This window comes from Mytilus californianus, unplaced genomic scaffold (assembly GCF_021869535.1).
Source record: "Mytilus californianus isolate M0D057914Y unplaced genomic scaffold, xbMytCali1.0.p SCAF_11, whole genome shotgun sequence".
Taxonomy (NCBI): domain Eukaryota; kingdom Metazoa; phylum Mollusca; class Bivalvia; order Mytilida; family Mytilidae; genus Mytilus; species Mytilus californianus.
The window spans coordinates 56,485,665-56,557,753 of NW_026262593.1; the positions used below are offsets into that span (position 1 = coordinate 56,485,665).

General features: G+C 32.6%; 1 protein-coding gene across 5 annotated transcripts; it reads right to left on the reverse strand.

Moving 5' to 3' along the window:
- Positions 1 to 13,966: 13,966 nt before the first annotated feature.
- LOC127720381 (uncharacterized) lies at positions 13,967 to 43,770 on the reverse strand. 5 transcript variants are annotated; one of them, XR_007990712.1, is made up of 12 exons: positions 43,150 to 43,770; positions 37,825 to 37,929; positions 37,157 to 37,261; positions 36,356 to 36,460; positions 35,779 to 35,898; positions 30,741 to 30,911; positions 30,106 to 30,276; positions 26,385 to 26,549; positions 23,810 to 24,082; positions 22,716 to 22,813; positions 20,934 to 21,024; positions 17,914 to 18,535 (listed from the first exon to the last, which is right to left on the reverse strand). XR_007990712.1 is itself a non-coding variant. In XM_052226964.1 (11 exons), the coding sequence occupies exons 1-11, from the start codon at positions 43,685 to 43,687 to the stop codon at positions 14,362 to 14,364; spliced, it is 1,893 nt and encodes a 630-aa protein (XP_052082924.1). In that variant the 5' UTR covers positions 43,688 to 43,770; the 3' UTR covers positions 13,967 to 14,361. The 5 variants fall into 5 exon arrangements, 4 of the variants coding, with proteins under 4 accessions (XP_052082924.1, XP_052082925.1, XP_052082923.1 ...); XM_052226964.1 differs by lacking the exons at positions 17,914 to 18,535; positions 23,810 to 24,082 and adding an exon at positions 13,967 to 14,585; XM_052226965.1 differs by lacking the exon at positions 23,810 to 24,082 and having other exon boundaries at positions 30,741 to 30,908.
- Between the last annotated feature and the right edge of the window lie 28,319 nt (positions 43,771 to 72,089).

Here is a 72,089-nt window from a genome sequence, read left to right on the forward strand (position 1 = left end):
ATCAATTTATCAGTACAGGGGGTATTGTACATTGCTTATGCCGAGATTTTCAATTAATGGTACTTGGGTGTATGATGTAATGATCGATATTGACCTGTTTTGTCGGACAGCTGTTAATTTGAGCTTGAAACCATGCACAAATTATTTCTAAACATTTTAGTACGGCCACCACAGGAACTTTGTCAGTTTTAAAACGAAAAACGGTAGATGAAGGGGGTAATGAGGCTGAAAATTTATCCCAAAAAATGCCAAATACGACCAGGAAAAGCGGAAAAAAACATTTATAGTGTCATGGACAGAAAGATTCCCCATGGGCAAGGTCGACTGTTACTGATGATAAACAAGAGATGATGTTTTGTGAATATTGCCGTTATTTTCCCGATCTCGCTGATAAAAAGTCTGCTTTGTATGTGGGAACAACAAATATACGAATTGAACCACTGGTTTAACATGACAATATCAATGAACATGTTTTCTGTGCCCGAAAATATTTAACAACCCATAGTACAAGGGATATCCAAAAAGATGTCTAGAGATCCTTGTTATAATTAATAAAACAAAAATTTATTTGATTTATTTTATCAAATACCGTGTATAATGCCGCATTCAAAACAAGGGACACCCACTCTAAATTTGAAAGGTATACTCGGGCTAGCAGGTCAGTTTTGATGGGCTAGCAGCTCTTTCAACAGGGCAAGTAAAATCCTGCTACCAATAAGTCCTGGGCTAGTGAGCTGTAACAATTTTTTTTAACCCCTGCAAAGGGAGGGGACAACACAAAAATAAGGCACATGATCATAGGTAGACGAACTTATGTTAACGTTTTCATGTTCCACAAATATTTCTTTTCTCTTTGGGGAAAAGGGGGGATACACATCTTTCCTTGGGGTTTGATTTGTTTGTTATTTTACTTTTTTTCTTAAAAAGATAAATAGTTAAAGGTAAACGAACTCATATTTATGTTTTAATGTTCTACAACTATTTTTTCTTCTTGGGGAGGGTTGGGTGGGTTCACAGCATTACTAATGTTAATGGTAATAGGTAGACGATGCTATGCATGACTTAACTTTGACACACGATGATGCGTTATTTGGGTTAAAGACATGGAGATTTTATTTTGAGAAAAAAAAAAAACTTTACAAGATTTGTCTGAAAATCACGACAACAGCACATAACACGTTCAGCCATGTTTTTATCTGTAATATTGATCCTCCATCAATCTGAGGTCCATTACAAAAGTCTGTATCGCAGATAGTAACACACACCATTCTCTTACTAGATCCCTTTTCATAGATACACGTGGTGTGATTGAGACTAGGTTCAAGGTCATCAAACCTAGGATCCTTAATCGAGTAGCTCCTATCGGTATTGTGACAGTCTCGTAAATATGCATGCGTTTGACCTGTAATATTATAATAATGAAGAATATATATCATAAATATAACGTATTATTTGGTCGAAGATGAAGAAACAATAACGAGTACTGGAGAGTTGGAAAATACCAGAGGGGTAATTAAATTTTAATCAGAAACAAACTGAAACTGTCATGGCAACCGGAACAATAAAAGTCTACAAAACACAACAGAAAACTAAAGACAGAGAAATATGAACCCCACCATTAATTGGAAATATTCCGAGATCGAGCTTGTCCTAGCCATCCAGATAAATAAGAAACCATGGTGCAAATGCCAAAAACTATTTGATATTTCAATTAAATGCTTAATCGGGAAGAAAAAAATGAACTCCCCTAAAAAATACAAGACATGCGTTGGTTAAGATGTTCATACCTGTTCAGTGACTGAATACATGCACAGACACGATACACTCATTAATTCTGTAAAAATAAAATATTTTGTACGATGTTTTGATGATTTTAAATTCTAACTGATCTCCAACAAGTCCTATAGATTTCAATTATATTGTATGATGACACTTCATGAAATACGTTACGAGTGTTTTGTTGTGTGTTTTTGTTTTCTTGAGGGGCAATATCCAAACAACTTAAAGTAGTGACTACATTATTACCCCTTTTTCCAAAATGGGTGCGGTTTATTATTTCATTGTTAACGGCAGTAGGTGACCTGTTTTTATTATGCGTTTACGACATACGGTCTAGGTAAAGGGGGAGGTTTGTGCGAACTTAACCTGGTTTTGTGCATATACCGAGTCGAGTGATCTGCATTGTATATTGTTGTTACGACCGTATGTCGAAAACTTGAAAAACGCATAATAAAAAAAACAGTTCACCTAATACCATTAACAATGAAGATAAACCGCACCCAATTTGAAATAAAACGGTCATAATGTACTCCCTTCTTCAGGAAATTGGCCGATGAAGTTACAGCTGTTATTTGGATATTGCCCAAGAAAACAAAAACACTCATAACGTGTTTCATGAAGTCTCATCATACAATATAATTTAAATCGATAGGACTTGTTAAAGATCAGTTAGAATTTCAATCATCAAAACATTGAATGAAATATCTTATTTTTGTGCTGTGGTAATTTTTTTTTTATTCTTGTCTTTCATTTTTGCTTATTGGCTTTGTATATTTGCACATTTTTTTCTTTGTTGACATATGTTTTTTTTTTTTTTTAGTGATTACGATTAAAACACGATGTTGACTGCTGTACCCCTATTGTTGACATTTTTACCTTTTATGCCTGTTTTTTTTCGCACATTGTTGTCAATATAATGGAATTGTATGCGACTGTCATACAAGTGAGAGGTTTAACTAGCTACAAAACCAGGTTTATTCCACCATTTTCACATAAGGAAATGACTGTATCAAGTCAGGAACATGAAGGTTGTTTTCCATTCGCTTGATGTGTGTGAGCTTTTGATTTTGCCTTTTGATAAGGGAATTTCCGATTTGAATTTTCTTGGGAGTTAGGTATTTTTGTTATTTTACTTTTTATATGTGTTTTGTAGGTCTTTTTGAAAGGGCAGAGTTGGTGAAGTCTATTGTATTGTCCAGCATTTTTGGTGACTCCTGATTTATTATGTGTAATCGTGTGTACCCATTTTGAACACATGGCGGTTTTCGAACTCCGCCTATCTCTTTACTAACTTAAGGATGTTCGCTACTCTGTTTCAAAATAACAAGCTTTTTAAAAGACTGTTATTAATTGATAGTATATAAATAAAGGAACTAAAAAAGCAGACAAAAATGAAGGGTCCATGCGCTTGCTTTCGAGATATAAGCCAGTGAAAATTTGGCGTGAAATGATTCTCTCTAGATTTTCGTACATTTAACATTGGCACCTTTTTTCTTTCAAAAACTATGAAAAAATAACAAGGATTTTATAAGATTTTCTAATACGGCTTTTTAAACTATATGTAATAATATTATGAAAAGAAAAGGAGGGGTTAGCGGGCATTTTTTTTTAATAGCACTAAAGACATGGATAAAACCAGAGGATTCCGAACATCTAGCAAAAAGTCAAAAACAATAGTAGCAAACATCCTTAAGACAGTCTACCATGATATATCTCACCCTGTTCTTCAATTCTTTCTATAACACAAATTTCACTGGTGTTTAAACAATCCTTTAAATATTTATATGGTACTTTGTTCTTATCTGGTTCTGGTTCTTTTAGAGAATCATTCCATCTGTAATACTCGGCTTCCATGCCGGCAGTGTCTGTTACACACGGTCCTTCTTTCGAACTATCACCGCATTGGTAACACCATAACGCATCTGCATATACAAAGAATTATTTCAAAATTTACTAAAAGGATGTTCGACACTCTGTTTCAAAATAATAAGCAGCTTAAAACTTGGTAGTATTTGAATAAAAGAACTAAAAAAGCAGAAAAAAATGAAGGGTCCGTGTGCATGTTTTCGTGATATAAGTCATTGAAATTTGGCGGGAAATTATTCTGATACTTTCAAAAGCTATGAAAAATAACAAGAATTTTATAAGATTTTCAATTATGGCTTTCTAAACTACATGATATAACAATGTTTTAGTATGTTTCATATGACATGTGTTTGTTAACTGTGATTTAAGTTATTTTACATTGATCATGATTTTTTTACCAGTAATGATTGTTTGTGTACATTGATCATTGTTTGTTTACAACTGAGTAACATAAATGACGAAATTGATTTGATTGATTGATTGGTGTTTGCTTAACGCCCAGTGGCATATAGTTCATGCATGTTCAGGACGAGCATACATACATAGGTACGTCTTGTTATAATTTTGACTTGCAACTAGATACCTACGGACCCCTCAAAGAGAAGTAGTAAGGGTTCTTAAAGTGCAGAGAGCGTGGCACTGTCTTTACAGAAGGCACAGGATTTGCCGAAATTGATTTGCTTAGTATAGAAATTAATTTGTAGTTCGGGAGATTATAATGATCGTTGTTGGTTTTAATGTTTGGTACCTTATATTACATACATATTCAAGATATACAATTTCAATTTGCTTTATGATAAGAAGGAAGAACCAATAAGTGGTCGATGAATGTAAGTTATATCCCAGCTCCTTTGTTCTACCAGGGGTGATCTGAGCCGGATCACCCCTACCAGATCACCCTAGCATGAGTTTCTTTGTTCTGCATACTTTCTTTTGTTCTGTAACATTTTGGCGGGAATGACAAATACATAATAAAACTTAGAATTACAAATACGGTAAAGACTATCAAAATTTATGTAGAAAAAATCCAGTGTCTACGCTAGGATTCGAACTCAAGACCTTTAGAATGTAGACCCACGATTCATACCCCTGTACCAGGACGACAGGATACAAACTCTATGTTAATTTAGCATATTTAAACATTGTGTCCGGGGCTCGTAAAGGGTATTATCTATATAAATATATAAATTATATCAATTATATCAAAATGATTGTATGGCGTTCTAAACTAGATTTTATAAAGCGTAAGTGAATATTTATCTAATCTAGAACAGCTGGGATGTAAAATAGTTATCCCATTCGGACTTGGTGTGTCAGTGTAAAATCACCCACTGGCCTCCGGCGTCCTCCTGGGATAACTATTACTTAAAAATCATGTTCCTATTATAGGTTAGATAATTATTGGTCATGTTTTATGAATATTTAAAGCCCGAGGCGTAACCGATGGTTTTAAATGTTCATAAAACATGACTGAGTATTGTCTGCCCAATTTAGAACATATTCACACATTCGAGTGACATAACAAAATTAGCCTCTCATTGTAATAATCAAACTTTGATATTAGCTCCCTTTAAGTGTTAATATCTTTAGTAAAAGGAATGTAAATCATTTAATGGTCATTTCAACAGATGGAATGAAAGAGCAATGAGATAGTTTTGTGATAACAAAAAAGAAAAGATAAATTATTCGAAAATGGAGATTTCTCTTGCTTCAGGTACAATTTAATCTTACATATCTAAAATTCCTTCATTTTAAAAAGCACAAAATATTATATAAATCATCTTTTCTTAACTTGTATAATTTTTGATAAGGACAAAACTTCATTAATAAATTTTAATTTACAATTGTTTCAACATCAGATGATTGTTTTTTTTTACGTGTGAATGTATTGTTTTTTTTTTCAAAAACTCTTTGATTTTGTTTATCAACAGTCATTGTTTCTTAAAACATTGAGTTTGAGGTCTGCTATAAAAAAACTAGATTAAATATTACATGTATTTTTCCTACACCTTTGCCCTGTTTTAATTCTCTTTTTTTTCGTGGGATCTATATATGTACCATTCCATTACATTTTCTATGTTGCAATCTCAGCTTAAAATGCTTTTGTAGTTCTATTCTCCTGATTTCATCTATAATACCGGGTAATTTACAGTGGAGATCACTTCTAACCTCTCATCAAATCTGTCAGAATTTGTCAGGAGAACTGTTCTAGGACAGTATGTAGAAGTGTCATCCTGACACCTTTTAGACAGTTCAAGCTAGAACAGTTCTAACCTAGAACTGATTTGGTCAGTTCTACCTAGAACTGATTTAGACAGTTCTGCCTAGAACTGATCCTGACAGTTCTGCCTAGAATTGATCCTGACAGTTCTACACTAGAACAGTTTTAGACAGTTCTATCTAGAACTGACCAACTATTTAGTCAGTTCTACGACTAGAACAGTTCTACGGCTAGAATAGTTCTACGACTAGAACAGTTCTACGATTAGAACTGATTTGGTCAGTTCTACGGCTAGAATTTATTTAGTCAGTTCTATCCATAGAACAGTTTTAAGAACTCTTTGTCTTAAATATAAATAAGTCAAAAGAATATAATATATATTAAAAAATTCTCATCACGGCACTGTTTTAACATTTCTCTAACTGCAGTGACGTCATTTAGAACTGTTCTACGGTAGAAATGATTTAGTCAGTTCTGCTGACAGTTCTACGACTAGAACTGATTTGGATAGTTCTACCTAGAACAGTTTTAGACAGTTCTACCCTAGAACTGATCCTGACAGTTCTACCTTGAACTGATTTGGTCAGTTCTACCTAGAACTGATTTGGTCAGTTCTACCTAGAACTGATTTGGTCAGTTCTACCTAGAACTGATTCTGACAGTTCTACTGAGAACAGTTCTAGGGTAGAACTGTTCTAGGACAGTTAAGAACAGTTCTATGACAGATTATTCTGACAGTTCTAATGAGAGGTTAGAAGTGATCTCCACTGTATATACAAACAACAGTACTTTCGTTTGCTCTCTCCCTATGGACATTGCCTTGATGGGTTGTACACTATGTTTGCGCAATTTTTAAGAGTTCACTTTTATAATTAATCTACAATAAAAAGTCATTCATATGTAGTATATTATAGTGCATGGAAAGCCATGTACTATAAGAAATAGGAGGGAAAACCCTGGTTTTCCATTGGACGAAAATGGGTGAGTATGTTCTAACTTAATGAAATATTTTTATAATAGGTTGTCGGCGAATGTAAGTCACAAATCAGGTAATTACTTAATCAAATACTTTGTCAATATGTTTTCGGCGAATGTTAGTCACAAATCAGGCAATCTCTTAATGAAGTACTTTGTCAAAAGGTTGTCGGCCAATGTTAGTCACAAATCAGGTAATCTCTTAATGAAATACTTTGTCAATAAGTTGTCGGCGAATGTTAGTCACAAATCAGGTAATTTCTTAATGAAATACTTTGTCAATAGGTTGTCGACGAATGTTAGTCACAAATCATGTAATCTTTTAATGAAATACTTTGTCAATAGGTTGTCGACGAATGTTAGTCACAAATCATGTAATCTTTAAATGAAATACTTCGTCAATAGGTTGTCGGCGAATGTTACATGTAGTCACAAATTATGTAATCTTTTAATGAAATACTTTGTCAATAGGTTGTCGGCGAATGTTACATGTAGTCACAAGTTATGTAATCTTTTAATGAAATACTTTGTCAATAGGTTGTCGGTAAAAAGATATTTGAAGCATTTAATCTCTGATTTATATTATGTCATTAAAAAAAACGCAATCCTCTCATTTATTGTTCCTAGTTTTCGAACCACTATTAGGAGAAGTCATTATAAGAAAGAAACGGTACCTATTCAGCCTTTCTTCACGTACCGAATTAAAAACTTACACAAAAACATTGTTTCATTGTTTTATATATAACTCTACTTTTTTTGTTTATTTCATACAGAAATCCCCCTATGTTGAAAAGAGAAGCATGAAATAACTTGTACTTATCTACAAACCTGAATATACTATGTGTCCAAAACAAAACAAACAAATAATCCAAATTCTGATTAAACACATCATACATGTACTCATACTTCCTTTCAGACAACTATATTACGTGTGCGTTATCAGACACACAATTATACGTTAAAGATAATATTGTTTGAATTACGATATCGATTTGCACCTTTTTTGAACTTGTAATTTTTTAACATTGATTTATAACCATGTGAAGTATTCCGTACCTTTTCACTTAAAATCCGAATAGGAAAAGTTTTGAAAGCACTTTTATCAGTAAATAAATGAAAGATCCGTTTCTACGAAAAACTTAAAGCTTTATATTTAGAAAGATTGCATGTCATTTGTCGGTCATGTTTTAAGCTAACATTAAAGTATACTTTTACATTCCGTAATTTTTAACCGAAAGCAATTGTTTCTGAAAATATAATGTAACCAATCATATTGTATTGTTTTCTTCCTAGTTTAATCTTATATTTAAATATTTGTAGTATGTCAAAATTGATATAAAAGTTTTAATTAGAGTGACATACTAAATTTATATTAAACAACATCGAATTTAACTATGGAGCATAATCTTTTTTCAATTTTAATAGATATTGTTTATATCAATCAATTATGATGTAATACTTACATGTAAGTAGGTATTCAAGTATAATGTATATGTTTTGTCAGTTATGGTCAGCTAAAGAATGTTCGCTTTTCTAGTTTTTGTTTTTACTTTTTGTCAGATATTTGGAATCCACTAGTTTTATTTATGTAGCGCCATAAACAAATTTGCGAAATTATGAACAACTGTCATACAAGTGGGAGGTTATGCTAGCTATGAAGCCAGGCTTAACCAACAATTTACTTCGTAAAATGCCTGTACCAAGTCAGGAATATGGCAGTTTTTCTTTCACTTGTTCCGTTGGTTGATAGCGTTTGATTTTGACAGTTTTTACTGACCTCTCTTTTTTGAATTTGCCATCTAGGTCAGTTTTTTTGCTAAATTTGTTTGCTTCCTAACCAATTTTTCGTGTAATATATTATTACATATAGTTAATTAAGGCATTACTGAATATCCTTAACCACCACATTTTAAAATGTTTGTACCTCAAACAATGACATTGGCCTTTAATTTTTTTTGTTGCTTTTTAGGTTTCGTTATATACGTACTATCAATTGATAAAAGTTTTTTAAAAACTTATTGTTTTGAAAAATAGGAGCAAATATTCTTAGATTAATTTAATATTTTTCATATTCAAAAACGGAAAATTTTCGTCCTGATTTGGTCCCACTGGTAAACAATGTAAGACATTATTTTCTTCTATTTCAAAAGGTAACTTACTTTTGCATAAAAAAGAGAGAATTGTATTATAAGCATAATCAATTGTACTTCTAAGAATAAAATTTGACACAATGACATGATTTTGACATTTCTTTACTTTATGGTAGTATTGGTTTTACTTTTAATAATGTTGATATCCAACATTCGTTTTGCGACATTCATCGATTTCAAAATTTAACATTTAATTTCCATTTTCAATATTTGATTTCAATATTTCACATTTGTTTTCCAACATTCATGTGTCATTATTCAACATTCAGTTGTCAATACTGAACATTCGTTTATAACATTTAACATGCGATGTCAACATTGAACGTTTAAAAAGAAATATTTTGTTCTTTTCCAAATTGTTGTTTCAACATTTCAAATTCAATGAAATATAACATATTGCAATCGAATGCTAAACGTTGCAAAACGAATGCTTAAAATTGAAATAATAAAATGTTATTCAATTTATATTTGTATTTAAAAAAAAAATAACATTTCAACAATCATCATTCGTTTTCATATTTACAAATTAGTTTTCAACATTCAATTTCAACATTCAACGTTCGAACATTCAGTATTCGTTTTTCAAAGTTTAACATTCGTCTTTAAAATTCAATTGCCGTGATATAGCTTTTTTGGTGCTGAATTCGTTTGTTGTCTTGCGTGACGGAGTCAAAAAGCGAGACATAGGTATGTTGTTTCCGGCGTCGGCGTCAACAATTTATTAGTTTGTGATTAGGTCTAGTTTGTGGTGAACCACAAGTTGTAGGTCAATCATATTTGGTATACAGTTGTATTAGCATTGGCACATCTCATTTCCATGAAGATTATTTGACCCTGCCCCCTCAGTCATGGTCTATTGACTTTGAAACTTTTGCCTATTTTACATGTATTAGTTTGTGATTAGGTCAGTTTATTGGGAACCATAAGTGGTAGGTCAATGATATTTGGTATACAGTTGTATTAGCATTGGCTCATCACATTTCCATGGAGATTATTTGGCCCTGCCCCCTCAGTCATGGTCTATTGTCTTTGAAACTTTTGCTTATTTTACATGTATTAGTTTGTGAGTAGGTCAGTTTATGAGGAATCAGTAGTGGTAGGTCAATAATATTTGGTATGCAGTTGTATAAGCATTAACATATCGCATTTCCATGGAGATTATATTGCTCAGCCCCCTGAGTCATATTCTATTGACTTTGAAAATTTTGCTTAGATAACATGTATTAGTTTGTGATTAGGTCAGTTCAAGCAAGGAATTGTATATTTAAAAGGAATGGAAACGCGGCTCGAGATCAATCGGGATACCCGCAGAGCACCCGCAGAGCTATAATCCATGTCTGACTCGGTCGGAAGTATGATGAATAATATAAAGAATCATGACGGTGGTCCATTTCCTGTCATATAGATCGGTCTTTTAAATTCACGGGGTCATCTTGCTTGAGAAGATATAAAGGAGAGAGAAACCCAAAATCAAGAATAAACTTCCATTCCGTGAATAGTTAAGGCCTTAGGTATCATTTTAATGCCTCATCGAACATACGTTTGTAATATTTTATTATGAAAATTCTTGAGTGAGTTTCATCCGGATTACAAAACAAAAAATACAGTGTTTTGATTTTTTTCTAAAAGCTCGGCAACTACGAAGTGCAAAACAAAATAGTTGATATCATTATGACGCTTAAACCTTATTCTAGCATTTTGCTTTTTTTTTAAGTTTCTGGTAACATTCCTGAATTTTCTACGATTTTTCGAAATTTCAGTTTTGAATTTCATTATTCTGTCAAAACACGTCTTTCAATCTGGGAGTGTAATACGATTTCTTCTAAATATTGGAAAGTAGAAAGAATAAAGTGAGAAAATGAGATATCATTTTAAAGAAGGAATATTTTCCTACAGTTTGGTATAAATTACGAATGCTAAATGATATTGGTACAATGTAAATGATTTTATTTCGAAACATGTTGAAAATTTTAAGTAGTGCGTCAATAAATACACCAACACGCCGTATTCTGGTAAGGGTTAAATAACTACTTGAAATAGATGTGACATTGACATACAATTTAAAAGCTTAGTCTTTTTTCTAACACAGTGTTGGTTTTATGAAAATGGTGATAAACACGAATTTGCTATGATTTTTCAAAATCCCATGTTTATAGTTCACATTGACGCCATTTTGTTCAGTCAAGTTCCACACCGACGAAGTCGCAAATTACAGGCAAGAAATGTATATAAGACTTCCGATTGGGATTGATTGTGCCGTTTTATACACGATTTTAATCATTTATTTTTTTGTCAAATACTATTTTTATTCTTAATCGTTGTTTGGTATTGCAGTTTGCCATTATTATATATATAAGCTTTGCAGCAAATTACCACAAGCTTAAAAGCAAAACAGGTCCTTCATTTTTTTCTAGAAGAGCAGTAGTCTAGAGGTCGCAAAATATTCCTTCGGTGTTAAAATAAATAATATGCGAATGTCGGAAAGTTTTAACTGTTTCTAATTAAAAAAAATATTGCACCACGGCACAATTTAGCATTTATTAACAGGTGAGCTCGGCGTGATTTCTTTTTTACACCTTAAATCAGGGACAGCCTATAGTTAGTATACACTGTTCCTGCTTATCAATGATACATGTAGATAATACCTGCAAATTGGATATCCCATACCGGTGTTTATTATAACACCTATTCTCTAAGTTCTTTTATCTAGACAAAATACTACATCTGTTCACGTATGTCTTCCTTTATACTTTTCTATACCAGTCATATTCCAAAATTGAACTTTTTGCATTACCTTTAAGTTAAATCTTTTTAAAAACTCGTATAATGTCAGATTTCATCTATTAATTGATTTTAATTGTTGCATACCTTCGTGAAATATCAAGAGGAGGTACAAGGAAAAAAAATGTTTTTCAGAAGTAATTTTGTTTAAGGTTGTATTTATTGTTTATTTTATTTAATGAATTGTATATCTAAATAGACAATTCCTTGTTTCATTTCATGATTAAATGACCAAGTTCGATAACTACTGCCAGATAAGTAATGAGCCAGTTAGAGCGACGGGATGTAATTAAAACACCACCAAAGTCAGAGATGCATCATACAATTTTCTTTGAAGTCGGCTGCGTTTCCATTCCTTTTAAATATATAATTCCTTGGTTCAAGGGGAACCATTAGTGGAAGGCCAATGTTAATTTGTGTTCAGTTGTATAAGCATTAGCACAGCTCATTTCAATGGAGAATATTTGACCCCATCCCCTTAGTCATGGCCTATTGACTTTGAAACTTTTGCTTAGTTTACATGTATTAGTTTGTGATAAGATCAGTTTAAGATGAACTGCTAATGTTATTATAAGTCAATGATATTTAGTATGCAAATTTATTGGCATTTGTAAGTATCGTTTCCATGGAGATTATATAGCTCCACCCCCTCCTTATGGTTCATTGACTTTGAAACTTTTTCATAGTTTATAAGTTAATGTTTGTGTTTAGGTTTGTTTAAAGGGAACAACTTATAATAAGTCAATGATATTTGGTATGCAGTTGTATTATCATTGGCATATCTCATTTACATGGAGATGGTTTAACCATGTACCTCATTTATGGTTCATTGACTTTAAATATTAGCCTAACTTGTTAATTATTGCCATTTTAATTTCAACATTTGCATAATCCAAATTACAAAAAAAAAAGATAGACATATCTCTGTGATAACAGTTTATCTTCATTTAATTATTGTTTTCGTAATTCAACATTCGATCTTTATTCGATTGCGCTTTCGAAAAATCAAATATTAAGAATCCGATTTCACTTTTCATCCTTCAACATTCGATTTAAATATTCTACATTCGTTATTCAAACCTCCAACATTTGATTTAAATTTTCTTCATTCTTTATTCAACATTAGATTTAAATATTCAACATTTGTTATTCAACCTCAAATTTAATTTCAATATTCTACATTCGTTATTCAAGCATCAACGTTCGATTTAAATATTCAACATTTGTTGTTCAACGTTCAACATTCGATTTAATTAGTCTGTGTTCGTTATTTAACCTTCAACATTTGAATGCAATAATCCACATTCGTTATTCAACCTCCAGCATCCGATTTTATTATTCTACATTCGTTATTCAACCCCCAACATTTGTTATCCAACATTCGATTTTAATATTCTACATTCGGTATTCAACATTCAACATTCGATTTCAATATAAACATTCGTTTTTCAGCGTTTTACAATCGATTTCAATTTTCAACTTTCGTTTTAAGTAGTTGCTCTTCAACTCTTTCGGTTCATATACCTTCTCGGATTTCAAGTATTGGGCTTTTAGCGTTTATAAAGGAAAATCGAGAAAAGCGCTCGTATTGTAAAACGCTTTTAAATTAATTCCTAAATGTTGTTTTCTCGTTTTTTGGACATTGGATTTAAATTCAAAATATCTTCCAAGCATTAAAGATCGGTTGTAGAAATGACTACGTTCTGTTTTACTTTCAAATGTAAAGTTCGACTCGGTCATATTTTATGCATGTCCTTCCTAAAGTTGTTGAAAGGCTAGCTATAAAATAAACAGAAAGAGGAAATTGTCTTGATATACAATTATATGCATATTATTATCTAAAAATGTAAGAACGACGAGAAAGCCTATTTTTGATGTAAAAATATGCAAACTTGAAGTACCATCGCTTCATTAAATATCAAACGCTGCACTCAAAACAATATTTAACAAATTCCGTTGTAGAATTTCCCATAGATTAAAATATCAATACAATATATTTGTATCAAAAGGCATGAACAAATTAAAAAAATAAGGAACGTAACCAATAAAGGATAACGAGAGTTCTTTATGAAATTTCTGTTTTAAATTTTGATTTATTATGTTAATGAGTTGTCGTCCTTTTAATCTCTGTTAGGACAAACGATGTTATCTTCCATGTCCGATTTGATAAGAAGTGTCTAAGAAAGACAACTCAACGTTGTTACTAGATTTTAATCAAAAACTGAAATTTCACAAAAGTATGATATTTCCTATTATCTTCGACTATAAGGAAACAAACACAAATAATAATGCATACATTTCCAATAATAATTGTTATAACATTTTGTCTCTAAAAACAAATTGTTCGTATAGTATTTCAATACTTTCATATTATATTGTATTCAACTGAAGTTAAAGATTTTCAAGTATATCTAAAATGAATTTAAAATACAAATTCTTTTAATTAGATTTTGTGTCAAAGTATTCAATAAAAAGAGTTTGATTTAACAGACATTTGTCCAATCTATACACTGCTATTTCTGAAAATATATCTTTGGTTTAACACATTAATTTACAATGAAGGAAACAACCATTACAGCGAACACATTGTCATATATGTATCTTGCAAATGAAATTAAGTTCCTTATCACAGTTATAATCATCGCATTTGTAATTATGTTCTGCCCATAATTGAACACATTTTAAAGAACTTTGAGGACGTGGCTCTGCTGGTGCCCATCGCGAGTATGTCATGGGTCGTGTCTCCATAAAGGAAGTAACCCATTCGTATATTCCATTACTGTTTCTTTTTCCACCAATCCAGACACTTCTTCCTGAAACAAGGAAAGAGCCTTTAAAATTGTTGTCTTATAGAAATTATATGTGATAAGTTACAGTTTCGTCGATAAATACCCCTAATTAACTTTTTGTGATATACTGTACAGTAAGTTTTATATCTAACATATAGTTGAACACATATCACTATTTTCTGTAAGCGTTTCAGTAGATGGTTAACAAATAATTACAAAATAATCAAATCTGTAGATTACAAAATTCTACATTGCACAAACGATAATGGTTTAAACATATAAGTAAGCTATAATCATTCATAACATTGAAAAAGTAATAAATACACCAACACGCCGTATTCTGGTAAGGGTTTAATAACTACTTGAAATACATGTGACATTGACATACAATTTAAAGGCTTAGTCTTTTTTCTATCACATAGTGTTGGTTTTATGAAAATGATGATAAAAACGAATTTGCTATGATTTTTCAAAATCCCATGTTTACAGTTCACATTGACGCCATTTTGTTCAGTCAAGTTCCACACCGACGAAGTCACAAATTACAGGCAAGAAATGTATATAAGACTTCCGATTGGGATTGATTGTGCCGTTTTATACACGATTTTAATCATTTATTTTTTTGTCAAATACTATTTTTATACTTAATCGTTGTTTGGTATTGCAGTTTGCCATTATTAAGCTTTGCAGCAAATTAACACAAGCTTAAAAGCAAAACAGGTCCTTCATTTTTTCTAGAAGAGCAGTAGTCTAGAGGTCGCAAAATATTCCTTCGGTGTTAAAATAAATAATATGCGAATGTCGGAAAGTTTTAACTGTTTCTAATTAAAAAAATTATTGCACCACGGCACAATTTAGCATTTATTAACAGGTGAACTCGACGTGATTTCTTTTTGACACCTTAAATCAGGGACAGCCTATAGTTAGTATACACTGTTCCTGCTTAAATATATATACGACAAAAATTAGTTATCAATGATACATGATAGATTATACCTGCAAATTGGATATCCCATACCGGTTTTATTATAACACCTATTCTCTAAGTTCTTTTATCTAGACAAAATACTACATCTGTTCACGTATGTCTTCCTTTATACTTTTCTATACCAGTCATATTCCAAAATTGAAAAGTTATATTTTAACTTTTTGCATTACCTTAAATCTTTTTAAAAACTCGTATAATGTCAGATTTCATCTATTAAGTGATCTTAGTTGTTGCATACCTTCGTGAAATATCAAGAGGAGGTACAAGGAAAAAAAATGTTTTTTCAGGAGTAACTTTGTTTAAGGTTGTATTTTTTGTTTATTTTATTTAAGGAATTGCATATCTAAATAGACAATTCCTTGTTTCATTTCATGATTAAATGACCAAGTTCGATAACTACTGCCAGATAAGTAATGATCCAGTTAGAGCGACGTGATGTAATTAACACATCACCCAAGTCAGAGCTGCATCATACAATTTTCTTTGAAGTCGGCCGCGTTTCCATTCCTTTTAAATACACAATTCCTTGGTTCAAGGGGAACCATAAGTGGTAGGCCAATGTTAATTGGTGTTCAGTTGTATAAGCATTAGCACATCTCATTTCAATGGAGAATATTTGGCCCAATCCCCTTAGTCATGGCGTATTGACTTTGAAACTTTTGCTTAGTTTACATGTATTAGTTTGTGATAAGATCAGTTTAAGATGAACTGCTAATGTAAGTCAATGATATTTAGTAAGCAAATTTATTGGCATTTGTAAGTATAGTTTCCATGGAGATTATATAGCTCCACCTCCTCTTTATGGTTCATTGACTTTGAAACTTTTACATAGTTTACAAATTAATGTTTGTGTTTAGGTTTGTTTAAAGGGAACAACTTATAATAAGTCAATGATATTTGGTATGCAGTTGTATTATCATTGGCACATCTCATTTACATGAAGATGGTTTAACCATGTACCTCATTTATGGTTCATTGACTTTGAATATTAGCCTAACTTGTTAATTATTGCCATTTTAATTTCAACATTTGCATAATCCAAATTACAAAAAAGCGAGACATATCTCTGTGATAACAGTTTATCTTCATTTAATTATTGTTTTCGTAATTCAACATTCGATCTTTACATTTAATTTCGATTGCGCTTTCGAAAAATCAAATATTAAGAATTCGATTTCACTTTTCATCCTTCAACATTCGATTTAAATATTCTACATTCGTTATTCAAACCTCCAACATTTGATTTAAATTTTCTTCATTCTTTATTCAACATTAGATTTAAATATTCTACATTCGTTATTCAACCTCCAATTTAATTTCAATATTCTACATTCGTTATTCAAGCATCAGCGTTCGATTTAAATATTCAACATTTGTTATTCAACGTTCAACATTCGATTTAATTAGTCTGTGTTCGTTACTTAACCTTCAACATTTGAATGCAATAATCCACATTCGTTATTCAACCTCCAACATCCGATTTTATTATTCTACATTCGTTATTCAACCCCCAACATTTGTTATTCAACATTCGATTTTAATATTCTACATTCGGTATTCAACATTCAACATTCGATTTCAATATAAACATTCGATTTCAACATAAACATTCGTTTTTCAGCGTTTTACAATCGATTTCAATTTTCAACTTTCGTTTTAAGTAGTTGCTCTTCAACTCTTTCGGTTCATATACCTTCTCAGCTTTCAAGTATTGGGCTTTTAGCGTTTATATAGGAAAATCGAGAAAAGCGCTCGTATTGTAAAACGCTTTAAATCAATTCCTAAATGTTGCTGTCTCGTTTTTTGGACGTTGGATTTAAATTCAAAATATCTTCCAAACATTAAAAATCGGTTGTAGAAATGACTACGTTCTGTTTTACTTTCAAATGTAAAGTTCGACTCGGTCATTCGGTTTATGCATGTCCTTCCTAAAGTTGTTGAAAGGCTAGCTATAAAATAAACAGAAAGAGGAAATTGTCTTGATATGCAATTATATGCATATTATTATCTAAAAATGTAAGAACGACGAGAAAGCCTATTTTTGATGTAAAAATATGCAAACTTGAAGTACCATCGCTTCATTAAATATCAAACGCTGCACTCAAAACAATATTTAACAAATTCCGTTGTAGAATTTCCCATAGATTAAAATATCAATACAATACATTTGTATCAAAAGGCATGAACAAATTAAAAAAAATAAGGAACGTATCCAATAAAAGATAATGAGAGTTCGTTAAGAAATTTCTGTTTTAAATTTTGATTTATTATGTTAATGAGTTGTCGTCCTTTTAATCTCTGTTGGGACAAACGTTGTTTTCTTCCATGTCCGATTTGATAAGAAGTGTCTAAGAAAGACAACTCAACGTTGTTACTAGATTTTAATCAAATACTGAAATTTCACAAAAGTATGATATTTCCTATTATCTTTTCGACCATAAGGAAACAAACACAAATAATAATGCATACATTTCCAATAATAATTGTTATAACATTTTGTCTCTAAAAACAAATTGTTCGTACAGTATTTCAATACTTTCTTATTATATTTTATTCAACTGAAGTAAAAGATTTTCAAGTATATCTAAAATGAATTTAAAATGCAAATTCTTTTAATTAGATTTTGTGTCAAAGTATTCAATAAAAAGAGTTTGATTTAACAGACATTTGTCCAAACTATACACTGCTATTTCTAAAAATATATCGTTGGCTTAACACATTAATTTGCAATGAAGGAAACAACCATTACAGCGAACACATTGTCATATATGTATCTTGCAAATGAAATTAAGTTCCTTATAACAATCATAATCATCCCATTGGTAATTATGTTCTGCCCATAATTGAACACATTTTAAAGGACTTTGAGGACGTGGCTCTGCTGGTGCCCATCGCGAGTATGTCATGGGTCGTGTCTCCATAAAGGAAGTAACCCATTCGTATATTCCATTACTGTTTCTTTTTCCACCAATCCAGACACTTCTTCCTGAAACAAGGAAAGAGCCTTTAAAATTGTTGTCTTATAGAAATTATATGTATAAGTTACAGTTTCGTCGATAAATACCCCAAATTAACTTTTTTTGTGATATACTGAACAGAAAGTTTTATATCTAACATATAGTTGAACACATATCACTATTTTCTGTAAGCGTTTCAGTAGGTGGTTAACAAAATAATAAACAAAATAATCAAATCTGAAGATTACAAAATTCTACATTGCACAAACGATAATGGTTTAAACATATAAGTAAGCTATAATCAACTCATAGCATTGAACAATGTAATGCTCAATCGTGTTTTAAAAGCCATACCAAAACATATGAAAACTTGTTTCTTCATATTGAATTAGTATAAAAAATAAAAAACAAAAATTCGAACAAAATCAAAAGCTTAAACACATCAAACGAATGTCAGTAAACACATACTTCTACAAATGTACATAGGCCATACGGCGATTTGTTGTTGCAAATATCCATAACTCTTGGTGTCTTGTGGATGGTTTTGTCATAAGCTATCGTACCGTGTTTTCCTTTATTTTCAAATATGTAAATTAAACACTTATGCCATAAATCAATTCAAATAGGTGTCTATAAAAAGTTCGATGCATATTTCTAAATCAGACAAAAAGTCAAGTGTAGTAAATTCATAGTAGTAATATCTTCCTTTCATTAAAACAAGTTCGACATCTACTCAAGATAGGTACAAGGGGAGCTCATTTTAAGTCAGGGAAAATATATAAAAATCTAAATAATAATTTATAATTCTGATGCAACTGAAACTTTGGTTTTTTTTCTCTCGATTCAAGCGAAGGATGAATAACTACATACCGAGTGATTACAAAAAAAAAAATAAAAAAAAAAAATCAAGAGATATGGAATATTTGTCAATGAGACAACTATACAGAAGATACTAAATGAGTAAACTATAAGTCGACGTACGACCTTCAACAAGAAGCAAAACAAAAACCGCTTGGCATGTTAAAAAGAATGCCAATATAATTAATGTAAAACAATTCAACTGAGAAAAACAACGGCTTAATTCGTGTGAAAGCCAAACCAAACTAGAAGCTCTCAAGAGCCTGTGTCGCTCACCTGATTCTACTTTGGTTTTGAAAATCATGTAAAATTAGATTAAAATCATAACAGATACCCTAATAATGATTGAGGCCAAATTTGGTTTAATATTGGCCCCATAATTTAATCAAAAATCCTGGTGGCCATCGTGAACAGTAAATCGGCAACAAAGTAGCAACACGTCATCAGCAATTCACAAGGAACATTTATGCCATGTTTGATTTCATTTCATTCAGTTTTTCCTCTCTGAAGAAGCATTGTATGTATTTCCCATTGGGTCTTATGTTAAACTAAGTCCCCTGCTGGCGGCCATCTTGGATGTTGGTTCGGCTACAAAGTAACAACTCTTGGTCAGCATCTCAAAAGAAACATTCATACCATGTTTGGTTTCAATCCATTAAGCGGTTTTCTAGAAAAAAAACCATTTGTATATATTTCCGATAGGGTCCTTTGTTTAAGTCCCCTGTCGGCAGCCATCTTGGTTGATGGATTTGCTACAAAGTAACAATATATACTAGGTCAGCACCTCATACAGAACATTCACGTCATGTTTGGTTTCATTCCATTCCATTCAGTGGTTCTCTAAAAGAAGACATTTGTATGTATTGTCCATAGGGTCCTATGTTAAACGAAGTCCCCCGCTGGTTACCATCTTGGATGATGGATCAGCAAAAGTACAAAGTAACATCACCTCATAAGGAATATGCATGCAATGTTTGGTTTCATTTCATTCAGAGGTTCTCTAGAAGAAGTTCAAAATGTAAAAAGTTAACGACGACGACGGACGCGAAGTGATGATAAAAGCTCACTTGATCTTTTAGGTCAGGTTAGCTAAAAAGAAGTATGATGCACAGTAACACAAAACAACCACTGAATTACAGGCTCCTGGCATGAAACAGGCCCTTATGTAATTTTCGGGGTTAATCATGTTTGTTGGCATCCAACAAACCTCCTAACTTAATCATTAAGACTTCCTTAGTTTCATTTGTCTTCAATTTTTAAATATCCCTTGCACCATATTTATAAAGCAAATGATCGTTGAACTTAAATCAAATGATAAAATCCGTGATTAATGTCATTAAAATATCATTTCGTTCGTCGAAAATGTTCTTCCTATCAGAAATCCAATATCGTTCATCTTTTTGACATTTAGATAATGACTTTAAAAAAGCAATGGAATATAATAACCTTGTACCAATTACATATGTGGCTACGTGTAGTGTGTAGTAATTGGAAAACTACTAAACACTATTTGGAAAAAAGCGCAGTTTACTCCATTGTGAGCAAAGAATTTTAGAATAAAATGCAAACCTGAAATAAAATGAGTATGTTCACCCAGCCATTTGGCTTCACTTTCAGAATAAATATCTGCAAGCCATCCGTTCTGTCGTCTGCATTGCAGCTACAAAACACACAGTAAGTTCATTAAAACTACAGTCTCGTTTAAGTGAAATACAAACTTGCAGAACCTAATAAACTAGTTGTAAGAAGAGACAAATTCAATAAAGGATATCTAGTTTTCGAAATACATAAACCAAATTGTACTTTTTAATAGTCTCGTATTATGAACATGGTTAAATGCCTACAATACTGACCTTCAAGATGGACAGTTTCGTATTAGTTGCATTAAATTATAGGCATGCATGTGTATAATACAGAAGTAATCCAAAATATATTGAGGACATAATGTGTTTAATTGAACAAAGGGTGTTGCCGTTATTGTCAGTGCTTGCCTTGATCACGAAAGTGGTGATTAAATCACTTTTCACTTTAAAACATTTTGATACAAGATGGTGACCACTTCAATTATAACTATCTGTTCTTTTGGATCTGAAGAGACGATCAAGATGAAGATAAGACGTTTGGTCTGTTTTTCGTGATATCCATTTGATGTGGCTCTGTACTTATGTATTCTGTCATTGTGTTTTTTGTATTATCTTTCATGTTTGCTTATGTGCTTTGTCCATGTGACTTTTTGTGTTTCATTGATACATATGACGTGGCTCTGTACTTAAACATCCCGCCATTGTGCTATTGTTCTATTATAATTTTTGTATTCTTGTCTCTCAGTTTTGCTAGTTGTATGCATGCTTTGTCTATATGCCCTTTTGTGTTTCTTTGATAATACTGACATGGCTCTTTTTTTAGAAGAAATACACAATAAGCATATGGACAAGAGGCGAGAAAGACAAAATAAACTTCTAATTTACATTCTGCAGAGGATATACATTGTACCTAAAAGAACTATAGACTATATTCTTTTCATACTTTGAACGACAAAATTATTGTATATCTCTACCTGTGTGACGTTTACATTCTGACGTCAAACGCGAGATTCTACGTCAGAATTAATGTTAATCTAACCATTCGGTCGCTGTACTTAAAATGGTTTAATCCTTTATGGGTGGATTTAACATACATAAATGAAATACAAAAATAAGAAAGCAATAAATGAGGTTGTTAAATTTGATATGTGCCTTTTGTGCTTCTTTGTTAAATATTTGTTTGTTTTTATTGTGATTAAGATTATAACACAATGTTGACTGCTGTACCCCTAATTTTGACTTTTTAACCCATTATGTCTGTTTGTTTTGTTCACGCATCGTTGTCAATATAATGGAATTTGATGCGACTGTCGTACAAGTGAGAGGTTTAGCGCTATAAAACCAGGTTCAATCCACCATTTTCTTCATAAGAAAATGCCTGTACCAAGTCAGGAATATGACATTTGTTATCCATTCGTTTGATGTGTTTGAGCTTTTGATTTTGCCATTTGATTAAGGACTTTCCGTTTTGAATTTTCCCGGAGTTCAGTATTTTTGTGATTTTACTTTATATTAAAGAATAACAAGCGTGTATGACTGTAAACTATAAGGACAGAAAGTCATACGTTGGTTATTGAAATTCTAGTATTTACAATTTTAACAGAATCAAACAAAGTATCATAATCAAATCTTAATAATCTCCGTGCGGGGTGATTAGACATTAACTTTGCTGGGTTGGACACACCAACGGTCAAATGGACGACGAAAGGTCAATTGCAATTGAGGGTGATTCTCTTAATTAAGTTTTGGACATTTGTTCCATATTTACCTTTGCATCGTACCATGACATCAATTTCTTACTGAAGCAATAACATGCACCAAAATTTTCCAATCTCTCCCAGCCTCCATAGCAGTCAAAGCTATTCTCTATGAATTAAATATATAAATCTGTCAAGTTAAAGTCACATGAAGCTCCAAATTTAAAAAGAATGTTGAACATGTTTTTGGCACAACTTTTTGGAATTTGGGGTCCTCAATGCTCTTCAACTTTGTACTTGTTTGGCTTTATAACTATTTTGATCTGAGCATCACTGATGAGTCTTATGTAGATGAAACGCGCGTCTTGCGTATTAAATTATAATCCTGGAACCTTTGATAACTATTTTATGTACTTGAATGGCTAAGTTTTACTCTAAAAGAAGTGAACGTGAACATTTTTTTTTAAAAGAAAATCCTTTATGATTTCAAAATCTTCATAAATATACCGATATTGAATTATTGACTTCCCAGACACTAATTCGCCGATATTTTCCGGTATTCAGTGACTTTAACTATGTGACCTCTTGGTAAAACTTCGGCCCCCAGACAGCATAAGTGCGAGGGGACAACCGTGATGAAAAAATTAAAAACACGTGCTCTTGAAGGTAAATAGAAATAATGAACAAATTATATAAAAAACGTGCATGCTAGACTTAGTTTAGTATATATGCATGCATTGGTTCAATAATTTCGACAACATTAAAATTTCAAGAAACTCGTTTCTATTACTTTAAAAGAACTTTAAATCTTTTAACTGGGTTTTCCGAAGATAAATCAGGTTATTGAAATGGTAATCTACGACAAATTGGCGGTGGGTGGCTTCCAACATTTTCCGTGTAATAACTTATGACCCGTTCAATAAATGCCTTTCGAATTTACATATGTTGTTGCTAATTACAAAATGAAAATGGAGGGCAGGTTTGATATTGAAGTTTTATTTTACTATTACCGGTGAGGGGTTATGGTCATAAAGGGATTGAGAAATGCCACTTTTTATTATTTCCGTGCAATAACTTCTGAAGCGTTCAACTAATGCTTTTAAAATTTTTTGTAATTGATGAGAAAACAGAGGTCAAGTTTGTTATATGCAATTTTTACTTTTACCTTTCAGCATTTATGATTGTTGATAGATTGGAAAATGGCATTTTACTAGATGGAAGTCGTTTCCTTGCAATAACTTAGTATTTCAGTCTCAAGTGTTCTCTCTTTATTTTTGGTGTACTGTTGTTGGTCTTTTCGTGGTATTTTCGATTTTTTTTTTGCCATGACATTCGCAGCTTATTTGCTTTCGATTGATGAGTTTGAATGCCCCTTTAGTAATTTCGAGTCTTTGATGAGTCTTTTAGCCAATGCTTTTCAAATTTAAATATGTTGCAACTGAAAGAAAAATGGAGGTCAACTTTGATATATGCCGATTTTCACTTTTGTCGTGCAGGATCCTTGATATATTGGAACATGAAACTTTATCTCATAAAACGTCAAAGTATGCTTAATCGTCAATTGACCCCTTGTAAGAGTTATTGTCCCTTGCAAGACGATTATTACAATTTGTGCATTTTACTATTAAATATGTAGACCAACATTTTTTAGCCGGTTTGTCTCCGAGCCGACGATTGTCTGAAGTATTATATAATTATAAATAGTAAAGGTATGTAATGTACTTTATAACTTCATATAGTAATTGGTTTAATAAGCGTAGCTTAATTAATTGAACCCCACATAAAGTTCCGTAGCTGGTTTTACGTTTTGAAAGCAGGCGGAAATGGTTTTGTATTCAATTTGTCTTGAATTTATGACAACTCGGCCCACGGCCAACTCGCACCACTCAAACACTCTCACTTATTAATACAACTTGCATCACTTTATCAAACTCGCACCACTCAAAAAAAAAAGAAAAAAAAAAAAAGAAATATAACAAACTCGAAGAAATGTGTTTAATCATTAGATTGTTTTCCCTTTCTCTTAGTAAATTCCTCCTTTCTCGGAGCACCTGTGTCACACAGAGACAGAACTCGCACCACTTGAAATAAAATACTACAAACTCGCACAACTGAAGAAATGTTTTAAATCATCAGAAAGTTCTAGCTGACACCTAACTTTCTTCAAATGAGTCACTATTTCCGAGTTCGTCAATTGACTTCTTATCAATGATAAATAGAGAGAAACTTTAGTACAAATTGTACAGCGCAATTAGATCTAAAGGTTGCAATTCTGTGAAAATAGACAATGCAATTTCCCATAGGAACTCCTTTTACGGCTAAAACTGTGCCACTTTTACTGTGAAGTTTCGTGAAAAATTATATCACAGAACGGAAAGTTGATATGCACTACTATTTTATTCAAAGGCCAAAATATAGGGCTGTGCGGCATATTTTCAACATTTATATGCCCTGAACTTCTAAGAGTTTAAACTTATATTAAATTCTATACTAGCCCTACCTCCATTTTTGGACCTCCTAAGAATTAAATTTGAGGCGCTACCATGTTTTTCTATACTGGTAACATTCCCAAGTTATGTCTCTATGAGATGAAACACAGAGGTCATATCTGGGAACCAGTATGTTAACAAACTAACATATCTTTTGATATTATATATCTCCCTAAAAGAGGCGTGGCTTGTGAACCAGCTGTATTTACAAAGTGCAACCTAAAGATACCTCATGTTGCTAAATTTATAAACTTTTATTTTATTATAATTTTATTTTTATTATGCAAAAAAGAGAAACAATGTTCACCACTATAAGATCTACAAAGTGTTCAACAACGTTGAAATTGTTATTGCTTCCTTTAGAAGTAAATGCCCTTGAATTATGATTTAGAAACTTTGGCAGATAGAGTTCACATGTTAATTATGTAGAACCTGTTAACATCCGAATTGCTTAAAACATTCTACAAAAGAGGGCGAAAGATACCGGAGGGACAGTCAAACTCATAGATCGAAAATAAACTGACAACGCCATGGCTACAAAATAAAAAGACAAATAATAGTACACAAGACACAACATAGAAAACTAAAGACTTAGCAACACGAACCCCACCAAAAACTGGGGGTGATCTCAGGTGCTCCGGAAGAGTAAGCAGATCATGCTCCACATGTGGCACCCGTCGTGTTGCTCATGTTATTACAAATCCGGTTAATAGTCTTAATTCGGTAGGTCACATTCGTGGTGAAAAAGTAAGTGGATTGTAATAACGACATAAGGAACATATCCGATATTATCTGTGAAACGGTTATTCCTATACAACCTAGTCAAAACATTTGACATCCGATGTTTACTATTATTGAAGAATGTATATTTCTCAAATTAAAAGAGCCAATATTGACACTTCTAGAACATACTCTTTTATCAGTTGCATTTTATAGAGTTATTACCCTTGAAAGACAATATTTACTCTTTTTTACGGAGTTTGCGATGAAGAAATTATGATAGAAAGTGATAAAAATGTAACAACAAAAATGGTGAGCATGATGAGCAAGACAAATGATGGTCCACATAGATTCTATGCAACACACACGTTGTTTCGACACATGTGTTTCAGCTACCTATAAATTGTTCACTGTTATGAAGTCATAACAACATACTAACACTTTTTATCCCACTTTTCCTATATTGTACACCAGTATCGACAAAACTTTCACTCCCAATACCTTTGAAGATTCTATACCTCTGATAATTACCTGGACAGCACCTGGATTGTGTGCATGTAACAGTCATAGTTTTTGCTCCTAGGCATTTTTTACCGCCATATTTAGGATGAGAGCATTCGCGAAACTGTAAAATGGTACCATTACCACATGTAACGCTACAGCTTGTTTCCTTCCAAGCACTCCATTCACCATCAACTAGTTATTTGAAATATACATATATACATAGTCAGTATAAATTGATTGATTGATTGATTGGAAATTGCTTTACGCCGCATCAGCACAAAGAGGCTATATTGCGGCGAGAGCTATCTTAAATATTATAACTAGACGTGGTGTTTTTAAAAGACCAGACAAAAAGTCTTTCAATTTACTAAAACTGGAGTTTTAAAGCGAAATTACTTATTTAAAAATAAAATTTCATCAATAAGATATCATGATAAAAACTAAAAATCATTTAAACTAATACAATAAATTCATATTTTGGAATAAATTCCAATTTCTTTTCAGAACGAAACAAGTATTTCAACAGGAACATTATTAAATAAATCATACATATTATTTACATTAAAATGTTTTTTTCCGGATATCGGAAAAGTCAATACATTTAATCAAAACAAGTGATGGTAGGGAAATGAGGGATAGTAGGGAAAATGAGTGACTCATTCTATGTTTTTTTTCATTTATGCCCTCTGGGGAAACTGTCCTTAGCTTTCTTATCCAAAATCTTTCCCGAGCGTGTCTGTGGTTAAGAAAGCTAAGGACAGTTTCCATAGAGGGAAATATATGAAGTATATGTATAAACAAGTCTAAATTGAAAACAACGTTCAAACCTATGATGGCGTAGGATAAAAACCGCAATTTTTATACGTGTGCATGCAAAACAAATTTCTTGGTAGAGGGTCTAAATAAAGCACAAACAACATATTCCAAAATACAAAAAAAAGTGAAAAAAGTATATTTTAATAAAACACATTTGATTAGCAGGTTTACAAAGGGTAAATAATAAGGAGTATCCGTCAGTAAAACGTTTTTATTTTGAATCACGCGATTAACACATCAAATACTGATTTAATGATTAAACGTCTTATTATGAAGTATTTCATACAAGACAAAATTATTTGCAATGGAAATTAACTGATGCTTCACACTCCATAGAGCGGGCAATATTGTTGCATTACAGGTTTTGTTATATAGATACAATGGATAAGCGTGGATTCTTGAAAAAGAAACCATGAGCCCGGAGGGCGAATGGTTTGATTTTCATGAATCTACGCTTATCCATTGTATCTATAACTTAAACTATTGTGTTAATTTCTTTTCAAAATTAAAGCCTTTTCTTAATTAGAAGGTATTGTAAGTGAGTTTAAATAACCATGTTATCGTGTCCAACGATGCATTGATAAATCTCAGATCACAATTAATTGGTTAACAAAATACAAATATAACACTTCTAGCTTTAAAGATCTTTATATTACCAGGCATATGAATATTATCTGTTTATACAAAATAAGACATATTCGAAATTATTTCTAATAAAATTGAAAATGGAAATGGGGAACGTGTCAAAGAGACAACAACCCGACCAAAAAGCATATATAAAGTATATATAATAAGTATGTTATCGAAACTTTTCTAACACTCTAGGCACATCACGATTTTCTCGCATAGGAATTTGCGAACAAACCTTTGTAAAATTATGAAGTAAAACAGATGAAATCATACTATATTTATAAAACAAAAATTGACAAATAGAATGTAATCATATTGTTTCAAACATGTGAAATAGCCGATAATAATATATAAAAAAACGGTAAAACTCGCTATTATTACAAAAATATCCGCTATAACTTGCAAAATTAGAAAAAAACAAGGATAGCTTAAGAATTGGAACAACAGAGAGAATACAGGGATTCGAACCTAAACCGACAAATCCCGATCTTTAACGCATTGATTTTAACCATGCTAACCTCGCGGCTACCAACTCATACTATACGACTGCCTATTGTGTCTATATAAAGGTACAAGCCCTGTGTGTCCTATGAACCGATGTATATCAGATGTTCATTTAAATATATAAAATAAACATCTATAGTGTAACCCATTGGTAGCCGAGAGGTTTCGTCGGTGTGTTGATGTCAGTCACACATAACAGATTTCAAGGAAGGGTTCGATTCCCAGTGAAGGCATATAAAAATTACAAAAATTAAAGGTAAGTTTTTAAATTAATTCCATTAGTGAACAGAAATCAGTAAATTAGCCAATTCAAACTTAATGGAATTAGGCACACAAAGGAAACAATTGAATATAATTTGGTGAGTCAGTTTCAGCGGCAGATTTAGGAAGCGTTGATTCTAGAAAAAGAATCCACGGTAAATGAATAGGCTGACGTCACCACAATGGTTTAAGGGTAAATATTGCCTGAAATGCAATCAAAACCCTATGGTAATGACTTGATTTCTTAATCTTCATAAGAATTATCACTACTTTTGAGATACTAGTACACAGCATATAGTGCATTGATCATAACATTCTATAAAAGTAAAAGCGCTGTTCCTTTGCTTTTTGTGTGTTTTTTTTGTTGTTGTTGCTGTGCATGTATTGATTTTGTGTCATGGATGGATACCCCATATCCTTTGTTTTTCTATTATATTATCGGAGTTTGTTTCTCGTGCTGTGTGGAGGCCGTAGAAAGTCTCCCCGTGCTTGATATGTATGCTCTTCTGTATTTTTAAAGTTATGGTGTATTTATTCTTGAGATAACTTCTCTTATGTGTGCCACATCATTCTCTCAATTTTAGGACAGTTTATATACTAAAATTTTAATCAGACGCACACCACCTACTCTTGGTCCTTCTTCCTATCCACGTTAATTTTTTCACTTCAAAACATTTTATGGAAACGGGATCAATATACCTGTATTTATACATCAGACCTTACTGCACTGGTTACCGAAATTTTGGATACACCAAACCAGGCACTTCATATCCGAGCAACAGGCTATATATACCCTCATTTTTAGAATTCATTCATAATTTTTGTATTATTCAAAATTATCAGTAAATCGTGTGTTCTACAAGGATCACCAGTCATTCACCTTTTATCCGATACCTCAATTACTAAAATATATGCTGCATAGTTTAAGATTTACAACTATGCGTAGGAACTATTTTGTTTTAAATATGTACTACTTTCCAGTATGTTCTTTTTAGACCGGGCCCATTGGATGGTGTTACGTCTTACAAAGTCTATCCAAATTATTTTTACAAAGAATTCCGCTCAAACTTGTTTAGTATAGTGGTGACTTTTCATTTATTTTTGACACATGAAATATTGAAAAACCTAACCTGATACTTCTTTACATACTTTAAGTACTGCTAACTAAAAAAAACATAAATTTATAGAAATACAAATGCCACATTTTAAATACATCGAAATGATTTTCGGAGTAACATTTTCTTTTTAATATTTTATACAGATGTATCAACTAACTAAAATAGAAAACCATTGTTTCGTCTTAACTGATATACGTATGATATTTATCCCACTTAACATACAAATATAATGTACATTGGTATATAACAATTTTCAACTATCTATTTACATTTGATGCTATCTAAATCTAAGATTAACCTGTACAGGGGATATTTTTATCCCGCAAATATATAGTACACTAGTACTGTCAATGTCTATTGAATTTCAAATGAATAGCGTCTCCTTTTCATCTGAATACTCTTTAATTCTTAAGAGTTACCTGGACATTGGTTAGGCTGTATACATGTGACATGCTCAATACTGTTTCCTGTACAGTTGTTTCCATAATATTGAGGATGTGGATTGGAACAGTTGCGAGACCGTAAACCGGTTCCAACACCACACGTTACACTGCAGGTGTTTTCGCTCCAAACAGTCCATTGTCCATGAACTAGGAATTTGAAAACATATTCTTAAAATATGATTTGAATTAAAAAGCATTAAGTGTATAGGGGTGTTTGCAATGCATTTTCGAAAATGAAAACGTTGTAAATGAGTCAAATTTACTGTCAATTTTAGAAACGTTATCACATTGCATGATTAGCTAGGAACTTCTAGAAGACGAGATCAGTGTTTTAAAATGAGATATTTTTTAAACAAATATAATTCTGCAAAACATAGATTTCCAGCTTTATCGACTTTTAGATGAAGGAAAATTGCAGCACATAGAGTATGATTGCCGCCCCTCTTTTATTATTTGTAAGATTTAGCGGAATTTTAATCTAATTATATACAAGTCAGATGCTTCAAATATGAACTCTGTGATGTCCTATCTACTTTCAATATAATATTTTCTCCACATACATGTAACTTACATTGTGTTTGAAAAGTTTGTGACTGATCTGAAAGAGTTACCTGGACAGGGTTTATGTTGCATGCATGTGACATGCTCAGTACTACTTCCTGTACAGCTTTTTCCGTCATGTTGAGGATATGGATAAGAACATTCGCGATAACGTAAACGGCTACCCACACCACATGTTACGCTACAGGGTTTTTCTATCCAACCACTCCATTTTCCATCTACTATGAAATTGAAAAAAAATATTCTTAACTCTAACATAAATTTGAAAACAAACATTCAGTGAAAAAGAATTTTAGCACTGTGGTTTTCTTAAATGAAAATGTTTTCAACGACTCTTGTTGTTGCCTTGATAACAAATGTTAAATCCACTGTATTGTCATACATCTGGCCTGTACCATCAACTTTCGAATACAAATTTACTTTCAATTTTAGTGACATTAGCACAAAGCATCTGATAAACAAAGACACATTGACGAAAAGGTAAGTATTTTTAAAATGGTCAATTTCCTGTTTTATTTCGAATCAAATAATTGTAGACTTCCGGATAAAAAGAGCTAGACGTAGAGAACAATTAAAGTATATAGAAACAAGTGAAACTGCGAGCTACTGCTGACCGATGATACCCCGCCCAAATATTTCGGTAAACAGGAAGTTGTTGAGTGATGAATCTGAAAACGCATCAAACGGTATAGCTGACTTATATAAACCCTGAAACCAAATTCCAGAAATCCTTGTAATGTAGTTCTTGAGAAAAATGTGACGAAAATTTTCAACTTGCCTACCCATGTGTCAAATGATGTAAGTGTTCGGTAAACAGGAAGTTGTTGAGTGATGAATCTGAAAACGCATCACACGGTAAAGCTGACTCATATAAACCTTGAAACCAAATTTCAGAAATCCTTGTAATGTAGTTCCTGAGAAAGATGCGACGAAAAATATTCATTGGACAGACAGACGGACTGACGGATGGATAGACTGACGGATGGATTGACGGAAGGATGGACTGACGGACGGACACACAGAGGTAAAACAGTATACCCCCACTTTTTATAATGAAATCTAAAATGTTTTCACTTGGGTAAATGTGATATCCATAACTGCAGTTACGTATATCCAAAGATAGCGGACGATATTTCTGGTCAATATTTCTTTTGTCGTTTTTGTAATAATTATGTATCATTTTTTGGTATTTCGTGTCTTTTTAAACTAATTTACTTAATTTGAAACTGAATTACTTTTATTTTTTTCCATAGTTTAACCTCTAAATGGAGAAATCGGCCGTCCAAAAACTCGATGATATGGGTAACTGAAGAAAATAAATTGCCGTTGATGTAACTGGAAATATCGATATCCGTAACATATTTTATTTAAGAAATAATTCATGGAAGCCATAGATTTGTTGGAAATTTACACATGGCCTGGGTCGTGATATTCGAATTTTATCCTGAGCGTTCCAAGGAAAATTGAATACAGAAAGTCATTTAGTAAATTGAAAAATCTAAAGCTAAAGCTCAAACACATGTGAAAAAAAAACAAACGGACATAACAAGTAAAAAGGTCCTAAATTGGGATACAGCAGTCACCATTGTTTTTTTAAAAATCTTAATCACTATAAAACAAATAACTATTTCAACCAAGAAAAACAGAATGACATATAGACAAAGAACATGAGCGAAAATAAAAGGCAAGAATACAAAAATGACTATAGCACGATAACACAATGGCGAGATGTATAAATACAGAGCCACGCCAAAAGATTATTCCCAAAAATTAAATAAACTGTAAAGTTAAAAATATACAAAGACAAATGAAAAGATCACTATAAAAGGTCATTTAGATGATAACCAACGTCAGTACCTAGAATCTATACTCCAGGACCATCATGTATCATTTGTGAAGTTGCTACGAAATATTTATCAACAAGGTCTTGGTACCCCATTTATTTGTATTGTGGTCCTGTCATGTGATGTTGTCGTTTTGGTGTTGTGTTTGACGTTGCCATTAAAGCGGGAGGTTTGGCATGCCACAAAATCAACCCACCATTTTTTTCTTAAAATGTCCTGTACCAAGTCAGGAAAATGGCCATTGTTATATTATAGTTCGTTTCTGTGTGTGTTACATTTTAATGTTGTGTTTTTGTTGTGTCGTTGTTCTCCTCTTATATTTGATGCGTTTCCCTCAGTTTTAGTTTGTAACCCGGATTTTTTTTTATCTGTATCGATTCCTGAGTTTCAAACAGCGGTATACTATTGTTGCCTTTATTTACCTTTCGATGATTTTATTTTAGAAAAAGGACAAGACGTCCTTTGACATAACCTTGCTTCATCAACTTTCTGCTCAAACACTGGTAACGTAATAGACTGGTAGTCTGAGTAGCAGCTACAAGATTAATTACGAAATGAGTTGGGAAATGTATATCCCATATGCAGGTAAAGCTGGTATATTGCTGCTAAAGTGGGGTAATTTATAATTTCAAAATCAGAATCGTCTCGTTTGTTATAGATTATGGTACTGAGATTACCGCTCATGTCATATTCGAGGTATGAGTCTAAAAATGAGGCAAAGAATATCATCAATATTCTAGTATCTGAATGTAAAATTAAATTATCAGGCTTCTTTGATCTTCTTGTTTTTGATGAGTGATTGATGGAACTCCTACTCCTATGAAAAAAAGTAAGAGATCTGCAAGGAGAGGCGCACAGTATGTATCCATTGTTGAAAAAGTCTATCTCAACATTTAACAAATATGTTGTCAAAATGAAACTCCAGTATACTGATCATTTGTTCCTCTGTGTAGCATGTTTTACCTTTTTGTTCACCATTTACAAATTATGCCGTATGGTATCCAAAAACAATACATCTATAGCATATGCTACCATTTGAATAATGAAAAGCATTATGGATTATTTGTTTTAGACTATTTTTCAATTGCATATGGTGAATGATGGTAAAGAGGACTAAAAAATCAAAAAATGATAGAATTAATTTCAGAGAAAGATCGAGATTTGAAATTATATGAAAGTTATTTCGATTCTTTTCGAATCCACATATGGTAAATAGAGTTTCACGGTATTTTGTCAATCTAATGAACAATTATTTTGTATAACATGCAGGTGAGCCGGCAATGTACCGTTGTTTGTACGGGATTTTGTGAAGCTTAGGTATCCAATAAAAATATGGTAGGTCCTCACATTTGCGGTTTAATGTAATGTTCATTGTAACCATGAAGGTCTTATGATTCGCCGAAATCACTTCCTTGTCAATGATATGTTTTTGTATATGGTTTAACCTGAGTGCTCATTTATTCCCAATTCTTTTACAAGGCACTCATAGTAGTACGATTTACATACAACAACAATATTAATTCAAGCTTTATGCACAGGAACGTCAACATATATCATGAAAAGATGATAGACATTTCACAGCTTCTTTGTCTCTGAAAACGGACTTTGGTCGATCATTTTCTTATGAATTCGACGTTTAATCAGAATTCGGACAAAGTGTCCAGTTCAACTACTTCTCGTTTGGCCTATGCTCTGGCGTAGTCCTCAATGGACACGATGAACCACGGATGTGCCGGTCCAATTAAAAGCATGTAAATATTTAGAACGTATATTAGGTTTCACGGTTATTTTTTTTTTATTGCATTTGGATTGTTAGCTTGTTCACTTGCAAGTTCTTGAATTGGTATTTTTCTAATGTTGTGATAATATTGTGGGGATACATTTTTCCGTTTCTTATAATTTCGAATCTTTTGACGAATGTATTACAGTTTTATTTCAGAAAAGATGTTTGTATGATATTTTAAATCGAGAATAATAAATGACGCAGAAACAACAAAACTCAATAGTTACGGATACCCTTTTTAGACGTTAAATACAGTTACTGATACCAGTCTTTACAGTTACCCATCTATCATCGCATTTTGTTGGACGGTTGATTTTTCTATTGAGCGGTTGAACTATAAAAAAAAGCTTTGTATTTCAGTTTCAAATTTAGTAATACGTTAAAATAGACACGAAATAACGCAGAATAATACATCATTATTACAAAATTGACAAAAGAAATATTGACCAGAAACATTGTCCGCCATCTTTGGATATACGTAACTGCCTTATGGATATCACATTTACCTCATTGATGTTTGGTCGAAGTATTATTTTATTTCTTTACAGGTCAGGTGTTTCAACGTCTCTCAGATGATGAAACGCTGTGATGTCTTATCAAACTTAATAGTTTTGTTTTCAATTATTTTAGTCGCAATATTTGCAGAATATCTACATTTGTAAGCGATACATGGGATGGGGCTAGACAGCAAACGCGTGATATGTTCAGTACTTTACTATTTCCTGTACATTTGTTTTATCATAATCAGTTTATAGATTACAACATCGCTGAAATCCGTAATTTTTTAAATAAACCAGGAATTTAAATACCATGCATATTCTAAAATTTTATTGATAATTATAGTGAGATGGAATTTGCCAAGATAAAAAAATTACTCAACTGTTCGGCGTGCGGCTGCTTCGTTCAATCAACAGAAATCAAACTTTCAAATAAATGTTACTATCCAAATGAAGGACTTTATCCTTGGTCAATAAATTGTTTAAGAATATTTAATAATTTCTAAATAGGGTGATATACAGTATGTTGCAAGATAAATCACCCAAAACATTTGTATTTTGTCCGCTCGGTCGAGTTTGACGTACAGCTAGCCATAGAAAATACAGTTTATAATAATTACAGTCACATAGGCCGTATTACATTTCAACTAGTAATTTTAGAAATATATCAATAAAAAAAAGTTAAAGCTATTCAGAAAATAACATAATTAAACATTAAGAAAGAATTTAGAAAACTTCATTTTGTGGGTTAAGTTTAAACAATAGCTTGATGAAATCAATTGAATTAGATTGGGCAACATGCCAAGCTTATATATCCCTTTCCTTTTTGTGGGTATTTTGTTTATAAAACAGCTGCCCCCCGTACAGAAGTGTCTTACTATTTTTTTCCAGCGACCCGGCAGTAATATACAAAGAAAACCTAACCCGACTCGTCAGCATTCCTCACTTAAAATTTCTAACTTACCACACCCTTCTTCGTCGGTTTTATCGGAACAGTCTGCAAAACCATCACATTTCATTGAGGCAGGTATACACTGGAACTGTTTTGCACAAGTAAACTTTTCTGATCGGCACTTCAAAAGCGCTGTAAGAAAATATGGAGACTTAAATGATAAATTCGTCTCAGTAAGTTTCATATCCGTGCAGAAATGACACGTATCAAGCCAAAGACAAATGAAACTGCATTAAAATTACTCTTAATCACACGCTACCGTATGCTCAGTTAATATTTGTCTTTGTGCTTCATGCATTTTGTTTAAACAAACATAACTTGGTCATGTGCTAAAATGCTATCTTTTGAAAACGTATGCACATAATTGTGCACACTTAAAGACTTTTCTTACTGCATACAATGAATCAAATCCACGTTTTGGTACTGAATGGCTCCGATGCCACCTCAACATTTATTATCAGAATATGGCCTCTGTTTCAATTTAAAAACAAAATTATTATACATTTTTGTAAAAAAAAAAGTTTTTAAAATGAGAAACTCAAAATAAAGTTATTATGGTATCGTAATGCTTATAATCTAAGAAAAATACCATCTGATTTTATTTCTCCCACACTTTTCAAAGTCTTGTCTATCTTAGATGACATCAATGTTAGATTTGACAGCAACTTATCTGTCGATGATTCTAGTTTTGTAACTACAAATGCAAGGACAGATTGCCTATAAGATGTATAATACAAACTTTGTAAATATTACTGTCCTGTGCTTCAAAATACTCAAAATACCTAGATTGATTTTTTTTTTTTTTATTAGTTCCTTCTTTGACTAACGGATTAAGGTCAAATTTAGTTGTGACCTTATCAATATTATATTTAGACCAGGGTCTTTTTCCGGTTCTTGGTACATGTTTTAAGTTCTTATTGGTAGTCTGTTGTACATTTTTTATGGATACTTAGATAATTATTGTCAGAAAAGATATTAAATATATGTTATGCAATAAAATTCTTTCAGATTACCCATCATTCTAGTATTAAAACACCACATGATCATATATGATTCCAACATCAATAAATGGTGTTAGTTGTTATAGTTATTTTTATTAGGATTCTACTATTCTCTCCGATATTCGGTCCTTCATATTTAGTGAATTCCAAACTTCATACTTTCCTGCTTCGAGGCGATAAATTCCGATGTGACCACTGGACGACCTCTGGTTCACACTATTAAAGAACGAATTTCTCTCTCTCTCTCTCTCTCCGAAGTATCCCAAAATATACATTTTATTATGTTGTGTGTTGTGTATGAACAAAATATTTCAAACATACTAGTGTGCTTATGAGTGTAGTGTGTTATTTCTCGTAAGACGAAACTGCATAGAAAACACAACATGTACCTCTTGTTGTTGCTTCCATTACATCCTCAGTCATTTTTTGTAATTTAGATGTTATCAATATATTGTTGAACGACACATTCTTCATATATGACTCCATTGCAGCTTCTATAAATAGAACGAAACTGTTCTGATGTGTCACACAATATTATAAAGAATTACTCATATACCTCGGGTAGTTGCTTCCATATTATTCTTTATAATATTTTGTAATTATTTGGCATCAATGTATTATTTACTGAAACCTGCTTCATACACGAATCCACTGTAATTTCTTTCAATAGAACGAAATATCTGGTTGTTTTTATATGTTTAAGGTGTTTTGTCTACCTCTCATTATTAAGATAATTAGATTTAAAGTATACGTCATTAATTGTTAATCGATGAATTTATTAGGAATACTTTAAGTAAGATATACTATGCTCCGACAGTAATAAATCATGCAAAATACACAATTTGCAGAAAAATGGTTAAACTTGTTTTTTTCGCATTAATACATTGCTTTATGTTCAACTTAATATTTGTTTATTTTTTTGATAAAATGACATTTCTTTTCAATATTTCCTTAGCATTTTGTTGGAAATGAGTATCAGTTTTGACCAATACGGAATACTTATTTATATATATAAATATCTTGTAAAAGATCCTGCGCGTAACAAAAGAGAAATTACCATCAGCTTTCAGGTCTTCCACAACTGAAAAAGTCTTTTCTATCTTAGAAGACAGCAATGTTAGGTTTGACAGAAACTGATCTGTCTGTGATTCTAATTCAGTTACTAATAATAAAAAAAAGATCAAACATTTCACCTTTATCGCACAGAAAAACTAAAAAAAAAAATAGATGCCTGTTTTTCAAAGATATTAATGTTGAAAATACCTTCGCTCTATTGATTTTATTTGGTTCCTACTACTACCAGTATATATTTAGATCAAGGTAAGTTGTGAGCCAATAATTGTTGGTGGGGTTCTTGATGCTCAGTCTTTCGATTTCTATATTTCTGTCCTTTTGTCGTTTTTATTTTAAGGCATTGTGTATTGTTTACTTTTATTTGATGACATGTTTTACACCCTTCTTTCAAGCCTTATTGTGTTTGCCTTGTGGAAACATGAATTAGTTTTGTCATAAAAGAGAGATGAAAGATACCAAAGGGACATTCAAACTCATCAGTCGAAAATAAACTGAGAACATCATGGCTTAAAAAGTAAAATACCAACAGACAATAAAAGTTTACAAAACACAACATAGAAATCTAAAGACTGAGCAACACGAACACCACCAAAATTGGGGTGATCTAAGGTGCTACGGAAAAAGAAACAGATCATGCAACACATGTGACACTCGTCGTGTTGCTCATGCTAGTACAAACCCGGTAATTCGGTCTAATTCGGAAGGTCACATTCGCAAAAAGTGGACGGGATTGTAGTTACGACATATTCGTTATCATCTGTGAAACGGATATTCCGCAAAGGTCAACCAACTCATGATGGCGTCCGTACAATTTACGAAGGAATGATTTCAACTTCACCGCTTGGATTGATTGATTGATTGATTAGTACTAGTGTTTTAACGCTAGTTAATTTGGACTATTTCGTGGCGGCCAGTTTTTATTGGCGGAGGAAGCCGGAGTGCCCGGAGAAAACCACCGACTTTCGATAGGAAAACTGACAATCCTAGTCAGTTGAGATTGGAGTCGAGTGCACCCGCACGAGCGGAGTTCGAACTCACAACCTCAGTGTTGACTGGCTAGTGATAGTACTTAAACCACTTGGCCACCGAGGCCCCCTTCACCACTGGGAACTCTTGGCTTAATATCTCTCTTGTGATAGAAAATACAAGCTCTGGAGTATCGTATCAACAAGGAGATATATACTACGTATGCAGGCGCTGTTTCAGCACTTCGGAGGTCCGAATCTCTCTCTCTCTCTCTCTCATTGTTGACTTAATTGACAATAAAATCACAGTGTTAACACAGCATGCACATCTTGTTGTTGATTCCATTGCATCCTCTGCCATCTTCTGTAAGTCAGATATAATCAATGTGATGTTGAATGACATTTGCCTCATATATGATTCTATTGCAGCTTCTGGAAATAGAACAAAATATATGGTTGTTTCGCTTTACATGTAATATATGTTATTTTGTTCATCTCTATGTCCACATTTTACGGACGTGATGTGGAAGTGTGTGCTCCTTACACATGACAATGGAAGCCACGGTTCACATATAAACATAGACATCAGGATATATTATTGTATGCGGACGACGAAAAGAGCAACCTAGAGGTTTGAATTGCAAAGATTATAATATCACAATCGATAAAAAATTCTCTTGAAAAAAAAAACAAACAAATATCTTGTTTGTTATAGATGTGTTCTATGATCAGAGACTATGATTATTAGGACTATCAACAACAAATCTGTTGCTATATTTCAATATATAATTTGATAAAGACATGCTGACATAAAACTAGAGGCTCTAAAGAGCCTGTGTCGCTCACCTTGGTCTCTGTGCATATTCGAGAAAAGACACGCTCCAACATTGTAGACAAGAATAGAATTCATGACAAAAAATCTGCTTTGTTGATCGTGTATTGCTGATCACTTAGCCTGTTTAGTTTCTCTCTATCTTTAGTTTTTGCTCAAAACACAAAAGAGGATAAAAAATCCTCATTTAAGGGCAATCACTCCTATAAAGAGTCGCAGTCAACTAAACAATATCGGCAAAATTTGACTTGTGAGTAGATCTCGGCGTGCTGATCATTATTATGATTTAAAGTGTATCTTTATCTATTATAATTTTCTATCATATGTTGCAAAACTAAAAAAAAAAAAAGGGAGGGGGTGTAAATTGTCTTTACAGGGTAATGACTCCAATAAGGAATCGTCTGACCACTTCCTTCATATTGTCTTCGTTGTAGATTTTGTTTTGCTGATCATTTTTGCCTAGCTAAGTTCTATCTGTCCATCATAATTTTAAGATATAAGGCTAAAACGCTAAAAATGGTCAAAATCATCATCAGAGGACAATACGTCTAATAAGGAGTCAACTGACGATTTCGACCATGTTGACCTATTTGTAGAACTTGTCTTGCTGATCATTTTAAAATTTCTTTGTATCTATTGAAGTTTTCAATTAAGTAGACAAAAATGAAAAAAAAAATGGTAAAAATGGTTATTTAAGGGCAATAACACCTATAAGAAGTCATTTGACAGTTTAGACATGTATGGACAATTGGTAGAGCTCAACAATCTCAACAATTTTGCTCTGGTCAGATTTTCTCTCTTTATAATGGTTTTCGAAATAGTAGACAAAACTTGCATTTTACCCCCTATGTTCCATGTTTAGCCATGTTGGCCATCTTGGTTGGAAGGCAGGTTTATCGGACGTATTTTTAAAACTCGATACCCCAATGATGATTGTGAACAAGTGTGATTAAATTTAGCGAAGTAGTTTCAGAGGAGAAGATTATTATTTTTGTAAAAGATTACAAAAAATATGAAAAATTGTTAAAAAATAACTATTTAGGGTTTACAGTTATCTCTATCTATAATGATATTCAATATAATAACCAAAAACTGCAAAATTTACTTAAAATTACCAATTCAGGGGCAGCAACCCCAACAACGGGTTGTCTGATTCGTCTGAAAATATCAGTGCGAAGGATCTAATACTGATGAACATGTTTATTCCATATCAAATTGCTCTAAATGCTTTAGTTTCAGAGATATAAGCCCAAAACTGCATTTTACCCCATTGTTCTATTTTTAGCAATGTCGGTTATGTTGGTTGGCAGACAGGGTTTTTGGAGACATTCTTTAAACTAGATAACCTAATAATGATTGTGGCCAAGTTTGGTTACATTTGTCTCTACAGTTTCAATTCAATTAAAAATAAAATGACAAAAGGGGAAAAATAATTACCCAAGCCAAATATGACAGCTATATTACTTTTAGTAATTAACCACTTATTCGGATTGTTAAACATCTATCAAACCAGACGACTGATTTGATTATTGAATGGTCTTTGTTTTGTTTCATATTGTTAAACAAATAAAGTCCAAACTAAGAATTTTGTTTACAATTTTAAGTCCGTTATTTATGTTATGATATTTTTAGAAAAACTGCGAAATTAAATACACGCGAATTCATCGACAATCCCAAATTGCGAAAATAAGTACTCGTAAAAAAAGTACATACACAGTATCTAAACAAAAATACCAGCTTTTTTTTATTAAAAAAGAAAGGATAGTATCAACTTTCAGTTGAAGACAGCAACGCAACAACACTAATAACAAAAATCCGTTTGGTGGTAGAGTCTCTGAATGAATGGCCGCATTAAGTTATGCAAATATCTTGATAGAGTTCAGTCTACCAAACAGCAAAATTCCACATGTATTTGATTATGTCAATATTGCCTGTGAAATCACGAATAAAAATTGACCAGAAGTAAATCCAGGGGACATAAAAAGAGATGATAAATTGGCGTCTAAAATGCTTTTTTTATCTTTCGAAGCAGAAGAACTTACTCCATGAGAAAATAATAGAGGAAGGCCTTTACAAACGTTCTTGAAAATGGCAATAGATTGATACTTCATCTGTCCCTTAATTTCCCCGGTTATTAAAAGAAGATAGAAGAAATATTATAGTGGGAGTCTATCAACTTAAACTTGCTCCAAGTTATACAAGAGAACACCTAGATAACGATGGTAGTTATGAAGTGTATACATGTGACCATGAAGAGAATCTATTATGTGCTAAAATTAAATCAAGACATATATATCATCAAAATGCTATCTTGTATGGGTTCATTTTTATGACATTAGTGTCTCAAGCTGGTATTGCCAGAGCAAAGACGGAACCTGCTCTCATATTACAGCTTTAATTTGGTATCTTGGTATTTTAGATTATCTTACCTCCGATTCATTTCTCGGAATATAATTGGTTAAAAGCAACCGCGTAGAGACCGTGTATATTTAATATGGGGTTAGTAGGTGTGGTTTTTTTTCAATATACGGTTAGTAGTGATGTTACGTCCCTTTGTAAAAACAACGCTGTATTTAAAAAAATGATGATGAACGATAAAAATAAATTCATAAAACACATTTAAAGCTAACAAGTTGTTATTGTAGGCATTTGTATTGGTATAGACCAATGCAAGTAGGTTGTCACCCAATAAAGAAATTTCCGACCCCATATATATATATATATATATATATATATATAGAATTTGGTCACTTGGATACTTTGAAACTAGTAGTAAACGGATAACATTTTGAAAATAGTCGTTAAACTTTGAAGAAATGACCAAAAATGAAATTCCTTTGTTAATTATATATTTTACAGTTTTGGGTTAATTTCACTTTCAATATGTCAGGACGGTGTTATGACCAACTGCCTCCTCCAACATTTTAAAGCGTTTAAATCTTTAATTTGTTAATTATGTCAACCCTTTTTATGTCACCCCTTTGCTAAAAGGGGGAGGGGCATATTGTTACGATATTTTTACGATATTACATTCCCCACTTAATGATTTTTTGTCCAGCTTAGTTCTCGGAGATGACAAACATTGATAAAACTGCACCCTAATGTACATCCCCATGTGCAGATGTGCTTTTAGGGTTTGAAATCTTTAAGCTGGCCGACGTTACCATGAAAATGGCAATAAAAGTTAAGATGATTGTTTACTAACAAAGATTTGCAGAATATACGTATCAAGAATTATTCAGGCTGAGTTTAGACTTTAGACAAATTAGAGACATACGGATTGTTTAGATAAATTCAAACAAAAAAATGCCATTTCAGAATCATGTGACTTTGTAACTTGAGCGGTGGGGTATTCAACAACTTATATATTACAAATTATTAACGATGCCGGAAATCTGGTATCTATGTTCGTATTTTAATGCTTCAGATGGGCATTCCACAACAAATAAATTTCTGATGCACTTTTTTACTCTAAGAGGGATCGCTAAAGTAAAGTCATAAATATACTAACCTATTTTGCAAACTGTTTTAACCGTCTCGTTTTTAATCCCTTTTTCAAACTTCTGCTTGTCTTCTCTGCTATTAAGCAAGTCATGTTCATTTGAAACTTTGCATGTGGAATTCATTAGTTCTTGTAATGAATTATTAAAAAAAATCAAAGACGAACTCACGGTAATCTCTGATTCTGTTAACTTTGATTTTATCTGATATAACTCACGTTGGTGTTGTAAAGTAACATTATGTAAAACCTGTATGTTTTGAGTAAAGTATTCATCTTCATTAAGTAATGCCTCCATCTTTGTAACAGTGTTATTAAGCGTTTGTTTTAAATCGTGATTTTGTTTTTTCAGAAAATCTATTTCATCTTCGTCATGTTGAACTTTCAAAAGAAGTTGGTGGAAATTGTTTTTCAATGTGTCCACTTCTAACTGAATGCTTGTCAAGTGATCTGCATCCTTTATTTCAGCATCCCCTGAACTTTGTGTATCTACATCTAATAAAAGTCCGAAACAGATATATGACAAAATAGTTGATACATTCAACCTCATTTTTAATGCATCCAATTCTTCATTCAGATAAACGTTTTCTAAAATAATTGTGCGTTAAATATCATCAGGTTTTTATCATTCAGTAGGTCATGGGTTACGTTTATTTTGCTTAAGGGTGTACTTGAAATAATCGTGAACATATCTCCTCTCATTTCTGTATATAGAACATCTTTCTATATCATGTCATGCTCCTTACGTAACTAACTAAGTATTCTTTAAACTTACACGTAAAAGTTGTAAGTACCTCTTTCCTAATTAATATTTGAAGTTAAGATATTAGTAACTGAATGATACGAAAGACGAACGAATGAAAATGTTCACATGTGTTAGATTATTTACATGTTGCTTTTGGAGACACTCATAAAGTGCACATTTTAAAGTTTTACATCTTCCTCTGTATATGTCATTTTTTTTTCTACATTTACTATAAGTTTAATTCAGTTTTTGGTGGGGTTCGTGTTGCTCAGAATTTAGTTTTCGATATAGAGTGTTGTCGACTTGTATGTCTTTACATCGTCTTTCGATTTGTTTTGCAATGGGTTGTAATTTAATCTCGACTGATGAGTTTTAGATATCCCCTTGGTATTTCCCGCCTCTTTTTTACATTCACGTAAGATAATAATTATAGTTTGATAAACCCTTTCCAACACTATTAAACAAGATGAACAATTGCACACAAAGAGAAGATGTTTATAGAAACAATCGAGAGTGCAACGGACTCTGAAATATTGGACCTTATGTATTCGCCTCGGCCTCCTCCTTTAATAAATGTTTCACTTAAAATCATCCTCAAAAACGACCACTGTTTAACCTTGTCTTTTTACTGTTCGTTAGATATGTAAAAGATTTTACCGAAGCACGCATTTTTTGAAGTGCGAAAGCGCTTTATCATGTGTTAAAAAAGAAACAAAAAGCGGTCACATAGTAACATGACTACAGAATGTCAGATGATATTTTTATTATGTCAGAAATTTATATTTTGTAATTTTTCAGCCAATCATTGAGTGAAAAGACAATATTTATTCCAAATTCAGCGTTGAAATGCCTGATCCTGTCATTGAAAGGGAGCATTACAAGCCCTTTGAGTCTGTTCTTGGAAAGTACACCACAGAGAAGGACAGACCTATTCTAACGAAACAAACACTTGCAGCTGGGGCAAAGGCAAAACAGGTTAATTTAATTTATTTCACGTTAACAGACATTGAGCGTCAGAAAACTGAAAAAGAGTCTATATTTCAAATATTAAAACTAATTTATTATAATCAAAAATAGTAAATATATGGAGTTTATGTCCATGGTACAAAGACTGTAAATGCCGGCTAACACATATTAGATTTTCAATACGACATTGATAGCATACTGAACATAGAACATATTATAAAAGCCCATAATTGTAAGTTTTTGAAACACCAAACTGTCTTTAATAGTATTGATCAGAACATTTTCTCTCAATGCACCATAAAATGTCACATTGAAGACCACCTGACACGTGTAGGCTCCCAACCTTTAATAGGAACGATTTCCACATCTGACACTTGTATTTAATGTGTTTTATTTAAATCATCTTAAAATCAATTGAATGTGTTCTGTTTAAATCTTCAGTATTTAAAACGTTTTGTATAGGGCTGCAAGAATACTGTATTGGTGGCCAAAAATGTTCTGAAGGTAGTCAATTGCCACGAATGTCTGAAGCCTTAAGCGTATTAACAGAAAAAGCAAGCTGACCACCAGAGACATCAGTGCTCTCAGCAGACTCCCATAGGGATTTGACTACTCCTGGGGAAGCGTTCTCTGTCCAGATGGTAATAATTGTCATATTTTTGATAAGTCTGAAAGGTGATTGTACTTTAAGAATACTATGTTTTTACATCTGTTACATTTTTCTTCGTCATTCTTTGACATGGAAATACAAAATTAAAATAAAATAGTTGACTGTGTCACAGAAACACTAAACAGCATAATTCTGAAATTAGTCTTGAAAATATCCTGTGATGTGAAGTTATTTCCCAGGGTAAAATATGTCGATTGAGTTAATGAATTGTGTAAATAGACATAGAGATACTTTTAGATATTTAGTAAATATTAGTTTTTGATTTTTTTCAATATCTTTTACACGGAAAGTCTTTTGCATGGAACGATTTTTGTTCGCCTACAATTGATTGCAGAAATCCTATAAAAACCTATAGAGTTTCCATACTATGCATCACAGATCAGTATAAATGACATGTGTTGCTACTGTTGAACACCTGAACCTCTAAAGATAGACAATTGTCTGCCAAATTCGAAATAATGTTACCCGTCTGTAATGCATGTCTTCAGGCAGGCTGTGAAGTTCCAAAATAAAAATCCTATCAAATAAACACAGAGAAATCTCTTTTCATGTGCAACTGTCAGAGTTCTCTTCAGTGGGTTGTGTACAAACTATTTTAATTACTTCTGCAAAGTTTTAGCCTTCTTCGTTTCTATAACATTCAGACTAGTAACTGTTTGAAAATTGTGTAATTTTGCATTTTCTTCAAATATTTATTGAAAAGCAAATAGTGTTGCCACTATCAGCGAAATTTAATACATTTATGATGTTCATGTCCAGAAAGCAATATTTAGTCATACTTTAGAAATATACATGCACTTCTAAGTCACTTTTAGTACTAGTAGTATTGTCCAGAAATCAATATGTCGTATAATGTTCATAAGTCAATATCTAGTCATTTTCATTTAAAATGCAAAGACTGTATGCCTGTCAGACATATCAAAATTTTATTTCAAGTTTAAATATTTCTAAGTCATTTTCATTTTCAGACATTTGTCAAAGGTAAAGTGTTTTAATACTCTGAAACTGTTCTTGTAATTAGGGCCCCGCCGAATGGCGGACGCCCTATAGTGATCAGTCTGTCCGTCCGTCCGTCCGTAACAAATTGTGTCCGCTCTATATCTAGAGAACCGTTATGATTTCAAAGTTTATACTTGACATGTATATTAACCAACACTAGAGGGTGTGTCATAATGTATGTACAACTTCCTAGGTCAAAGGTCAAGGTAAAAAAAATTGGTTTTAGTTGACAACCCCATGTCCTATGGTAAAGATCGTGTCCGCTCTATATCTTGAGAACCGTTATGATTTCAAGGTTTATACTTTATATGTATATAAACCAACATCAGAGGGTGTGTCATAATTTATGTACAACTTCCTAGGTCAAAGGTCAAGGTCAGAAACTTTGGTTTCATTTGACAACCTCATGTCCAATGATAAAGATACAAATTTTTTACCACATTATTCACAACGGGGCCCACATGGCTCCCATCTCAATGATATCTAGTTACTGCTACATGTATTTTTGTAAAGTTGTATAATTTGTCAGACATAAATGCAGGCCTCTTGAATAGGTATAAAAATGTTTGCAATAAATCTGTTTACACATTAAATTATCATATTTCTTTGCAAGTAGGCACAGGTATAAGACACCACAACAATGCTACTAAGAACTATACACAGAAAACATGTATCCCACATTCTCAGACTTAAAGTTAATACTGCACTTTCAGAGAAGTTACTGACAGTTATACAACAAATAAAGAACAAAGACAACATATTTTACTTAATTTATTAAATAGTCCTTTATATTTAAAAAAAAAATACCTATCGACCCAATCTTTTTTATGGGACTATGGCAAACCAACATTTCCTTAAATGCGACCTTATGAATATGACAGTTGTTTGCCATTCGTATGATATGTTTGAGCTTTTTATATTGCCATTTGAGAAGGTACTTTAATATTTGAATTTTCCTTAGATTTTCGGTATTTTTTGTTATTTCAATTTTTTCTGCTATATTTGAATTTTTAGAATCGTAAGATAACATTAAAAATTTACTTTGATTCAGAGATGACATCACCTTACTGCTCAGCGCTCTATGATTTTTATCTCCCGTCACCTGTTGCAAGTGAGTTTTAGACGCAGAAGTGCATATTTGGTGCTAAACTATCCATGGGAGAATGAGATTTTGCTGGTGGATTTTTTATTCAAACAAAATATTTACGTATGTTAATCGTAAATACACATTTAATTAATTTCAATGGAAAATAGCAATGAATGAAAAATCATAGAGCACAATGTTGTATACATAAGCAACATAACATGTGCCATAGCTTAAGATGGGGTTCGTGTGGCTGAATTTATGAACTGCTGTTTGTTATTGTTCTGGTCGTTGTTTCTGTTGTTTTTTGTTGTCCCCATGGCTTTGTTAGTTCGTCTTTGACTCATTTGACTAAATTTAATAAAACAGGAAATACGCAATATATATTGATCAAATCAACAATGAAAAAGCACTCATAATCTGATCTATCGTTCTAGTAAAATCAATTCAGAACATCATAAATTAATCAAGATTATCTTATATTCAAATTGACATATTAATGCTATACACATACCTTGCTCTTATTTTTATCCGGCACTCTCTCTGTTCATAAGAACTTGTCTTTAACTCAATCTTACCTCTCCTCACAATTATAATTATGATGGCCACAATTAACTAACATGCATAAAATATCCATGCTAATCAAGGTAATTTCTAAAACAAGAAAAAGCATACTTCAACTAAAAAACACCTAATATTTTTTTTATGCCCCGCCGCTAGGCAATGGGGGCATAAAGTATAGCCCTTGTCCGACCGTCGCGTACGTTCATAAAACTGGTTTCCGTTCTCTAACTTTAGTTTGCCTCAACCAAATGTTATAAATTTTAATTATACACTATGCTTATAACCACAAAACACAGATCAAATTTGAAATTGAATGGCGTCACCTTTACAAATGGACAAAGACTTAGTGCTAAATCTGTCGTTTCCGTTCTCTAATTTTAGTTTGCCTCAACCAAATGTTATTGAACTACTACACAATACCTATTAACACAAAACACAGATCAAGTTTGAAATTGGGTGGCGTCACTGTTACCGCTCACGAGTTGTGCCCATTTAGCGCCCATTTACAAAACAAAAACAAATAATATTCCTAATTAAGTGTCCAATCTTTTTTGCTAATTTTTCAAATAAAACTCGTTAAAATTGATTGCGGTCGTTTCACTCTTGACCAAAAAGTTTCAGTGAAGAAGTTTTTCGAAAAAGTTAATGAACAGCGACAGGTGCAAATTGAGAAGAAAAGCCAACTAAACCGTGTGACCAGGTGAGCTAAAAATCTTTGATAATGATTTTTAATCCGAAATCACAAATTACAAAACTGTGATAACTAGTTCCACAAATTTGTTATAACGAATACAATCAGTTATAACCAATTTTACAATTCGTTATCACAAGTTACAAAAAAATGTGATAACGAATTCAATTCGTAATAACGAATTACATAATATGTTATAACGATTTCCACCAATTCGTTATCACAAATTTAATCTGTTATAACCAGTTATGCAATTCGTGATAACGATTTAAATTCGTGATTTCGAATTCAAATTATATTATTGGGAGGTCCTAAATGGGCTTCCGTAGTTTTCACACTTTTAACAATAAAACATTGAATGCTTAAAACTTATTGCTGTTAGAAATAATTCCATATTGATAGAAATTTTTGATGTCAAAATAAAGTAAAGTTTAGTTCTTGATGAAAATTGAAATAAAAAGTACCCAAATATATTTATAATGAAAAGTTATAAAATGTGTCCACGCTGTGAACAAAATATGAAAAAAATGAAGCTGAACATGCACTCAATATTTATCGATTAAGACATCAAATTGTTCATAAATGTTCTCCATAATTTCCTACCGGTTTCACTGTTTTACAGATACTCATGGATATGGTTGCTGGCGACGTCGTCAAGGTTGCAAATCTGTAAATATAGACAATGCAATTTCCCATAGGAACTCCCTTTGCGGCTAAAACTGTGACACTTTTACTATGAAGTTTCGTGAAAAATAATATCCCAGAACGGAAAGTTTATATGCACTACTATTTTATTCAAAGGTCAAAATATAGGGCTGTGCGGCATATTTTCAACATTTATATGCCCTGAACTTATACTAAAATTCTATACTACCCTTACCTTCATATTTGGACCTCCTAAGAATTAAAATTTAGGCGCTACCATGTTTTTCTATACTGGTTACATTCCCAAGTGATGTCTCTATGAGATGAAACACAGAGATCATAAATGGGAACCAGTACATTAACAAATTAACATATATATGAATATTATATATCTCCCCAAAAGAGGCGTGGTTTGAGAAACAGCTGTATTTACAAAGTGCAACCTCAAGGGTTACGTAATCAAGCGACATCATTGTTCATTATTGATCCTGAATGTCATAATATAGTACCCCTAAGGGTAACATTTTTATGTTTTTTTAATTACTGTATTGCAAAAAAAAAAAGGTTCTTTCTTATCCAAAATTATATTGTTTTCTAAGTGTTTGTTTTAATTCTTGATAATTCTTGGTACTTAGAATGGGGTCTTTACTGACATGTGGTTGAATTCTATTGAATTTGTCATTATCAGTGAGGTTCTAAGAGGCTGCCATATCAGGCATTTGAATGCTCTCAGTTGCATGTTTGGGGTGTTTTGACTTTTGACATAGTTGTTTGATGATGTTGGAAAAGTAAAAATTTAGCAGTATTTTCAAAATAGCCATCAGAGTTCCAAAATGCTTTATAAAGCAAGTCCAAAAATGTTCAGTTTAAGAAGGGAGATGATGATAGGATAAAATTGAGAATGGAAATGGGGAATATGTCAAAGAGACAACAACCCGACCAAAGAACAGACAATAGCCGAAGGGCACCTATGGGTCTTCAACGCAGCGATAAAAATCCCGCACCCGGAGGTGGTCCTCAGCTGGCCCCTAAATAAAATTGTGTATCAGCTCTGTGAAAATGGACGTCACACTAAACTCCAAAACATATAAATGAACTAAAATTAAAAAACATAAAAGACTAACAATGGCCAGAGGCTCCTGACTTGGGACAGGCGCAAAAATGCGGCGGGGTTAACCATGTTTTGTGAGATCTCCCTCCCCCTCCCTATACCTCTAGCCAATGTAGAATAAAGAAACACATAGTAATACGCACAGTAAAACTCAGTTCAAAAGAAGTCCGAGTCCGATGTCAAAATAGGTAACAAAAGAAACCAAGCAAAATGATAATGATACATAAATGAACAAAGGACTACTAGCAGTTACTGACATGCCAGCTCCAGACCAAAATTAAACTGATTGAAAGATTATGTCTTCATCATATGAAAATCAAGTACAATCCCTCCCGTTGGGGGTTTAGTATCATACCATCATAGAATATATGAGAAGAACATAACCCGTATCATGCCAACAACTGTTTTAGAATAAATGTGTTTATTTCCGATGCAAAGACCCTATGAGTGAATCAATATTAATACCAAAATATGCAATACTTAATGACTTGAAAACAGTATTGTAACTATATCATTTCCGAATAAGTCTGTTTAAAGGTTTGGTTACTTTTGAGGTGAATGCCGACGATTTTGTGCTTTGTAAAGAATATTACCATAAAATATTGGATGTGAAATACCTGAACGTATAAGATGTCTGCATGTTGATTTATATTTACGCATGATGTCATTGTACCGATGATAAAGTTTGGGATATCGAAAACCCTGGTGTAATAATTTTTCAGTAATACAGACATTTCTTTCGTTGAAATCAAATACGTTATTACATACACGAGCGAATCGAACATGTTGAGATATATAAACACCAGGAGACTAATTCCTGTTGTTGAGTGGGATGGATAGACTAAAATAAGGAAGAAATGTGTCGGACCAGATGCTGCAAGACCAAAGAAGAAAGTTTGAATGGCAAAGCCTAAACAATATTGAAGTAAAATGTAACAAATGTAGATAACTCAAAAATTATATCTGTGCTGAGACCACAGCCTGGGGAGCCCAATGTATTTGAAAGGTATACAGATAACTTTATCAGAGGAGACAAGAACAAATATAAGTGTTTTACATGCAGACAAGACACGTAAACTATTCACCAGAGCCTTTCATGAACATTTGGAGCAGTCACCAGGCTACAAGGGAATTTTGACTTTGATGCTGAAGGTCCACTGGAGAGAACGCAATTTGTCCTGGACACCAAGACCACTGTTCGGCAAACCTAAAACCATGGGACTCTTTGGTAATGAGGAATTGTATGGTGAATAACTTGACAGATCAGTTAGCAGAGGATAAACAGCCTCCAGTTATTAGACAGTTAACTATAGATGACGACAGCCATGCCGACAGAGGATTCAGCAAGAAACATATTGAAGTTGTTAACCTGATACCAGAAAACGTGCGTGATCTAAGACACTTGGCGTCAACACAATTGCGTAGTATTGATAAAACAGATTGTAGTGAATTTATGTTTCCCGGAAGGACAAAAGCAGACCGTGAGAAGATTCACAGGAGATTTTCCTTTGATTTAAGTAACAGGCTCACTACGGAATATAACTTAGCTATCAAGGAGGCTTCTGGGGAATTGGTTAGACTTGTAAATAGACTACGTTATGTAGCGAATTGCATTATTGACTGTTACACAGGACATTGTGGACATACATGCCGTGTCTACTCCTATATATGTAAAGGGACAGAAACTGATTTCTGGGGAAAATAATTATTGCCTGAACATGCCAGATGCTTATACATGACAGAAGATGATAAAAACTCATTACGTAACTGTATATACATTAGATTCGAAAGAAACAACTTGGAGAAAACGCGATTCGGTATAAGTAAACAAAAAAGTGAAGCTACAAACATAGGATATATATAATAGGTCTAATTCAAAAGATATTACCCTCCAGAGAAATTTTCCAGCAAAAATGCCCTCTACTGCCCATAGAGATAATCACAGACGTGCACAATCAGCTGTTTTTAAAATGTGAAGCTCTTGGTTTACCACTATCTCCAAATTCGCATCCGGTTAATCAACTGAAAAGGGAAGACGAAATTTATAAATAGCACCAGTTGCGTAAAAAAAATCCTGTTGTTAAACATGAACGAACTGTTTCGATAGTTGAAAAATTTGAACTTTACATTTAAAAACTATAGAAAAGGGGACGTATCAGAAAGATCTTTTCCGATTCAGAAATAAACTATAAGAATTAATTGGAGAACTCGTGCTCATCTTTTTTAAACAAAGAGGCATTTATGTATTTTACTTACATGATGCAACTAAAATATGCATTCTGGGTACATTCCATGGGTCTGACAGGTTTGTGGAACTCATTTTTACATATTTGCCTACTAGAAATAATATTGAGAGGTTCTAGAGACAAATGTTCAGGATTAATACAAACTATTCTGACATAGGTGCGAAGCATGTAAATAGGTAAATCCGCAGCTATCTCCGTTAGGTTATTTTGTAACATAAACAAAAATCTATGGGCCAGATAAAATGTCTTCCATTTGGCCACTTTTCTTTAAGACGACAAAATTTTGGACCACTAGTTGAACCCCTTTCTCTTTGATTGACTGCAAATACTGTCGACCAAATTTGGCAGCCCTTGAAATTTTGGACTCGAATGATTGGCTCTCCTAAAATTTCAACTGTATATTGTAAGCTTATTTGATGTTGATCAGTAATTATTAGTTTTCTGTTTACAACTGCGTACCATTACCTTACATGTATGCTTTTAAATTGTAATAGTCATTCTATAATGAAATGTTTGTATTGTCTTTTTATAATGATTACATTTCGTTGCTTTACTAAAGAAGGTCATGCATTGAAAGCGAAAATGATTAAGTGACAGCGAAAGTAAAGCCTTATATTATAGAAGGGATAGAGTTTAAATCAATTCTTGGTTTATAGATATCAATTTGAAAGTGAATATATTGGAAAGATATTGATGAGAATACAAATCAACTAAGTTTCGTGATGAATTGAAGACAAAGACATCTTTAAATTTTTATGATTTGAAAATTAATTCCAGTTCGTTCAGATGTTCTAAGTTCTGTCTTAATTTTTTATCATTTAAAAACATGCAAATACATTATTGTTTTTTTCCATCATGGAGCTAGTAGCGATAAGTAAGCAATTACACAAGTCGTATGTGCTTTCAATGTTTCATGATCATACAAATATCAATGCTGACAAATGCCTTTAAGTATTTCAAATCAAGTGATATAGTATCTTCAGTTTGTAGTATTTCCATTGATATCAGTTATTATTCATCTTTGAAGAAAATCTACCTTGGAATTATCTTCTTAATTCAACCCTTCACTGATCTTGTCCCTACAACTATCAATGTATATTTACTATGAAAAATATGCATATCAGCAACGTTAACTACATTGTGATTTCACAATTATACAATAGACTAGTGAGAAACAGTTATCATGATCCAAGGTTCTGTTATTTCCAATCTTGCTTTTCTTTTTATTTGTTATTATATCTTTTGTTACAATCTTTATATTTCTTTTTTACTTTGTGTTTAATCTTTTGTTACAATCTTTATATTCTTTTTTATTTGTCGTTAATTCTTTTATCACAATCTTTATCTCTCTTTTTAATTGTTGTGTATTCTTTTGTCCAACAATTTGCCAGATGTTACAAAGGAGGTGACGACTTCTAACTTCCCAACATCACAAGGAATAAAAATTTGCAACGAGGGGCAATTTCATCAGCGTATTATGTGGGTTGGTTGTAGATCAAAATCCCCATGCAGCTACTGAATGCACGCCCGTTGTATGGGGATTTGTGCAAAAACAAAAGCACAATTATCCAAAATATTTTTTTTGTGTCCGAAGCATATTGTTTCAGAAGAATAAAAATCCTATTATTAGAGCTGTCTTTAATTACCTTATCGAACCTGTCGACGTCCCTACAAATTGTAGCCACTTGTTGATGTCGGGTAATCCAGCAGGAAAGAGTCGTTTGGTTTTCCGGTTATAATTTTTCAAGAGTGAAATCGCCACCTTCTCCCCTAGACTCATTCCCGCTTACACTATAAGATTTGTTTTCAACAATAAACGCAAGAACTTCAGGCGGACATTCTACCCCCACAAACAAGTCTCTTACGAATGTTTCTATGTCAAAGGACATATTGAGGCCAAAAAAGAGTGGCGAAAATTTCACTTTTGTGTTTGAATAACAGCAAAATTATTTCGCCTGAACCCTGCCCGGAATACATGGAGTACCAAACAGTAGGTAAGTACTATTTCCGACATTAATCTATAGTTTGGATTTTGGACACCCGACAACCACTGGAAATAGCCTATTGCAGACACTGGACCTTTCTTGTTAATCTGTTGTTTGCAATACGTTCTAAGTAGCTCCCGAGCCAAAGCAACCATAAATATTTGCAGGATTTGCCAACTTTTGTGATGATCTGTAAAAATTTGAAACAACAATACCATCTAACAAAAATTATCTATAAAATATAAAAAAAAAAAAAATGGACCGAAATTAAAATGTTTTGGGCATGCACCTTTTTTATAAAAATATATTGTTTTTCTTAATTTCCTTTATTATTTTTGTTTCCCTGTGTTTTAGTGAAATTAAAAAAAAAAACACCAAAAAACATTTATAAGGTGTTATTTGAATTGTCAAAAAATTTGATTAAAGATGGTAACTAACTTTAAATGTTAATTAACTATACATTTCAATACATACTAGTTGCACCTTGACACGCCTGGAGGGATTTGATGGATACAAATCCTAACATTTTTGCAAGGTCTATGAGTCCGACTTCGAACCAGCGAATTTTGAAAATAGGCAGACATGAGGTGCCGACTCAGAACTGCCTATAGAAATCTCATTAATTTACATTCTAGAATAGTGTTTCGTATGATTTACAATGAGACAACCAGAGGATTGTTTTTCAAACTCTAGATCAGGATCCACATCTTTTCATAAGAAACCAAATGATATAAATGTGTAGTACCAAATATTGCCGTACAATTTCTTACATTCAACATAAACATAAGAGTCTGTAAATGATAAATGATTGATTGTTGGTTGCTTAACGTCCAGTGGCAAATATGTCATGGCTATTCAGGTCGAGATCTATTTAACAATAAAATACAATAGATAGGTCCAGTAATGTAGGTCAACTTGGTTGCAGGTAGGGACAATGAGGTAACATTCGATAGGGACAGACATTTACCTTGCTACAAGCCACCTACGGGCTGTATCAAGTACGCAGCCACGTCCGGTCAGAATGGGGACGTTAAATCCGATGCCTCGTGTAGAGAGAGTGTCACGCTCTCTGCATGTTAAGAACCCTTGCAACAACTCTTTGAGGGGTCCGTAGGTGGCCTGTTGCAAGGCTAAATTTCTGTCCCTATCCAATATACCCTCGTTTTCCCGTTCTGCAACCCAGTTGACCTCTATTACCATACCTACCTATTGTATTTATTGATAACCTGTTCTCGTCCTGAACATGCATGACATATTTGCCACTGGACGTTAAGCAACCAACAATCAATATAATATCAACAAGTGTATCTAAATCATTTTGTCTTTAGGCCACAGTTTATGTAAAGGTCTTGAAGTTGAACGAAACCAAACCTGTACAGCCCAGATATTGGTTGCTATTTATTCAAAAAGGCATAGTGGCAGACTACACTGACTGGTATCACATCACCATCTGGCAAAGTCAGTTTTGAAGTCTTTTGGAAAACACTTACTTCAAAATAGAAGATTGCATATCAAGTTAATACAATGAAGAATTGGGTCTAAATACCACAAATTACCGGAATAGAATCATTCGGGGACGTAATAGAAAAGTCACCATTACTAGATAATCACAACATTGACCTCGACTTTGTCAAAAGCAAAGAAATGTTTAAATATGAACTGTTTGAAAAACATAAATTTTTACACCCCAGAAGATCCTGATCTTTTGGTGGATTTCATGGTGGAAATTGAATCCTCCCTCTTTATACATGCCAACAAGAACAAGATCCTAAAGATCTCAAGAGAATCAGTCATGTAAACCAAACCGCACTTTTGTAATGCAGAGTATTTCGTCATATTAATATAAATTAGTAACACTACATTACAAATATTATTATTATTGTTTGATGACTTTGTGATAACAGAGATTGATTCATGTAACAAATTTTGACAGTAGCCATAAATAAAATACTGCAATTTCTTTTATTTACCATATCACCGTGCAGATCGCCACATGCGGGATGTTGGCTATATTTTGACACGGGGTGGCGGAGAAAAGGCGATCAGGGTAACTAAAAGTATAAAAATTTCTTTTTTGGACCAAATAATGTACTGCATGTATAATTATTGACCTCGGATTTTTTTACCCTAAAGATTGATCAAAGCCTGATATAAATCCATAGAAGGTGCTTATATCATCGCATCATTGGCTGACTATTAAACGCCTTTCTGTAATTACGTGGGCCCGTCCTAAGGCAGAAAAACACAATAAACCAACACCAAAGGCCAGAAAATCACATTATATGCAATAGGACGTAAGGGGTAAAACATTCCGACAGCACCACCAAAGCCATAGGGATAAAACATAGATCAAACAGACGGTTAGGGTCTCCTCTACCTGCCTGAATATAAATGTGACAGGCCATCTTGCCATAGATCTTACTGATGTACCTTAAACATGTCTGTCCATATCCAGTATACCCTTATTTTCCCGTTGCAGTCCAAATTTCCCCGACCTACTTTGTATTAATGTTAATTTGTTGTCGTCCCGAAAAATGAAAGATTTGCTCTGGATGTTAAGTAATCTACAATGAGAAGCAAGGGAAGCCTGCTATAAGTCCAAACGTCTCTCCGGTTTGTCTGTTCCCGCCGAGTGACGCGGTGGTTCTCTCCGAGTACTTCGGCTTCCTCCACCATAATAACAGACTTCCCAGTGTCCTAGCACTCCCTTTGTGTTGGGATTGTCCTTGTAAATATTGTTGTAAATACGGCAGTGACACATCTCCATTAATCCCAATAGGGAGTGTACATGGACTCCACTGTATCATCGCAGCTCTCGAGAGGGTTCTTCGGATAACGGAAAAATTTACCAGTACAAACATACATACGTGGTGCTATTCTCGTAGTGCATTTCTTTTAGACAATAAAGTCAAATTAAAAAAATCGCACCTGCTCTTTCTCAAAAAGTTTTTTACAGTGTAGTGTTCTATTATTGGGACAAATAAAATCAAAATTATAGAAAAGTCTACCAGCTTTAACTCAAAAATTGACAATTCTATGTTAAGGGGGTCTAAAACTTAGTTTGACAGTTTCAGACATACTAGTTTTTGACCTTTTTTAACTGAACCAAATCACTACTTAACATAAAGATTTTAAAAATTTTGCAAGTTATACACTGTTCACACTATGGACTATATTTGTAGTCAACGAAAATCTAAGGACAATAACTGTGTCCTCGGACCTACTACTTTGTCAAAATAGTACTGTCATATCCTATGAACGAAGTTGACAAGTTACAAACTTTAAGATCTACTATTTAAATCGAAAATATATCGTAAATAGACATGTAAATGAAAATAATATCCATCTTACCAAAACAGGTAAATTAAGGGTAGATAATTTCAACATTTTACAGAAATCATTTTAACCATAACCATCACACTCCTTCCCACTCAGAACAAATCAAAAACATGTCAATAAATCACAAAATAGATAATATAACAACAAACACCAAAAACTACAACAATTAACTCCCTTCCTTGTAAAAAATGGAACATGTGGTATGATTGCCAATGAGGCAACTCTCCACAAGAGACCAAATGACACAGAAATTAACAACTATAGGTCACCGTACGGCCTTCAACAATTAGCAAATCCCATACCGCATAGTCATCTATAACAGCCAGCGAAATGACAAATGTAAAATAATTATAACTAAAGGCCTAATTTATGTACAAAATAATGAACGAAAAACAAATATGTTACGCAGCAAACAACGAAAACCACTGAACTACAGGCTCCTGACTTGGGACAGGCACATACAGAATGTGGCTGGGTTAAACCCGTTTGAAGGCGTCAAACCTCCCCTAATCTGGGACAGTGGTGTCACAGTACAACATAAGAACAAACTATAAAAAAAAAGATGAAAAAGGCTTAACTCGTCTCATCAGATGTATACAAATAGAAATACATCTAAGAATACAGAGTAGACGTGGACGATTACTCTTCAGTACAGTTTTAAACAAATATAATCACCATCTCGTTAATACGTTGGCAGCACAGTAATTATTGTGTTCAAATTGCACATGTTGTCCCCGGGACACTGTCAATTGCTATTAGGGGGAGATGGAACTTTACGTGATGATATTTTGGGTATTGTTCTCGTTCTCTCCTTGCTGCTTCCCTAGGAGTCACATTAATTTTAGGATTTCCTGAATTACACCGTTCCTGGAGACCTATAGTGCATGTTATGCTCCTAGTTTTTTACGTCATCATCAGTGTCAGAGTGTTCTTTTCCTAAGTGTTTTAGCATTTTGAACCTTTCATTAGAGTTCACCAAACATTTAAAGATAACACAGCTACAGATAGCAACAAACTGCTCATGGAATTTCTTCTAGTGTTTTACATACTGATCATGCTTATGGTAATGAGAGGTTTTACACCCCTCTACTTCACAAAAAATGAAAACAACTTTAACGATAATTATTACATTTGTTGCAACGAATTACCGTGATTTCCCAGTGAAATAAAAACCGGTAATTTCACATGTGAAGTAAACTCGGTTATTTTACTCTTCTGTCATACAACAATATGTCTTGTCAAGACGTTGTCGATGACGTGGCATCAAAACAAGTTGTGAATGCTTAGAAAAAGATATAGTTCCTTACATTTTCTACTTTAATCTTATTAAAAAGCCCATTGTCAATGTAATAAAAAGAATAACTAATCAAAGAATTAAAATATCGAAAAATATTCAACTCGTGTCCGAACACTGATAATTAACTTATGCACTACGCGCATTTGTGAATTAATGCGTTGTTCGGTCACTCGTTGATCTACTATCTTATTGTGAATACATTTTGTACATGTATCCAGAAAAAGTGATTAAATCAAAGATCTGTTAAAATGCAGAGTTAGATTAAACAGTCAAACAGCATTATTAATAATATAAGGGCATGCAGGTTAAAGTGTTGTAAGAACACTTTCAACAGCACACACATCCTGTTTATGTAGTTCTTAGACAGACATAGATAAAAAAAAAACAACAACATAGGAACGAACATGAGACACTATTGGGGTCCTAATGGGTAGGCATTAAACAGGCTTGGTTTACATGTAAAGGTATATGTCCATACATATGTTCATAATTTCCTTACAATGTGAAACAATGAAAATTACTCAAAAAACTGAATGTTCATGCTATAATTTGTATTGGTAATAAATTAGAGAAAAATATAAACACTGCACTTTGAAATGCCTATAATGATCCAAAGTAATTTCAGGCCCCTTTGAGAGTTATTTCTAATTCAGATCAATGCAACGAAATCTAAAAGATAAATTGTGTGAATTAAGAACTCGATTTTAAACGGGATTTTATCCTAAATTATTAATTTTACGTAAACAATCTACTTGTTTTGAATATCTAAATATATAATCAAGTTTCCCCAAGTCAATACAAGATGAAACTTTATTTCACAGCTTGATATAAATGGATATTCAATAACAGGTACCCCGATTACGTTACGTGACTTTACATCGATTGCAACCATGCATATGATTTTACTCCATTGGCAAATACTTCACACCTTTGAAGGGATATATGTCTTTTCATGGCGGACGATGAAGAAGAAAGAGATAATCAGTTGGAAGAAATTTTTGATGGAATAGATATAGAACTCGAGATCGACAGAATAGACATTCCTGATTGCCTGAACATTTTATTAAATTATTCATTTGATATCACACCCATTGTATATGACGAAGAAGATGACGAACATGTCTATATTCTTAGAACGGAAGGTTTTGAGCAATTTACACCAGCTATGATGTTGACACGGCATCCACCACTAGCTACTGGAAGGAATAATGACATTGGAAAAGACAAACCATCTTTGCAGTGCGTACCAATATGCAGGTCTCATTCATTAACTGAAATATATGCGTGATGATGATGTTAAAGACTGGAAGAAACTGATCAACTCTGACCACATAAATAATGCAACAAAGTACATTCGTTGCCTTTCTTTGTCATTCTATTTGACGTTCATTTGCTCCTTCATGCAAAGTCTTTCCTTGCAAGATGCAGAAGCCTTTTTAAAAGATATTCTGTCTGATAATACAATATAATCTAAGTTAGAAATCAAATTGTAAGAGTTTATGAAGAAAGAAAAATCAAGAAATGGAACGTTTGCCTTACATGCTGATATGATGAAACATTGTGACGAAATAAGTGTCATTGCATTGTCAGAGAGACTAGGTGGGAGGAATGGTTACCATTTATTGCTGGCAGCTGTGAAGTCATTACTTCCATTTTTTTTTCGCTCATTTGTTGTATCATAGATCAAAGCAAACATCTTTCCAATTATATGTAATTATTCACAGACAAGAACAAAAGAAAGAACAAAAAACAAGAAATTAAGAGAGAAGAAGATAGAAAATCAGAAGAGTAAGTTATTTTATCAGAGGTACAACAAAATCTACTGAACAGATTTCAAAAGAAGGAAGGCCATTAGAACATTAGCAAGGTGGATCATTATATACCATTACATATCATTATAGCAAAATAAATATAATTTGTTATTTATAGAAGCACTGCTCGGCAACCTGTCTCTTGGACCTATACGTTACAATATTTTAAAAATGTCATTAAAATGAATTCTGTGAAATAACTTTTCAGAAGTAGTATAACGACACGGTATAGACAACGTTTGCCTTACATGCTGATATGATGAAACATTGTGACGAAATAAGTGTCATTGCATTGTCAGAGAGACTAGGTGGGAGGAATGGTTACTATTTATTGCTGGCAGCTGTGAAGTCATTACTTCCATTTTTTTTCGCTCATTTGTTGTATCAAAGTTCAAAGCAAACATCTTTCCAATTATATGTAATTATTCACAGACAAGAACAAAAGAAAGAACAAAAAACAAGAAATTAAGAGAGAAGAAGATAAAAAATCAGAAGAGTAAGTTATTTTATCAGAGGTATAACAAAATCTACTGAACAGATTTCAAAAGAAGGAAGACCATTAGAACATTAGCAAGGTGGATCATCATATACCATTACATATCATTATAGAAAAATAAATGTAATTTGTTATTTATAGAAGCACTGCTAGGTAACCATTCTTTTTAACCTATACGTTACAATATTTGTAAAGTGGCATAAATATTTAATATTTAAATGAAGCTTGAAATAACTTTTCAGAAGTAGTATAACGACACGGTATAGACAACGTTTGCCTTACATGCTGATATGATGAAACATTGTGACGAAATAAGTGTCATTGCATTGTCAGAGAGACTAGGTGGGAGGAATGGTTACCATTTATTGCTGGCAGCTGTGAAGTCATTACTTCCATTTTTTTTTCGCTCATTTGTTGTATCAAAGTTCAAAGCAAACATCTTTCCAATTATATGTAATTATTCACAGACAAGAACAAAAGAAAGAACAAAAAACAAGAAATTAAGAGAGAAGAAGATAAAAAATCAGAAGAGTAAGTTATTTTATCAGAGGTATAACAAAATCTACTGAACCGATTTCAAAAGAAGGAAGACCATTAGAACATTAGCAAGGTGGATCATCATATACCATTACATATCATTATAGAAAAATAAATGTAATTTGTTATTTATAGAAGCACTGCTAGGTAACCATTCTTTTTAACCTATACGTTACAATATTTGTAAAGTGGCATAAATATTTAATATTTAAATGAAGCTTGAAAGAACTTTTCAGAAGTAGTATAACGACACGGTGTGAACAACGATTTCTATGGTTGTTGTTGCACTGTACAATAAATATAAAGAGTGATAATGTAGGAAGAGATAAATGCAAGATGGTTATCAGAGTCAATTTACTTTAAATCTTTACCCAGATGTGCCAACTTGCACGGGTTTCGTTGGCAGTCGTCACTTGAGGAATCATAATATGAACTATACATGTTATATTTACAAATTCCTTAAACTAAGATATCCATTTCCTTGATGAATTATTTCAATGAGTAAATATATATGAATGTTAGTTAAAAGATGTGGTTTAGTTATAAAAATGTAAAGGATTGAAGGATAAACTACTGGAAAATAAAAGTATCAAATTAATTATTTGTTTAACACATGCATCACTTCATTGATTACGGTTGAAAACAAAGGTAATGGGTGATATTTTTATTCTGCAGCGACTCTTTTCACAAAAAATCTTACGATTAAAACTGATCGTCGGTTATACTGAAATGTGAATGAATTACGAGTATTTTTACTCTTAAGATTTTTTGTGAATAGAGTCGCTGATCTCCATCTTTTAAACTTTTGAAGTGAACCAATATACTCTTCATGGTTTGATTTGCTTCAGTATGATGATATAAAGAATATAGATATGATAAACATTAATTGTACAAATGGAGAAGCTAAATATCCAAATTAAAATGATATAATATCAAACTCAAACTTTCCAACTAACAAAAGTACATAGGCTTTTAGTATTAGGTGCACTGGATTTATGACAGTATTAACCTTAGTAGCATGGGAAACTTAGGTTGGCAATTTGGAGGATAATCTGTTTTTGGTAGCAGCAGTATAGTGAGAAGATTTGAAAAATCCACACAATGTTGGTCCCAATGTATTCGAGGGAACTAACTTGCTGTCTGGCATATATTTAAGATGTCTTCCAATTTCAAATGAATTTGTTGACAAAATATACTTGTTTGCCAAGATTTTGCAAAGCTTAATCTGATATCAGGGTTAACAGATTAATTGTTTGCTATACAGGTACACTATTGTCTTGCAATATTATACTTAAACCTAATTACAACGAAATAATTGGAAGAATAGAACGTCGCATACTATGCGACATCGACGTGATTTTTTTATGTATAGAACCCAACTTTTAGTCAGCAGTAACATGCTACAAAGTGTTCGAGGACAAATTGTCGCAATGCATTGCAATAAAAAGACATTCAAGGAATAATTTGTCATTTTTATCACCATTGGCATCAGTACTTTTCCAGCAAAGAAATTCAGACTGGCATTAGACAATACAGGGATTTTGCAGTAGCAAGATTTAAAGGTATACGATATAAAATTCTAAGGCTTTACTTCCAACGTGTTACATATGACACCTGGAGATGTTATGCATGTGGTGTTCAAGAAGTTAAATTTACGAAGTGCGAGTAACATGGGAGGTTTTGTTTGATACAGACTTTTGCTAATTAAATTAACTTAATAATTTAAGTTTATCTTTTTAACATGTTTAAATGGGTATCTAGACAATGAATGTTAGTCTTCTTGTATACCTGACAGTGTTTTAAAATTCCATTGATACATTACTTTGACATTCGGCATTGTCTATGTTGAAAACGACAGTTAGTTCAAAGTCAATTACAAAAAAAATCAGGCTGCACAGACCTGCAAATTAGCAATCAGTACACATTTGATGGATTTAGGTCAAGACGAGCTATTCGAAAAAGTATGCTTGACATATTTGCTTGTATGTTATATCGTTTATGTTTTACTGCTGAGAGACTTTATGTACATGCATTAGGCCGTTCAACCATTTAAATATCAACTAGCGTACAATCAAGCTTTAAAAACGTGTGTCTATTTGAATCGATTTATTCATATCAATTCATTACTTTTTAATTCCATTATCATTTGCAGCTTGTACTTGAATCCGCTTTGTCACCGAGTTTTCCTAGATATCTTTGATAGAGCTTTCCAAGAATATTTTCATTTAAATTTCTAGAACAACATTGTGCATTAGCACAACAGCTGTTTTCGTTTCCACATGTCTGGATAACACAGGCACAACAACAATGTTTTTTGCAATAAGCACAACAAGCGTCAAACCATCCCGCAACTGCCCTTGCAGTTCCTTGTGGTGGGAGTCGTAGGGGGCACCAACATAACTCTGTAAAGAAAACATAAAAATGATTGATTGATTGATTGATTGATTGGTGATTGCTTTTGCCACATCAGCACATAAATGCTTTATCGCGGCGAGAGCTATTTCAAATATTATAACAAGATGTTTATTTTTTTTCAAATCAGACAAAAAATGTAACAATTAATTAAACTTTAGTTTAAAGCGAAATTACTTACAAATAAAATTTCACCAATAAGGTAACACGATAAAAACTTTTAAAATCATTTAAAACTAAAAAAAAATTATATCTTGGAATATATTCCAATTTCTTTTAAAAATGAAAGAATTATTTCAACAGGAATATTATTAAATAAATCATACATATAATTATCATTAAAATGGTTTTTTCCGGATATAGGAAAAGTCAATACATTCAATTGATATATGTTTAGTTGTATACTTGCAATCGCAAGGTATACATTCTGGTTGAATTTCATATTTTGAAAGATACTCCTGTGTTATTCTAGCATGACCAATATGGCATTAAAGAGAGGCGGAAGATATCAAACTCATAAGTCGAACGCGAACTGAGAATGCCATCGCAAAAATCGAAAAACCACGAAATGAAAAACCAAGTCCACAAAATACAACATAGAAAACTAAAGACTGAGCAACACGAACCCCTAAAAAAACGGGATGATCGCAGATGCCCCGGATAAGTAAGCAGATCCTGCTCCATATGTAGCACCTGTCGTATGGCTCACGTTATTACGAACCCGGTTATGAGTCTTACATGTCTACTTAGGTTGTCTAATTGAAAGAAAAAAAGGACGGAATGTTGGTTACGACAATTGGAATATATCCGTTGTTATCTGTAAACAGATATTTTATAGGTTGCATTTTTTCAATACATGTGATTCATAAACCAAACATCTTTTGGGGAGATGTTTAGTATTCATTGAAACTTTGTTTTGTTAACCTACTGTTCCCAGATATGATCTCTATGTTTCATTTCATAGAGACACAACTTCGGAATTTTACCAGTATAGACATAGTTTTGAAATCTGACAAAATGATTATTTATCTTAACTCAAAGTAAAGGGAGGGGTAGTTCAGAATTTTAGTATGATTTTAAACTCTTAAAAAGTCGAGGCACATAGATGTTGAACATATGCCGAACCCTACGTTTTGACCTATGCAAAAAAAAAAAAGTGGATATGAACATTCCATTTCATGATATAATTTTGAACGAAATTTCATAGTAAAAGTGGCACAGTTTTAGCCGTAAAAGGAGTTCATAAGGGAAGTTGCATTGTGTATACTTAAAAAAGTGCAACCTATAATTGTCAGGCAACTCTTGATGGTGTCAGTAAAATTTCGATGAAATGACTTCATTTTCACCATTTGGAACTACTACTTCAATAAATGTACCTTCTTTGTATGCAGCAAAGCTCCATCAAGGAAATCATGATGTAAACTGAAGCTCTTGAATATTGTATGACGGACAGATACACCGTGGCCTAACACTTCAAGACTGAACTCAACGGATTATTTAGAGATCGTTTATAAACTGATGGTAACCTAAAACATTGTAAGACAGGAAATATACATTAATACTAAGACATTAGATACACTAATCCTAGAAAACTGCAGATTGCGAATGAATTGGCAGACATTTCACATCAAGCCAGACTGTACTCCAAAACAGAAATAATTTGTACAACATGAAGATGGAACCTGTCACAAACTCTTGGGCAGTGTGTACTTAATTTCAGAAAGCTATCTAAGTGAAACTTACAACAGAACCTTAAAAAAACACACATCGACGATACCAAACTTATTTTGTTCTTTTCGATATACACGCGCTTCGTCTACATTAGACAGCTATTAAACCAAGAGTTCCAAGTGGTGAAGTTGAAATCATCCCTTCTTAGATTTTATGGACGCCATCACGTGTTGGTTGACCATTTTGGAATATCCGTTTCACAGATGATAACGGATATGTTCCAAAGTCGTAACTACAATCCCATCCCCTTTTCCACGAATGTGACCAACCGAATTAGACTTATTACAGGGTTCGTACTAACATGAGCAACACAACGGGTGTTACATGTGGAGCATGATCAACTTACCCATCCGGAGCACCTGAGATCAACCCCAGTTTTTGATGGGGTTTGTGTTGCTCAGTCTTTCAGTTTTCTGTGTTGTGTTTTGTGTACTGTTGTTTGTTGGTATTTATTTTTCATTTTTAGCCATGGCGTTGTCAGTTTATCTTGACTTATGAGTTTGAATGTCCCTTTGGTGTCTTTCGCCTCTCTTTTAGAGATACCAGAGAGGTACATATGGATGGCAAAACAAAGTACAAGGAGGATTCAAATCCGAAAATTCAAATAAGTTTATGTATATATTTCGAATGGGAGTCTAGACAAATTACGTGGTTTAGCTAGTCCTTCCGATTCGGTCGACAGATATGACTTTTTGAAACTTTAGGTTATACTGCTATACAATCTTGTCAAGCAGATGTTTCCTTATTTGATGAAACCTTTGAAAGATCTGATTGCTAATTTAGCCGTATTTGACACAGCTGTTTTTGATTTTTTAAGTTTATAATGCTTTTTACCTTTGTATTTGATTTAGCTATACAAATGTTTAAATTTGAGCTCCTTTACCGAGGCTTTTACAGACAAATTTGTTAGCCACGTATCTTTGATGGGTTTCAAAAGCTTTTTCCTGTAATGAAAAACTTCAATATGATAACTTAACGTACAGAACACGTTACAAGAAAGAATATTATGATGAGTTAAGCATTTTTCAACTGATGTTTGTAGACATCAATTTTTTTATTCAGTTCGTACATATTTGACCAGATTTTGACAGAATATCTTTATTTTCTTTTTCTTTATCAATATCTAGCACGGTAACAGTAACAATTAATTCCCTAAAAATAGTTTTAGCAATATTTTGCAAACTAATACCACAATGAATGAGCTTTTATCCAACATTGAGCTTAAAATCATTAAAATGCACATATTGAATCAATTGGACGATTTTCGAATGCATGTTGCATATTTTTCCAATTTTACGTCCGTCAAAGTATATTAAATTTCTTTCATATCGATTCTAACCATAAATAGTAAAACAAACAATACTCTTAAGGTTGTGTTTACTAAAGAACGATGGAACATGCAAATCAAAGTTGTATAAGCTTTTTTGTGAAAATTTTCTCAAAAATGTCAGATTTTTAATTGAAAAAAATAAATGTGGTTTTTGATTTAAGAAACACCATTTTGACCTATAACCACAATTTGTAAAAATCAGCACCACATCAGAAATTCACGACAAGATTTTTTGAAAGGGTAATGTATTAATTTTGAAAAAGGTGAACGAAATAAGACGTGAAGTAGAATGGTGTTCATTTATGAGCTTATCTGGCCCATTTTCTGTCTGAATAGAGTAGACACAAATAGTTGTAATTAGTATTTCTAAGGGTATCTACAATGAAACGATTGATTGTTTGTTGCCTAACGTCCAGTGGCAAATATTTCATGAATTTTCAGGAAGAAAACAAATGACAATCAATACAATAGGTATGTCCTGTAATAAAGGCTTTGAACTTGTACAACCCGCACGGCCGAACGGACGCTCCAAACTGGCAAGGGTTTTACTGCCATTCGCAGGAAGACCAATGGTGACCATATCACCTTGGGGTGCTGGTCGGGAGAAAACCGAGAGTGACCATACTTCTATTCCTATGTCTCATTTTTGTGGTCAATTAAAGAAAATTAATGATTTCTATTCTCATTTTAGAGTTCATGAATTGTATCTGATAAGTTGATTATTTGAGAAAAACGGTATATCGAGAGAAGTCTGGACTCTTGTTGATATTTACAACAAGCATGATTTGATGATAAAAAAATGATTTTGCTTTTAATGAATTGTACCACCAACACCAACGTCTTCTTGACTGAACCGTAACAAATACATATATTTGGGTGGATAACATCGTTCTATTGGATTAACCGTAACCATGTACCATGGGAGTTTGCCTTAACATCAATCTATCGACTCAACCGTTACAATATCATATGCGCACGTAACAACAACATTGTTCTGTTGAATAAACCGTAACGGAAGATCAATAATATATACAAACTTCATCGTTCGTTTGATTGAACCGTTACGGTAAATTATGTGCACGAAGCAACGACCTCTTTATCTTAAGGACAAACGATATACTTTTGATCCCATGGTAAATATTTAGCGAAAATTTGCTTAGTTTACAAGCTATTTTTCACCTAATCAATTCAAATATGTCATAAAATATACGTTTAGAGATAAATGCGGTCCAAATTTAAGATATTTTATTATTATTTTTGTTTCTTTGACATTTCTATCCTTTGGACAGACATAGCATAGTGTCTTTGCTATGTGTTGAAGTCCACATTGTGACTTTGAGATGAAGATAAGCAATGCAAATGCTGTTCCTCACTTTTTCAGTGTTTTTTTTTTGCTGTGCAACTGCTGGTTTTTATTGAATGTTGCTTGCTATGCAAGTGCTGGTTTTTATTGAATGTTGATTGCTTCCAGTCGCCAATATTTTATGTATGGTTAGGAAGAGAACAAATTAACAATTAATACAATAGATAAGTCCTGTAATAGAGGTCGTCCCGGATGAAAGTCAGAAAAAATTAGACTACCACTGAAAAATGATGGTATATTGGATAGGGACAGAAATTTAGCCTTGCAACAGGCTACCTGACACCCCATTGTGTCATGTATGGATATCCCATATCCTTTCTTTATACGTAACTTTTTCGATTCACAAGATAATTTAAGCGGATTTTTGTCAAAGCTTTTGGAATGTATAATAATTCTTTGGAAATGATTAAATTTCATTTAATTTTAATGACTTTTTAGAAAAGACGGCATGTTTTTGCTGTATATTTATATGATTTAAACAATATTCATTGGTGATTTGTTTATAAAAATTGCTACAAATAATCTTCATACATAATCAAGCCAAATATCATTGAAAAAAAGTTCATGTAATCGTTTTCGAACTAATGGTTGACATCTGTCGAAATATGCATCTTTTCCAGAAAGGTCAGTTTGATGTCGCGAAAAATAACATTTTACCTTAGCAATGCATTATCAACCCCTGTAACTATATCGTATGCCCTTAAACGAGATACCATGTATATGTACCACAACATCTTTTGATTGATTAAACTCTCAGAATTAGTTTCGGGTATAATACTTGAAAGTGGTCTGATACCAATGGGGTCTACACCTTGACGACTTGTGTAGTCTGGAGCCAAGGCCTGAAACAATATTCAATAAAACCCGAAATATTTTTATGTCTTTATTCCTAAATAGCGCATGTATAAGTCTAATATAATATAAAATGATAAACAATATTCATAAGTTTAAATCAATATAATAATGTAAGTGTAATTCCAATAGATAATGCAATAGACATATCATAATTAAATATTTCATAAATATTCTGAAAATGAACATAATGCGGAACTTAATATTTATAATATGAGCAACATCTCATGTCTTTTGCATAAATATTTTGAACATTTAAATATAAACATGTAACTTTTTTCTAAACCCTAAATTCTAAAATTAAATGAAGGAATAATATAAACATCTTTCTTATAACTCCAAACCAAACAATGAGGTTACTCATTTAACCATATCTCTGTTAAGGGGATATAAATTTACACAATAAAAAAGAGGGGGGGCCAATTGTAGAATACACAAATTTCTATCATGAAATTATATAACGCAATGAAATATATAATGCTTTGTCGAGGGAAATTAGCTATAAAATATGCCTTACATGTATACTTGCTAAAAATAAGTTTACTCATTGACGTGCTATTTATAGAAAAATAACAAACCGTGTGTTTGCTGACAATAATAAGTAAAAAAAAAACTGCATTTCAAGAAATCATGCCTAAAAGGCTTTCGAATATTCAAACCCTACCATTGAAAACATTATAACTTCAATGCAATTGTGAATTTAAGGTAAATTATTATTTCTTTTCAGTGCGACAAAACAGGCGGATGTTATAAATACCTATAAAAACAGATAAAATAAGTATACCATTTTCCGATCAGAAATAAAGACTTTTCTTTATAAAAAACATTATTTACAACTATTTAAAACTAAAACATAAAGGAAATATCTTTTTAATTAACTTCTTTATGAAATAACAAAAGATGTAAACTGTGAAATAGTTTTATGTCTTGATTCCTAAATAGCGAATGTAAAAGTGACGTTTTTAGGAATTAACTTTTAAGATTCGAATTTGGTGACTGTTTCAGGTTTGTCCAATACAAATTAACATTTAATCAAAAACCATGGCAACTTTGGTCTAAATGACAGAAAATGGGTGGAATCATAAGTGACGCTTAAGAATAGAAAATATCTTAATTACTTATGTAATCCCGCTATCAATTTTTACTCTATACCCTATTTAAGCCGAACATCAACAACAGAAATAATCATAAATACATCTAATTACATGTCGGCTTAACTTTAAAAATCATATATGTCAACACATGTTGACCATTGTCTGATAACTTTTTACGTAATCTATATGTAACACAATAAGGCTTACTAAAAGGAAGTATGGTGTGTGAAAACTAAAGCTGTTAAAATGTCTGTCCAAAATTGAAGTAAGATGTTTAACTAAATTAAATTTGCTTTAAACTTAGAACTTTTCCGATTTCTCACAAAAAGTATAAAATCTGTTCAAAATGATACATGACAAAACTATAACGGTAAATGATGTGCATGTTCCCACATTTGAAAGGTCATGACGGGTGCCATTATTGGCGAAGGGTCTGCCTCAACGATTGGACCACATGCGATCAACCACATATTTTTGGTAGGGCCATGTTATTCAGTTTTAACTTTCTATGTAGTGTTTTGTATACTTATGGGTCCTTCATTCGTCTTTCGGTTTTTATCATGGAGTAGTAATATCCTTTTGACTTATGAGTTGTGAATGTCCCCTTAGTATATTCTGCCTCTATATTAGTTGTTCCCTTTGTAAAATATATTTAATAGTATTGCTTGTTAGTTGTGTTTTTATCTGCTTTTCTATTATTGAAAAGTATAATGTCTCCTAGAGTAAATAAATTAATAAGATAGAATTTTTATAATTTTGACATACCTGGAGATGTCAGTCCATGTAAACAGAAACTTGGCATAAAAACTCCACATGCAAAAACTATAACAAGCAATTTAAAAATAAAATGTGTTAATCTCATTTCAATGTAAAGTTCACTTTAAAATATTACAAGCCGTCATTTGTAATACATAAAACAAAACTTAATTTAAATAACGTAATTTATCATGTTCATGTATACCATGCAAATGCATACATAAAAAG

Coding starts and splice junctions, on each gene's coding strand:
- LOC127720381 (XM_052226964.1), bottom strand. CDS start 43,687: ATGAGGTTGAATGTATCAACTATTTTGTCATATATCTGTTTCGGACTT. Junction 37,262..37,824: donor GGAAGACCTGAAAGCTGATG/GTAATTTCTCTT, acceptor TTCTATTTATAG/AAGCTGCAATGGAGTCATAT. Junction 35,899..36,355: donor GGGAGAAATAAAATCAGATG/GTATTTTTCTTA, acceptor ATTTTCTTACAG/CGCTTTTGAAGTGCCGATCA.